General features: G+C 36.3%; 3 protein-coding genes across 4 annotated transcripts; 1 reads left to right on the top strand and 2 right to left on the bottom strand.

Moving 5' to 3' along the window:
- The first annotated feature begins 7,672 nt into the window (after nt 1–7,672).
- LOC141720765 (DNA-directed RNA polymerase V subunit 1-like) lies at nt 7,673–23,228 on the top strand. Its single transcript, XM_074523374.1, has 19 exons — nt 7,673–7,831; nt 8,499–8,598; nt 8,892–9,018; nt 9,119–9,234; nt 9,635–9,688; nt 10,798–10,965; nt 11,951–12,109; nt 12,193–12,348; nt 13,064–14,794; nt 14,890–15,065; nt 15,467–15,542; nt 15,626–15,756; nt 16,362–16,519; nt 17,015–17,289; nt 18,030–18,203; nt 18,311–18,451; nt 18,534–20,110; nt 21,254–21,368; nt 21,899–23,228. The coding sequence occupies exons 2-19, from the start codon at nt 8,506–8,508 to the stop codon at nt 22,580–22,582; spliced, it is 6,111 nt and encodes a 2,036-aa protein (XP_074379475.1). The 5' UTR covers nt 7,673–7,831; nt 8,499–8,505; the 3' UTR covers nt 22,583–23,228.
- LOC141720767 (phosphatidylinositol 4-phosphate 5-kinase 6-like) lies at nt 23,074–30,627 on the bottom strand. Of its 2 annotated transcripts, none has more exons than XM_074523375.1 (8): nt 28,414–30,627; nt 26,446–26,613; nt 25,734–25,899; nt 25,127–25,243; nt 24,835–25,028; nt 24,150–24,247; nt 23,989–24,058; nt 23,074–23,831 (listed from the first exon to the last, which is right to left on the bottom strand). In XM_074523375.1, exons 1-8 carry the CDS (start codon nt 29,559–29,561, stop codon nt 23,549–23,551), a joined length of 2,244 nt encoding a protein of 747 aa, XP_074379476.1. In that variant the 5' UTR covers nt 29,562–30,627; the 3' UTR covers nt 23,074–23,548. The 2 variants fall into 2 exon arrangements, with proteins under 2 accessions (XP_074379476.1, XP_074379477.1); XM_074523376.1 differs by having other exon boundaries at nt 23,709–23,831; nt 23,939–24,058.
- Nucleotides 30,628–30,894: 267 nt separating this feature from the next.
- LOC141720768 (NADPH:quinone oxidoreductase) lies at nt 30,895–34,103 on the bottom strand. The gene is made up of 3 exons (XM_074523377.1): nt 33,936–34,103; nt 33,434–33,625; nt 30,895–31,386 (listed from the first exon to the last, which is right to left on the bottom strand). The coding sequence occupies exons 1-3, from the start codon at nt 34,027–34,029 to the stop codon at nt 31,085–31,087; spliced, it is 588 nt and encodes a 195-aa protein (XP_074379478.1). The 5' UTR covers nt 34,030–34,103; the 3' UTR covers nt 30,895–31,084.
- Nucleotides 34,104–72,089: the final 37,986 nt, after the last annotated feature.

Below are 72,089 nucleotides of genomic sequence, written 5' to 3' on the forward strand. Positions count from 1 at the left end.
ATGTTAAAGTGTCCAATTCTTGTTCCATAACTCCTTCTTGACATCTTTTGATCTTTTCCATCAGTGCTGGCTGGAAGGTAATCTCGTACAGTTGCTCCTTACTTTCTCTTGGTATTCGAACTTCAATTTCCATCTTTTCTAGTTCTCGTGCTAGCTCTTCTGCAATCTGAACCATATTTAGTTTCTCTTTTCTGCTCAAGGCATCAGCCACCATATTGGCCTTGTCTGGGTGATAATTAATTGAACAATCGTAGTCCTTAATCAACTCTAACCACCTTCTCTATCTCATGTTCAAATCCTTCTAAGTGAATATATACTTTAATCTCTTGTGATCCGTGTAAATATCACACATTTCTCCATACAGGTAGTGTCTCCATAATTTTAAAGCAAAGACTATAGTTTCCAACTCAAGATCATGGACTGGATACTTCTTCTCGTGAGGATTTAGTTTTCTTGAGGCATAGGTAATGACTTTGTCGTGTTGCATTAGTACACAACCTAAACCTTTCAAAGAAGAGTCGCTATAAATCACAAAGTTTCCCGTCTCATCTGGCAATGCTAGTACTGGGGCTGACACTAATCTCTTCTTCAGTTTCTGGAAGCTTTCTTCACACTTCTCTGTCCAAATGAATTTCTCGTTCTTCCTGGTTAGCTTGGTTGACGGAGATGCAATCTTAGAGAAATCCTTTACAAATCGTCGATAGTATCCTGCTACCCCAAGAAAACTTATCACTTCCATCGGAGTCTTCGGCTGCTCCCACTTGGATAAGGCTTCAATCTTTACAGGGTCTACCTTGATACCTTCCTTGCTTACCACATGTCCAAGAAATTATACCTCTCATAACCAAAACTTACACTTGGAAAACTTTGCATACAATTGCCTTTCTCTCAGCCTTTGAAGGGAAAACCTTAGATGCGTTGCGTGATCTTCTGGAATCTTTGAATAGATGAGGATTTCATCAATAAATACAATAACAACTTATCCAAGTACTCCCTATACACCCGATTCATTAAATCCATAAAAGTCGCTGGTGCATTTGTCAACCCAAACGACATCACTAAGAACTCATAATGGCTATACCTTGTTCTGAATGCAGTCTTAGGTATATCTTCAGGCTTTATCTTCAGTTGATGGTAGCCAGATATTAAATCAATCTTTGAAAAATAGCATGCTCCCTTAAGCTGATCAAACAAATCTCGTCAATTCTCGGCAAAGGATACTTGTTCTTTATCGTCAATTTGTTCAACTTTCTATAGTCAATGCATAACCTCATACTTCCATCCTTCTTCTTTACGAATAACACTGGAGCACCCCACGGAGAAACACTTGGTCGGATAACTCCTTTATCCAACAATTCCTGAAGCTGCTTGGCCAATTCCTTCATTTCCACTAGAGCCATTCAATATGAAGCTTTGGAAACTAGTTCGACTCCTAGTATCAAATCAATGGAGAATTCTATTTCTCGATCAGGTGGTAATCCTGGAAATTCTTCTGGAAAGACATCGGGATATTCTCTTACTATGGGTATCTCATCCAAGGTAGGGGTCTCTTTCTTAGTGTCCACCACATAAGCCAAATATGCTTCACATCCTTGCCACAACAATTTTGTTGCTTGCAGTATTGAAAGAAACTTCTTGTCCTGCTTCTGTCCTTGATAACTTATCCTTACATTATTTGTGGTATACATAACCACTCTCTTTTTCTTGCAGTCAATATTTGCCTTATACAAAAACGACCAATCCATGCCTAAAATAACGTCGAATTCTCCTAACTCAAAAGGTATTAGGTCGGCAGGGAAAGTATGTCCTGAAATCTTTATGGTGCACTTAGGATAGAATTGACTTACAGGCACTTTATCCTTATTAGCCACCTCTATGGTCAAAGGTTCATCTAAGTCTTTCTACATTAATTGCATTTTATTCACACACTTCATGGATATAAAAGATTTGGACGCTCCCGAATCAAATAAAATGTTAACAGGTACGGAATTTAGAGAAGGTGTACCTGCAACTACATCGGAATCCTGAGCCAGAGATTTCTTAGTCATCTTAAAAGTTCTAGCTCTGGAGGTACTTGTTGCTGGTCTTTGGGACACACTTCTTCCTACACTGCCCTGGGTAACTGATATGCAATTCCTAGCAATATGCCCCACTTTGCCGCAGCTGAAACAAGTTACTCCTTGATTCTCGGATTTGCACTCAGTGAAATAATGATCCTTTTGGCCACACTTGAAACAATTGACGTTCTCTTTACACTGACCCCTGTGCTTCTTTTCGCATGTCTTGTAGTCGATCACTGGCTTATTGAACTTTGACGGAGTAGAACTAACTGAGGTAGTACTGGGCCTAGCTTGCGGGAAATTCTATCTCCTGAACTTCTTGTCTTTATTCTTTCCAAACCGACGCTGAAACTTCTGGCTTGCTCTTTCTTGTTCTGACCTTGCAGGTCCACCTTCAAACTTTCTTTTCTTCTCACCCTTCTCCTTAGCAGCTAACCTCTGGTCACTTTCTATTACTAAGGCAGCCTGAACTACCAAAGTATACGTCTTGAGTTGTAAGGCTACAACTCCACTCCTAATCTCTGGCTTCAATTCTTGATGAAACCGCTTTGCTCTCTGAGCTTCCGAACTCACGTACTCCATTTTTTTATACGAGCCAAATCCGTGAACTTGGCTTCGTACTCTGTGACACTTCTATCCCCTTACTTCAATTCCAAAAACTCCATCTCCATCTGACTTTGGATACAATCCGAGAAATATTTTTTCAAGAATAGTTCTGTAAATCGGGTCCATGAAATATGACCTTCTCCTTCTAACGCTCGAGTAGACTCCCACCAATAGTTTGAATCATTTTTTAGAAAATAACTAGCATAGTCCGTCTTTAAATTCTCACTCACCTTGGTGAGTGCAAAAGCCTTCTCCATTTCCTTCAACCAGATTCTGGAAGCAATAGGATCCACTTCGCCTTTAAATTTCAGGGTTTCACAGCCTGGAAAGACTTAAAGCTAACAGCTTGGGTCGTCCCCCTCATCTGGTGTTGTTGTTGGATCTGTAGCAGCTGCTATTGGATCTACAACTGCTGTTGTTGGATTTGCTGTTGTTGTTGTTGTTGTTGTTGTATGAGCCGTTGTTGTTGTTGTTGCTGAAATTATTGTTGTTGCTGCTGGAATTGTTGTTGCTTTTGGGCCAGCTGAGTAGACTGCTAGCGCAACAAATCTATCAATTCACTCATGAAGGGTTCCCCAACACATCCGTTGTTGGGTTGAGGATTCTTCTTTGGCGGCATTCTCCTGAAACATAGCAGTCATATATAAGAAAATGGATTGCTACAAACAGTTTATACATATGTATCAGGAGAGTGTTGCCATTAAGACAATATCCTCATCCCCAGTTAATTGGATCCATCCCGAGTGAATGATCATATTCTAGAAATACCAGCAACAGAAGCAACAATAATGGTAACAACAATAATAACAACGCACAAGTATATATGAAGACTGAACAGCATAATAAAGCAGCTACTATATAACAACCAACAGAAATCCAACAGATACATCTGATATCTAACTAGAAAACCATCCGAATACACAACAAAACTGGTTGTCATAGCAGCCTCCGCCTTCTACAAACTACAACAACATAATGTACAAATATATAGGAAAAAAACTACATAACTCCTGCAAACCCACTCTGAGCTCTGTCTATCACTGCTACAACTATGCTCTAACCACTGCCACTATCACCGATAGAGCCTAACTCGAACACTAACCAGTTAACCAGGTCCTGGTACTGAATGGCCCTGAACTGTGAGCTAATAAAAGGGTCAATAGACCTAGCTCTCTCAACAACAATATGAGTCAAAGACCTAACTCGGGCCATAATATCAGGTGAAGGGGCATGGATGCCCTGAAAATGTATAACTGGTATATGGTCAAGATGTGCGGCCAGCTCTGGGCTCTGCTCTCTAATGAAAGACCTATTCACCGCTCGGTGAACATGATAGGGAATCGGAGTGGAAGCACCTGTAGGAGCAGATGGAGGAACCAGTGGTCTCGAGCAAAAAAAACTGGGACCACAGCCTGGTGGGAAGTCCTTAACAGCAGATACTAATCTCCGTACCCAACGGGGACAGGCACTAGGTCCAGGGATATCCCTCGGTACAAACGGGGGCACTGGTGGGGGAGGCAAATGAGTCTTTTCATCTACAATGTTTAAGGTCCTCTCTGAGTCGGAACTATCTTAGTCTGACCTGTTCTCCCGGGATGGAGAACTAGAAATCACTATAGGCCACTGCCAACAAGGTAAATATACAAGAAAGACACAAAAAGGTTAAGGCAGTTCTATCAAAACATCAATAGGTGTCGGGTTAACGCCGTCGAAACCCTCGACTGACTCTAAGGTTTGCTCATCTGCATGAGTTGCTGACTCACACCTTAAGATACACTTCCTATACCTTTTTGACTCAATCCCTAACCTAAATCAGGGACTTGAACCTAAAGCTCTGATACCAACTATGACGGCCTCAACCCCGGGGTCAGGAGTTGACGTCACTAAACACAACAAACCACAATATAAACTACAAAATTATTAATATTAAACTATCATGACCCCAAACCAAGATCTGATCCAGGTTCAAGTATAATTCAAGTTACTCATCACTACAAACCATTTATTCAAAAGTCTGACATACTAAACTTATTCAGCAACTCATCAGACCGCACATGGTCTGATACTAACTACCTCTGAGGAGCCGGGTCCTGAAGGGGCTGAGACATGGTTCTGCCAAGGTCTGACTGGTCTTCCAGGCATCTGCGATATAGATAACAGGTTGCAAGGGTGAGCATAATCGCTCAACATCACCAACATATGAATATCAAGATAAAAATGGTAAAGTAAACAGTTATAGGAACATAACTATATATCAACATGAAATCTGTAATCTGTAAATTATTTCGAACAACAGTGAATAAAGGAAACTGATGTAACTAGATATCACTGACTAGCATGCTCATTATAAAACAAACGTAGTTGTGTGCTGTGTAAGTACCAAAGTCCAATTTTAGCATGCTATTCACATTTATTAATCAACTGTATCAATCACTTATTCCCTTACGGGAATCACAAAGCTAAATCAGATACGTAACGGATATGTGAAGATAGCTGATCAGGCTATCAACACAATACGGCTCGAATTGCCATCCCATATACCGGTTCCGGAACTTAGAGACTAACTAGGTCTCTGACCTGTTGGACTAATCGGTTATGTAAAGCGCGCAACCGAGTTAGCCTCTTACGCAACCTCACTAGGCTACTCTGGCCCCTATGTATCCCAGATCTGGTCGTTTTATCCAGTTTTCAAAATCACTTGTACCTATATCATTTCAAAACCATTCATTTAAACAACACATACAAAACTGGTTCACAAATCATTTCCATTCGAGATAGGTACCTTTCGAAGTTACTTTTCCCCAAAACAGGTTTGAAAATAATTATTTATATTCACAGGGGATACGTAACTTAAAACGTTTATGTTACTTTACGAGAATAAAACAATAGTCTATTCATACGTACTGAACCATAAAACAATGGTCAGGGGTACTTGCCTTGCAATGCTTTACAAAAACCCTAGGTAGCTTTCATATTGACTTTAGTCCTTGCAAAACTCGACCGGAATCTATAATAACAGAATACCCTAATTAGTTATATCGACATGCTTGATATCCTCAAATCCTAATAACCCAATTCGATAACCCGACTCGTATAACGATTATACACATAATCACGTAATTTGTATTCACATAAGGGTAAAACGTTTTGTATTATATAGTACATTTCTCGTATTTAAAATCATTTTTTAGAAAATTTTGACAACAACTTTTCTGTTTATAAGCCCACCCGTCGATCATAATCGACGTCCAAATTCACAACAATCCACAATTTACGTCACAACACAATTTCCACAATTCCATAATTATTTATGTATGAAACCAATTATACGAATTATTTTATTTAATTTATAAAATTAGGAATCAGAATCAATTCATCACCGTCCACCATCAGTTTGTAAAAATTCATCGCAGACGGTGGCAAAATTTTCGGGGCACCCGATAATTCAGGTTCCAACCCAAAAATTTCACCGATTAATCAAATATTTTCCACACGAAATTATATATTTTATTTGATGAAATCCAATCAAGCAAATTTGCTGCAGAGAATAATTAAATTAATTAAAAAAAACAACAACACACGCACACAAGTACGCGCACAACACAGGCACAATCGAAACAACAACCGGCAAAACAGAACAGGCCAAGAACCGCCGCAGCAGCCACATGCCGCCATCCTCGCAGGAAGAAGGTGAGGGGCGGCGGCAGCAAGGGATTAAACTAAAAAAACATACCCAAACCCGCACATACATGTATATATATACATATACAAGCACAACAATTCAGGAATAACAACAATCGAGCACAACTATCGGAAAAGCCGACGGTAAACTCACTGGAGAAGCGAGGAACAACGGCGACCAGAATAGCCAAGGAAAAGAAAAGAACGAAGAAGAAGAGGAGAGAGAACAAAAGATATATAGAGAGGGATAACAGGAGAGAAAGAGAGATTGTAACAGGGGCGAAGAGAAGGAAGGGATGGGGGTGGTTTTGTTAATTAATTTTTTTTTTTTTTTGCATTTGACAGGTGCTGCAATAAGGGAAACAACACGTGTCCCCCTGTTGTATAAGTTCGACACGTGTTCCTGAGGATAATTACAATTTTTTAAGGCCCGGTTGCCCCTAATCTCACAATTAACGAACTAAATTGCGTTTAGAATAAATTCAGAAAATTACCAAAATAATCTTAAAATGTTATAAATATTCCGAACTTAATAAAAACATAAATTTCATAATTTTTAAACGAATTTCGGAGCGCAACTTATACCCGCGTTTGGCGATTAAACGAATCAACGCGCAAGTGAAACTAATTCCAAAAATTTCAGAATTAATTTTAAAATTCTCGAAATATTATAAACTTCATAAAATATGAGTTTCGTAATTTTTTAAAATTTTTGGAATTAAATACTGATTTTACACATAAATATAATCAGAAAATCATTTAAAGATAAATAATTAATGAAATATTGATTTCTCAATTTTATAAAATCCTAAAAATAATTATTGAAATTGTAGAATCATAAAAAAAATTTCGAGACAATCTAAATATTTATGAAATTAAAACTGCAATAAAATCACTTTTAAACGTAAAACAAAACAATACAACTCAATAATTAATAACACAATTCAATCCTATACATCAATAAATCACACATAAATATTAAGGACCAACACACAGTTGTCAAAACCAATACACATATTTAATTTAATTTATTATTTAATAATTACACTTTTAAAATAATACAAAATATACGAGTTGTTATATTAATAATATAATTATAAAAAAACTTTAAAAACTACTGTTTTTAATATTTATAAATAGAATAGTTTTGTTGACTCGACATTTTTTCTAAAAAATAAAAAAAGCGAAAAATTGCCATAAATACTTATAGATAATTCAGAATAAATTATGTAATAAACATGAATTATTATGGAAATATTTTATCATAAATAAAATAATATGATACAGATTTCCAAAACGTTAAAATGACAGCACACCCCCTTTGCATGCAGTCAGTCTTCTATACAAACACTCCCTTCTGGCCTTCTTCTCCTTCACTCTCTCTCTCTCTAAAGCCCTCTTTCTCTCTCTACAATTTAGCCTCAAATTCACTCATTACCACCTTGATTTCTCATTTTACAGCTTCAGTTGTACATCTAATTAAGGTAATCATCTTCAACCCCACATTTTGATTCACCAATTTCACTGATTTTGGGGTTTTTTCAAAAACCCTAATTTTTCAGAACCCCCTTTTGATATTTTTTAACGTTTTTGAGTGGATATGTGATCTTGGTAATGATGGGTAGCTCACATTTTGATTTTTTCATTTTATTTACTTAAGGGTTTTTCAAATTTGCAATTCTTTGTTTGTTTCACTGTTTTATGTGTTTGTGTGTTTTGCTTGTTTTGTGATGTTTAGATTTGTTTTATGCATGTTATATGATTTGGGTGTTTGTTTTTTTACTTGTATTTTTTGTATATTTAGGGGTTTTAAAGAATTTTTCTTGTTTTTTTAGTGTTTTTGGGCCTGTTTTGCATTTTGTGGGTTTTTTTTAAATTTTGATTGCATTTAGAAAAGAGGGGTTTTGAAAGAATTTGGGTTGTTTATTATGCCTGTTTTGTCGTGTTTAAAGCTGGGTTATAGTTTTTACTTGTATTTTATGGATGCATGTTTGCATATGATTGTATTTTGGGTCTTTTTGATATGTAACTTAAATGTATTTGTTGTTGTATATACTACTCTGTGATTTCGAGCACATATGAACTATTTTGGGTCTTTGCGGTTTCGGAATTCTTGAATTGGAGTTGTTGATTTTCTTACATTTTGTTAAGGTAAAATATGAAAGAGAAAGAAGAAGAAAGCTCATGTTCAGCTATTATGGATGGAGTGATTACAGGGATCAAATTTGGTTTGGCAAGTCGAGATGAGATCGTGAGTAAATTGTCTTGTTCTGTTTATTGTGCCCAGTTGCTTGATTCATATGTCTGTGTTCCACATTATGTATGTATATATTTATGCATTATAGTTTTCCATCTTATTGACCAAAGATCAAAATATTGCAATGAAAGTGTAGCACCCTTCTACAGGGTTATTCTGTACAACGATTTACTTGATAAATAAAATGGTTACTATTAGACTTTCCAACTTAAAGTAGTACAATTTTTACACTGTTCTAATTAATTGTGTATATTTGACACACATTGTTCTGGTTTCCTGTGATGTAGTCTACATCTTCGAACAGCGACTGTCCTATTAGTCATGCCAGTCAGCTGTCAAATCCATTTCTTGGTCTACCCCTTGAGTCTGGCAAGTGTGAATCTTGTGGTACAGCTGAAGCCGGGGAATGTGAAGGTATGGAAATATGATTCACTAGAATTTTTTGTTCTTTTTTGGTGCACAATATATCATATACTTGCTGTGTTGCTTATGCAGTTTGTATTTAAATTTTCAGGACATTTTGGATACATTGAGTTACCAACGCCAATATATCATCCTTCACATGTGACTGAATTGAAGCGGCTGCTTAGTTTGTTGTGCCTGAAGTGCTTGAAAGTTAAAAACAAAAAGGTGAGATATACTTTTGCATTGCAAATTGAATACCTTCTTTATTAACATCAGACCTACGGTAGCTTATTTGTTTTATTAGTCTTAGAAATCTCATTGCACTGGCTGTAGGCTTTAGGAAACCCCTTTCTTTTTCCCAGTCCCTTAAAACCATGAAGAAGTGTAGATACTTGAAATCTGACCACTACTTTGTTTTGCGGATAACACAAATGTATAATGTAAATATTTATTCTGTGGAGAAACTTCTAGTTCAACTGTCCAGGACTCCAAGTATATGTTTTTGGTTCTGACTTGCAATATGTCGATTGTCGAGTGTTTAATATTTCTCTTCTGATTTTTGGTTGATATTTTGATGCGATGGCTGTAATGCTAGTTTTTAAAATCACAAAATTTTTACTTTCAGAATCAGACGAAGAACGTTGGTGTAGCTGAAAGAGTGTTATCGTCATGTTGTGAGGTAAGTGGCAAACTTGGAGAACTGCTACATGTAGCAATGTTTGTCTGCATGTGATCAGTAATTTTTTGTTCTGTTTCTTTCATGCTATAGTAAATGTTAATGTTTCTGCCTACTGCTTTAAAACTTGTCAATCTGATTTGTTTTGGAGAAGTTTTTTGTGGCTTAATGGTATCTGATTTTTCCAAATTAATCCAAGGGGTACGCATCATTTTGAGAGCCTGAGCCTTGGAGAAATTGGTGATTAACAATATCACCGATTTACTGAGGTGAATAGATATTTAATAGCATGTTCATGAAAATGAAGAACAAGCTACTTTTTTAAGTTATAAGGGAATAATACTAGATAATGCAATTATAATCTCGATGCTCTGGCTTTTTTAGATGCAACGAAATGACAATGAACTTGTATGTGCAAAAAGATACCAAGAAGTCTTGTATGCTATGATAGCATTTGTTATTTGAAGGAATTAATCGGTTGGATATGTAATTTTCGGTTGATTTAAGTTGAGTGTTTTTACCCCTCATTGTTCTTTTCTTGTTGTGAGAGGAAATCATGCGTTAAGATGATTTTTTACTCATCCCAAAACCCTCTTTCGCCCTTTCCCTCTCCCCCCCTCCTCTCGCCCTCTCACTATCACTCATGTACCTATACAGACACACACACACACACACATCTAGAGTGTATGAGATCTATGGATTTTTTTTGGCAAGTAAGATCTATGAATTGATGACATGTAATACTTATTTGACTGTATAATTTAGGCATGCCATAATATGCAGCTTTATATAAATAAATTAAAGAATTTGTTTAAACAAAATACTACTGTAACTGAATGGAGTTTATATCTGGATTCCATAAAGCTAATTTGTGAACTTTGGACCGTTAGCCAGGTGATCAGAAGTTTAATATATAATCTGAATGTGGTTTAAGTAATACAATTGATGTAAATTCCCAAAATAGCAAGCATACTTTATTTCTGTTGTATAGAGATTTTTTGTTGCAAGTTAAAAGTATAAATCCCATTCCTCTAAATTCACTGATAAAGAGATGTGGAATTGACCTGGGAAATGCAGTTGCAAGGCTTATGTGTAAATATTTTGTTTTATAGGAGGCATCACAAGTATCTATTAGTGAGGAAAAAACGTCAGATGGTGCGTGCTACCTGCAGTTGAAGTTACCATCTAGGTCACATCCCCCAAATGGCTTTTGGCATTTCTTGGAAAGATATGGTTTTCGCTATGGTGACGACCATTGTCGACCGTTGCTTCCCTCAGAGGTTTGTGCGTAACTTCCATTTAAGTTTGTCAGTGTGGATATACTATTTCTAGTTTCTGGATTGGATCTTGTGCAAGGTTATGTTGTCAATTAGATATGTACAGCTTTGATTCTAGTGCACTCTAGATAATGTAGCCAATCGTAAATATACCACTTGGATTCTAGGACACTTGAGTGAGGATGCAGATGATGCTGATCATATTGAAATATAAATTTAAACTGTTGGTATCTGGTGTTTAGTAATTCCTGATTGTTATTATGTCATTTGAAGCTAGAGCAAGTAAGATTTAAAACTTTCAGTTTTGTTACCATCCTTTTCTCTTTCTTGATTTAACAGGTTAAGTTGGGGGGGGGAGGGTTGGTATAGTAGTGTAGAATCACTACACACTTGCTATTATGCATTTCTATTGGATGCCAAAAAAATAGCCGTGACCTGTTTGATTAGGTATCCTGGTAGGATATAGCTGGAAGTACTTTTGCCTTCGGAGTGATACTTGTAATTTGGTTTATGTGAGTTGGTTTTGAGCTTCCCTTTGCAAGTCTTCACACTCGAGTTTGCTGGTGTGAGTAGGCAACAGTTATACTCACACAGACACACGCATACACACACTTCTCCAGCCAATTATCAATATCAAAATTACCCATTGATATGGTGCTGTCAGATATATATCTGCCTTGGCTTATTTTGTTTTGGTTTTTAGTTAGACGATACATTCTTCTTAATCTTATCAAACTGAATATTTGGGATAAATTCTTCTATTTGTTCTTATAAACTTTTAGCTGGCGATGTTGTTTGATTGAAAAACTTAATAACATGATGTAATTTGCAATAAGATGATGAGTAAATTTATTTATGTTTGCACGGGACATTTGTAGATTAAGACCCAATGAAACCTCTATAATTTTTGCTCGCTTTTTGATTGGGTCCACCCCATGTTTTCCGTTCTCTTCCCTCCATCCCCTATCTATATAATATATACGACCAGGTTATGGTAATTCTGAGAAAAATTCCTCAAGAGTCTAGAAAGAAGCTTTCGGGGAAAGGCTTCTTCCCTCAAGATGGGTACATACTGCAGTATTTACCAGTTCCTCCAAATTGTTTATCTGTACCAGATGTCTCTGATGGAAGCAGCGTCATGTCTTCGGCAAGTACTTTAATTTGTATATGAATCTATATTCTAATCTGGTAACGCAATTCATACCCTTATTTAGCTTTCTTTTTCTTCAGGATCACTCCATATCAGTCCTTAAGAAAGTGTTAAAGCAAGCCGATGTAATTAAAAGTACAAGGTCCGGGATTCAGAATTTTGAGTCTACTGAGGTTGAAGCCAATGACTTGCAAGTGGCGGTTTCTCAGTATCTTGAAGTTAGGGGTACTGCCAAGGTACTCTAATAAATTAAGAGGAGCATTCTAATATAGCTGTAAACATTATTTTACTCTCTTTCAAATGTTATATGACTGTATTATTTTGTCGTCTGGATGTTTGCAAGTACTATGTTTGGCTATTGTATTCTGCCTCGTGCTTGGTTACATGGTAGTGATGTTTACTTCATTGCACCTATCAATAGTCACTATAACATTGTCAGTTTTTTTTTGCTAGTTGATAGCCTTTATTATTTTATTTTAGCTTTTAATTGGAAGAAATATGATTACATTTTGTGTTCACACGCTTGGTTTAGATATGCGCTACTAATTCTAGGATATTTCAAATGATATGTTTCTTGAAATGGCAGAACCAAGGAATCCTTATGTGGATATATCTAGGTGATGGCTTTTGGCATGTTCAAAGATTTTAATTGAATTTAGTTGAGAAACTTGAGAGAAATCTTCATTAGGAGTTTGTTGCTATTAAATTAATTGGTTTTCCTCGATTTTTTTATATTTTTTATCTTCCACCTTTAGTTATAATTCTAACTATATCCGCAGAACAACATCGAAATGTGCATTTATACCTTTATATTTGGTATCAAAATTGTTATTGAAAAAATAATGAAGTGTGCACTACTTGTATTGAATGTGAACTAATGAACTTCCCTTCTTCTACCTTTGGTTAAATATTTTTCGTTATGCTTCAATGTGTAAATTTTTCTTCTACCAGGCATCCCGTGATGTGGATGGACGTTTTGGAATTAAAAAAGAAAGCAACAGTTCTACAAAAGTTTGGCTTGAGAAAATGAGGACACTATTTATCAGAAAGGGTTCTGGGTTTTCCTCTCGCAGTATTATAACTGGTGATCCTTATAAAGGTGTGGGTGAAATTGGTTTACCCTTCGAAATTGCTCAGAGAATTACTTTCGAGGAGAAAGTAAATCAACACAACATGATGTATCTACAGAAGTTGGTGGACCAAAAGTTATGCTTAGCGTACAAGGATGGTTCATCAACTTACTCATTGAGGGAGGGTTCAAAAGGTCATACATTTTTAAGACCTGGGCAAGTTGTCCATAGGAGGATTATGGATGGTGATACTGTTTTCATTAATAGACCGCCAACAACCCACAAACATTCCTTGCAGGCATTAAAGGTCTATATTCATGATGACCATACTGTCAAGATCAACCCTCTGATTTGTGCCCCACTTAGTGCTGATTTTGATGGGGATGCAATACATTTATTTTATCCACAGTCCCTCGCAGCAAAAGCAGAGGTATTGGAGCTGTTTTCAGTCGAAAAACAATTGCTTAGCTCTCATACTGGAAATCTGAACTTGCAGCTGGCTACAGATTCTGTGTTATCCCTTAAACTTATGTTTAAAAAGTACTGTTTTGGTAGGGCGGCCACCCAACAACTAGCCATGTTTGTTTCTGGAGTTTTACCTATCCCTGCCCTACTGAGAGCGCAACATTCTGATTCCCTGTGGACTGTTTTGCAATTATTGCAAACTTCCATGCCTCTTAAGTTTGACTGCTGTGGGGAGAGATATAACATTTGGCAAAGCCAAATACTGGAAGTTGATTATAATAAAGATCTAATGCAGTCTATCATTAATGATGTTGTCACTTATATTTTTTTTGAAAAGGGTCCAGTTGAGGCGTTGAGATTTTTTGATTCCTTGCAGCCTATGTTGATGGAAAACCTATACACAGAAGGTTTTAGTGTTGGATTGGAAGATTTTTATGTTCCAAAAGAGATGGTTCAGAATTGTGAAGCACGAATTCAAGAATACTCCTCAATATTATATCGCATGCGAGAGAGTCACAACGAGCTGATAGCGTTGCAGTTGGAAAAACAGATCAGGAGTCTGAAAGTGCCAATTGCTAATCACATTCTCAAGTCATCAGCCATGGGGTATCTGATTGACTCTAAAAGCGAGTCAGCTATAAGCAAGCTAGTCCAGCAAGTTGGATTTTTAGGTTTGCAAATATCAGATAGAGGTAAGTTCTATTCAAAGACATTGGTGGCTGACATAGCTTCACTTTTTCGAAGCAAATACCCCTCTGGTGCGAACTACCCATCTGAGGAATATGGGTTGGTACGGGGCTGTCTAATTAATGGACTAGACCCCTACCAAACGATAGTTCATTCTGTTTCAAGCAGAGAAGTGATTGTTCGATCGTCTAGAGGGTTAACTGAACCTGGGACATTATTCAAAAACCTAATGGCCATCCTGCGAGACGTAATCATCTGTTATGATGGAACCGTAAGGAATGTCTGCAGTAATTCAATTATTCAATTTGAGTATGGGACACAGACAAGAACCTTGTCGCAAAGTATTTTTGCAGCTGGGGAACCAGTTGGTGTTTTAGCTGCAACTGCGATGTCGAATCCTGCCTACAAGGCAGTTCTTGATTCTTCTCCCAGCAGTAACAATTCGTGGGCAATGATGAAGGTATGCAGTTCATTTAATTGTATAAAGTTTCCATAATTGTTTTAATAACAATGTCATAGTCAAGACATTTAACCGCATTGTTTTCAAATTTATAGGAGATTCTGCTTTGTGGAGCCAAATTCAAGAATGATGAAGTTGATCGCAGGGTGATATTATATTTGAATGGATGTGATTGTGGGAGAAAACATTGTGGGGAAAATGCGGCATATATGGTCCAAAAGCAATTGAAAAGAGTTAGTCTAAAGGATGCTGCAGTTGAGTTCCTGATAGAGTATGTTCTTGCTTTCCTTGATTCTCTCCTATCATAATATGTCCTAAGCATAGGTACCTCTGTGAACTGGTTTTTAGTTATGGTCTCTTTAGCCTAATATTGGACCTCTTGGTAATCCGAAGACAGTCATATGTTTGATAACATTACACTTAAAACTGCCTTTGCTTTATCATATTTACTATTTCTACGGGCATATGTACGTGTAGTAAAATATGATCTGATCTAATGTCATGTGTTGCATTTATGCGTTATTATCTTGGTTCTATTCAAGTGGTTACATCTCTTAGGAGTATATATATATTTTTATCTATATATAGATAAATTTATGTGTAGTCCTTCAAGCGATATCAATGAACAGTTATTGCTTTCATTTCTACTGAAAATCTATAATCTTCTCACAGGTATAATTCACAACAAACTGATTTCAGTAGTACCAAAATCGATGCAGGCCTTGTTGGTCATTTTCATCTAGACGAGGTTGGCCTGAAATTTTGTAAATAATGTGTTTTTTGTATGATGTTTATCTGTGATTACAATTGGTATTTCTAAATATGAAACAGCAAAAATTGAAAGATTCAAATGTAAGTATGGATGACGTTTCGGACAAATGTCAAGACACACTGCACAAATTTTCGAAGAAAAAGAAAGGAAGAGTTGGGATTCTGTTTAGTAGAATCGGTTTGTCTGTCAGGTTGGTTTCTCCTTATCAATATTTCAATTATGAAAGTTAACTTGTGTCACTAATTTTACCCTCAGCTTTTGTTAACTTGTTTATCTAGCTTTTAGTCCCTCCCTCCCTCCCTCCTCTGGCAACAAGTCAAATGTGTCATATCTTTAGGACAGAAATTATTGATGAATATTACACTGCTAAACAGTAACAAGGTTTATGCAGTAGTATTAAGTCATAGAAAATACATATATATACACACTCCCTCCGTCAATTCCAATTGTTATCGTTTGTGGGTGAGTGTCCGGCGCACATTTTAAGATAAATAGAAAGTATAGTTCTATAACTTCTTTTAATTTTTTTTTTCTGAATAAAAGTTTAAACATTCTATTTTTATTCAGAAAAAGAAATTTTAAAAAAAATACAGAACTATACTTCCTATTCATCTTAAAATGCCTGCTGGACACTCTTCCAAAAACAAAAACTGGGCGGACGGGACTGGACTGAGGGAGTATATGTTATAATCCCTCTATGATTTATTTTAGTACAATTGTTTTAGGGATTAAATGGTATAGCTCATTTGTTGATAGCTTGGAGGATATGTTCTTTAATTATGCTATGTCTTGCAGTCAATTTTGTTCTTTCCGGCAAACATCTGAAAGTAAAGGTTGTGACATGCCATGCTTGAAATTCTTTTGGAAGGATAATACTGATATTCACTTGGAGAAGGCTTCACATATATTTTCCAACGCTGTATGCCCAGTTTTGTTGGAAACAATAATTAAAGGTACATCACAACCTTTCGTTCTCTCCTCTTCATACATGTTAAAAATGACACATGGCACATTTGTTTGTAAGAAAAATTTGCTTTCATTGACCTGCTATATTGCTACTTGTGTATTAAAGGTTTCTCATGCCAAGGTTTAACGACTGCTTTGAATCCTTAGTCTAAATCCGAGTTCTACTTTGATTTCATTTAATGATGACTCTGTTGTGAGGAGTCTGGTGTACTTTTTGGTTCTAGAACCAACGTTAGACGCTCTGTTGATTTCTTTTATGTTTTGCAAAAATATCACCTTGATTTAGAAGAAAGATTGGCTTGCGGTCCATGCGCCTTTTCCAGATGTCACCTTAGAAAACTTGATGACGGTTGATTTTTGTAAAACATGGAATCACCGATCTTCAGAGAATTTATGGTTATCCTTTTTTAGACAAGGAGCATTAAAGACCAATAAACAATGAAATGGATACTGAAACTTTATAATATGTTGCGAGTGAACAGGTGATCCGCGAGTTTGCAGTGCAGATATAATCTGGGTAAGTCCGGATACAACTTCCTGGATCAGAAATCGTTCCAGTAATGAGAAGGGTGAATTGGCTATTGATGTGGCTCTGGATAAGAAATCTGTAAAGCAGACGGGAGATGCATGGAGAATAGTGTTGGATTCTTGCCTTCCTGTGATCCATCTAATTGACACCAGGAGATCAGTCCCTTATTCTGTGAAGCAAGTTCAGGAATTACTTGGGATATCTTGCGCTTTTGAACAAGCCATACAGGTATTATCAGTTTCTTGGTTCAAGTTCATAAGCTACTTGATAGTTAACTACCACAACAGATAAATGTGCTTATCTTTGATAGTAGTGTATTATGATACAATATCTTATATTTTTATTAAATCGCTAGCAGATTAAAGTGAACCATTCATTTATAGGGGGTGAATATGACACAAAAGGCATTGTTAATATTTTCTGGTCTGGCCACTGATATTTGTTTTAAAACAATTAGTTAGGAATACTTTTAGTTTTAGTGATGCAAAGCATTTATTACTTCCTTCATGTTGATTAGCAGTTTGTGTAGATTGCATCTTTTTAGCATAGAACAATATAACCACTTCTATATTTGTTTCTCACATGGTCCTTATTTTATTCCTATTAAGTTTTCTGCAGGGACACATTTCTCATTCATTATAATGCTTTACTTGTGACCTATTGACAGTCAAATAATATATAAACTATGATCTTTGGCTCAAACAACTCGAAGTCCTTTTCAATGACTTCAAATTGGTATTGGAGATGTACATGTTCTTAACATTGTGTCAATTGCTTTGGAGACTTGATCATGATTTTTTTTATATCTGATGAATATTGCTCAAGATCTTTTATTTTGATCATATAGTCTACAGGACAGTAAATAATGAGTAGTACAAGCGTCACATGTTTACTGTTTTGACTACGTATACTGCTTTTCCATTAATCTTCTGAAGCCTTTGCTCTATTTTGGCCTCTTCTTTTTGCAGCGGCTTTCAGCATCAGTTACTATGGTAACTAAAGGTGTGCTGAGAGAGCATCTGATTCTGTTAGCCAATAGTATGACATATTCTGGCAACCTTGTTGGATTTAATAAAGGTGGTATAAAGGCATTATCTCGATCCCTGAATGTGCAAGTACCTTTCACAGAAGCAACATTATTCGTGAGTAACATTAGTTTTTTATCTACTTTTAGAATAGGTGATATTTATGCTGATCCTTTCTTGACTGAATCTTAAACTTGCTCATCCATAAAAAATCCTTTGCACAGACTCCGAAAAAATGTTTTGAAACTGCTGCTGAGAAGTGCCATGTGGATTCATTGGCAAGCATTGTAGCCTCTTGCTCATGGGGGAAACATGTTGCTGTTGGTACAGGCTCTTCTTTTGATCTACTTTGGGACACAAGAGAGGTAGACTCTATCTTTTAATTTTTTTGTTTTTGTAATGAAAAAATTATAACTTCAAAACTGTTGTACTGTTGTTGTCTTTTAGGCTGAACTGAAGGGAACCGATGTATACGACTTCTTAAATCTTGTGCATAGCAGTTCAGGTATTGAAAAGAATAGTGCCTGCCTTGGTGCTGAGATTGATGATCTTGATTGGGAACTTGACTATGATGAAGATGCCCTGTCCCCAGTGCATGCTTCTGAAAAACCAGTATTCGAAGACATTATTGACTTTGAAAATGCTGGCGAAAATGGATGGGGCAACGGGACGACAGAAGCCGTGTCAGATAAAACTCAGGTTTCTGGGTGGGATACGATGTCGGACCACTGCAATAAAATATCAAATGAAGAGTCAGGTGACCCTTGGGGAAACAAAGTGGAAATACCTCAGGATAAAGTTCAGGTGTCTGGGTGGGATACAATGTCAGACCCCTACGATTCAAATAAAGAGTCTGGTGACCCTTGGGGCAACAAAGTGGAAACACCTCAAGAGTCAGGGTGGGGTAAGAAGGACAATAATGGGCAAAAGAAACCGGATGCGGAACCTGAAGTTTGGGAACAGAAGGAAAATAGAAATAGCGAGAAACTGGGCATGGCATGGAGTACGAAAGCTAGTGGTAAGGCAGAAACGTCTGGGGACAAATGTCAACTGTCAGGATGGGATAAAAACAGTGATGGAATTGTATCAAACTGGAATAAGAGCGCTATGCAATCTTTACCGGATGGAAACCAAAATTTTGTTCGGGAAAACAAAGCTTGGGGACAAAGTGATGGAAATGCAGGCTTGTATAAGAAGGATGACACAGATGACACGTCAAATTGGAACAAGGACATGCAATCTCTGGTGGATGACACTCCAAAACATGGTTCATGGGGCAGACAGCAGGCGGGCTCATCTTCCCCTTGGTCTAAGAAGCCTGACAAAGCTGATAATGTTCAATGGAGTCGAAACGACATTCAGCCTGACCTGCAATCACAATGGGGTCCAAAGGATGATAAAGTTGACTCTTTAAATTGGAACAAGGACATCCAAGTGGATGGATCTCTGAAACCTGGTTCTTGGGGTGTCAAATCTAGCAGCACTCAGCAATCCAGTGCATCTACCCCTTGGCCGGAGAAGCCTGACAAGGACGATGATTCTAAATGGGGTCAAAAAGATACTCTGCCTGATATGCAATCTCCGTGGAATCAAAAGGATGATAAAGTTGACACCTCAAACTGGAATAAGGACACACAAGTGGATGAAACTCCAAAACCTGGTTCTTGGGGTGTCAAATCTAGCACTAGTCAGCAGCCCGACTCACTGTCCCCTTGGTCAAAGAAGCCCGAAAAAGCTGATGATTCTCAATGGAGTAAAAAAGATGGTCATTCGGACCGTGCAAGGGGTTCAGGTTCCTCAGTTGGGTGGACCAAAAAAGAGGGTTGGAGTTCTAATGCTGGGGAAGGGAGGCCCAAGAGTAATCGCCCATTCAAGCCGGTTGGAGGGACAAATAGTGAATTTGTTCCGGCACCGGTGACTGCTTCGGGGAGACGGTTAGACCTGTTCACAGCTGATGAGCAAGAGCTTCTTACGGAGATTGAGCCGATCATGCAGTCCATTCGGAAGATAATGAGTCAGCCAGGGTAATCCTAACCTCTATGTTTTTATTTGTAATATCTAGATATTACTTAAACTAAATTGCTGATTTACTATGCCTATCATACATTTCAAGAACATGCCAATAGACTACAATTTTAACATCTAGAACCCCTCTAGTTTCTATCTGTTTATAGAATTGCAATTTAATTGACAATGGTCATCTTAAGGTTTCATAGGCTTCAGATACTTGGAAACTTTGTTCAGAATTTTCCATTTGAAGTTGTTAGTAGTTAGTAAATGTATGTCAATAAAATTGGTTCCAATGTCACATCTTGTGCACAGGAAAAGTGCATTTTACTATTGAAGTTATTTCCCCAAATTATTACTAGTCTCGCTACTCGTGTCTTCTTAACTGTGCTGGAAATCTAGAACTTTTATTTTTAGGTATTCAACATGTGTTTGTGCTTGTGAATAATGTTAGTTTAGTTGAACCCTTTTTATTATAATAACAAGATTTCTTTTTGATATTATAATGGCACTTAGATACATGATAGTGATGTAAGGATGGAGATTTAAACGGTTCAAGGACGATGTAAAGATATAAATTTTGATGGAAGATGTGTAAAGCGGTTTTTTAGACGGAGTTATGGAAAGATACTAAGAAAAATGATGTTTTGTAAGAAAAAGTTTTGTAGATATATGTGAGTATTACTCTTACCTAACGGTGTTAAAAAAATCAAAATTGCCTATGCTATAATATTGTAAAAAATTCATAAAAAGGCCTGCTTATGATATATAGTCTTTGCATTTAAAGAAGTGCCTATATACAGCACGCACACATCAGCTTCATCTGTTTTAGTTGCACTTACATAGTAGTTTGTTGTGGATCCATGGGTATGCATATTTTGATCTAGTTCGTTTCATATGGGTGGTGGACTTGTGTATTGTCTCATCCATATACTGTTGCACAAATTTTATAGGTCAGTAAGACCTATAGCATGTCTTTTAGAGAAATGTTGCTACTTTTATGATAGAATACTTGTCTAGATTAACCAGTCACCGATGAGCTGTAATTTTTAATTAAACTAGTGGCATCAACATTTCCTTTTCTTTTTTGAACTTCTCCTGTTGTCAAACTGACTGGAATACGTTCTGAAGTAACAAATAAATATTCTATTATGTGAAAGGTACAATGAAGGGGATCCTTTAGCGACTGATGATCAGGCATATATTGTTGACCATGTCTTCAATTACCATCCAGAAAAAGCAGCAAAGATGGGAGCCGGGATCGACTATGTAATGGTATGACACTTCTAAATATTCACAGCAATGCAATAAACATTAGAATACAATTTGTAGGTGTAGACCATTTAAGATCAAGGTATGCAAAGGGCCATAGGGTAGACCGTTTAAGATCAAGGTATGAAAATGGCCATAGAAATCTGCCTCTCGACCTGCATAATAAACTTACCCACTGTATTGCCTGGTTGCTTTCTTGCTTATCGCTTTAGCTTTTTTACTATATAGCTAGATTAAGGCTAAAACTATCAATTGATAGTGTATTGCCTTAAACAGATAACGATGTTCATGCTCTAGTTCACACTTACAATTTGAATAATTTGAACTCCTGCAAGAACTCCTGCAGTTCAGTTTCATGTTGATTTTACACGAGTCTAAAGCATTCAACGATTCTTTTTCGATCTTCTTTCTACAAAATTTTTCGAAGCATTTTACTTCCATTCCTTGTTTACTGTTAAAGATAACCCTTGTTTGTACATATCAATATATTCAGAGGTCTTATGAAGTGATTGATTTCTTGGTTGATTTGACAGATCAACAAACATAGTAGTTTCCAGGATACCAGATGTTTGTACATAGTCAGAACCGATGGGCGCAAAGAAGATTTCTCCTACAGGAAGTGCCTGGAGAACTACATGAAAGAAAAGTTTCCTGATCGCGGTGAAGCTTTCATGGTAAAATATTTTGCAAAAAGAAATCAACAGCCTCGTCCTGGATGGAACAAGGATCGTAATACTCCTGAGGCCACCAAAAATAAGCGTAAAGGTTGGGGGAATGGCTGGGGAAATAATGAGGGCAGTGTTCCAGAAGGAACGGCAACAGAGAACAAAGGTGGCTGGGGTGATGCCCGTATTGGTCCCGAAGCAGCAGCAACCGGAAAAAAGTCTGGTGGCTGGGGTGATGCCAGTATTGGTCCCGAAGCAGCAGCTATTGGAAACAAGTCTAGTGGCTGGGGTGATGGAGGTAGTGGTATCGAAGCAGCAACAACCGGGAATAAGTCCGGTGGCTGGGCTGATGCCAATAGTGGTGCTGAAGCAGCAACCGAAAACAAGTCTGGTGGCTGGGCTAATGCCAGTACGGGTGTGGAAGTAGCAACAGAGAGTGTTCCTGAAGAAGAAGCTGCTGCTGCAAACGGGAACAAATCTGGTGGCTGGGGTGATGCAGGTAGTAGTGTTCCTGAAGCAGCAGCAACCAAGAAGTCTACTGGCTGGGAATGATTAACAAGTGGAGCAGGAGTTTCTTAATTTTTGCTCGGCGTTGCTTTCTGACTTGAGCTGTGTACAAAAACCATAGGCCTGTCTTTTGTAGATAAAAGTAGAATGATTGAGCTAGCTGCTAGTTTTTTTCCGACCATGAACAGTTTGTAGGCTGTTGCTGCTTTGGTTGGTTAATATAACAGTAGTAAATTACCCTTGGGTGGTAGTGCTGGTACTTGGTTCAGCTCACGTTGTTGATGCTCTGCTATCTTTGCTTCAGGGTAGTCCTTAAAATCGCTCTTTTGTTTGCCCGCCTGGTTATTCCACTCTTTTGACTGTCCTGATATTTCCTCTGGAGGATGTCCTGATTTATATTTCTAGTTGGTTGTCATTAGGGTTCTTAATTTTGCTATCTTTATAGTGGTTGCCATTAGGGTTCTTGATGATTTTCTTAAACAAACTTTGTTGTATTTGTTCGGACTCGCTCACTAAATAATCAGAAAACTTAAAAGGACGTACAACCGATGAACCATTAATTATTGTAGTATAGGTTCCAGTTGCCAGCTGAAATGTGTGAATTTGGAACAAATGAATCCTATATCCTTGTATTGTGTTATATGTACAACTTCAATCCTACAGGCTACATTAATTACTATGGTCTTCTTGATTCCTTTTGGGTACAAATATAAAAGCACCTCAGCCCAAAACTTGCACCTTGTGACATCTCAGGGACTGTTTGTTTACTAGGTACATTGTAATGATCCTCCAAGTTTGGTATAACACATTTGTCAAGTATCTATGATCGTAGAAATTGCAGTGCAAATTTTTTGATTCCCCAACAGGGCTGCCAATAGCATAACATTCATACGAGTTATGACGGGGTGTATGCTGCTACAGCTACGGCAATGAGACTTTACTCGAGGCCGGCTGTACAGGCTTCACCAACTACCTCCCTCAAAGTTGAAACTTATATCTGGAGTATCATTTCTATTTGTCGTCTACAAAAACTTGAAGTATGAAATCACGGAAACGTTTCGAGTACTGCCTGGGATCGACTGCTGAGATTGAAGTTGGGTCGTATTGGAATGATTTGTATGCATGCTCAAGCTTCTTGCTGATGTCATAATCTTGTAGTATATCTATTATCCCAAAGTAGAGTATAACATTATAAAATTCTCCAGTTGGTTCTCCTATTAACTGAGTTTCGAAGCTTCTAGATGTTTGCTCAATCCGAGCAGGCATGTGTACGCCTAATTTAATTGTCGTCTCCCTGCAAAAACAAAAGAGATACTGATATGTAGTGAAAAAGAAGGAACACATTACTAAGTTGATCGTAAAGACCAGCAACAAAACACTTCAGGATGCTTTAGTATATACAATTACAGCTTTGGTCATTAGAGAAGCCATGACTTTTCGATATTTATTACCCGGATGAGCAATGATCCCCGTCGGGCGTAGAAAGAGGACTTGTTCCGACACTTTCACTATCTTGAGTACCTGCATAAGAAATTCAATAATCCCTTAGTTCATAAAGGTATATCAGGACAAGACTAGCAACAACATGAAATTAGATACGAGACACTACAACCTTCTCTACTGCGACTTCCCAGGAAGTGAACACCAACCAATAGACTGTAATCCATAATTCTCTCCTGTTCAAGAAAATCACAGTCCTTTTCCACTTGCCTACAAAAACAGTTTTTTTAAAATTAAATGGTTGTTTTGTTTTTTGCCCTTTTTACAGGATTTAACGAGTGAAATTGAAAGCAAAGATGCTATAAGATGCGAAGAAACATAATTTAAGATAATAAACGGCATCTAAAAATGTTTATATATTAGAAGGTTTAGCAGCGTGTGCCTGCCACTCCACAAATTTGACTGATATTATTCCTGTTGTGAAAAAGTGTTTCATATAGTAGTATATGTAACTCATTAGTTACTCATCTTATTTCTTTGAGTTGTCAATAAGAAAATAGAACTCTAATACAGAAATGAGGGGCTCAATGCACAATTACTAGGGTATGTCACAGTGAATGGTTTTTTGCCTGATCTCTGGAATTCCTACTCACTTTACTGTAATTATAGAAATCGATAGTTTATGCATGAACAATCAGTGACATCGCCAGAATTCAATTTCATCAATGTATAATTTTCTGGCATAGTCTTCATCATATGCACTTTCAGTCTTCCCTTAGTACCTTGCTACAAATAAAGGCTAGTTCACAACTATTTATACCCTGTCAGAGAGACATCAGAGAACAAGAGAAGCTCACCTGCAAAAATCTTCGAACCACAAGTTCCGTAATCGGAAGATAAAACTAAGATCAAGGTCCTTCAACGTTGTCGTGGCTTCAATCTCAGATTCAGGTTTGTCTGTGATTCGGCCAAGAGAAGAGCCTTTCAAGTCATAACGCCTATGAATGGGTATCTCAGTACAGCACAAGTTTCCCATTATAACAAATCGAACCTGGCACATAAGTGCCAAAAATATTAGAAAAACATTGATTTGAGTATTTCTTGCAATATAATGAAATACATGGTGGGATTTTGTTTAAATCAGATCACCTTTCTTTGAGCTGACCCTGTCAATTTCACGCAATGTAGGCCAAAGAAGGTGGTAACTAGAGTGTTCTCACAGGCTCGAACATGACTGTAATAAGCAGGAAGCATTCTCTTCAAAACCTGGGTTAACAAAAAATACGGTATTTCAATTAATTAAAATTTTGTATTTCTTTCTCTAAACAAATGCACACGTAATTATTAAATCCGCTGTTTTAACTCTTAACTGATGTATATGCAAATTGGAGTTCAAAAAATATAGGGTATTTCAACTAATCATGATTTTGCAATTCTTTCTCTAAACAAATGCACAAGTAATTATAAAATCTGCTGTATTATCTCTTAACTAATTTATATGCAAACTAGAGTTCCAAAAAATTTCATCATCTAAGCTGAAAGAAATCTGTATCTCATTATGCTAATAATACATTAAAAACTGTTTTAGTCTTTACATATCGATGAATAACTCAAGATCCAGCTCCTGTTAAGAATGCTTATCTGGATGTCTCCATTATTATCGAATTTATAAACCTATTGAGTAAACCCGTACATGTGAAGTAAGTCAAATAGAGTTTAGAAAGTTACATCGTTATGAAGTACAAATTAAACTCACTTTAACTTCAGCCTTCTTAATGGTTTTAATCATGTACTTGTCATCATGGGTCAGGTAAAAGAAGCTTCCACTTTTTCCAGGCGATGAGAGCTCCCTAAGAGCATCATTCCCGCAGATGGACAACATATAATCAGCCGCATCCACCTTAAATAACTTCCTAAGGGTTCTGAAAGTATATATTATATAGATCATCAGGCCATGATTACTTGAAAGTTGAAATTGGTAAACATAACAGGTACAAAAAGTATGTTCTACCAACACAAAATGATCCCTGTATCTTCAGAGTTCAGTCACTTCACAGAATTACAAGGTTTGCTTAGAGAAATAGAATTGTATTTCCATATGAGTTTAAACTTTAAAGTCAGCCTTTTCTATTACTCCCTCTGTTTCATTTTAATTGACTTTTGACTTTTCTGCACACATCTCAAGATGCATTGACCACGTAGTAAATATTATTATTTTCAATTTTTCTAAATAAAAGTTTAAGTTATATATTTTTATTCAGAAAAAGAAAATTTTAAAAGTTATTCTTTTAACAATGCAGTCAAAGCACTTAGAAATGAGTGCAAAAAAGTCAAGCGACTATTAAAAGGAAACAGAGGGAGTACTATTTTGTATAAACTAAACATAACAAGCACACGGACTTTTTACTCTAACAAAAAATACACAGTAAAGAATAGTTCATTACAATATGATAAATCTGAGAAACTACCTGAAAACCAATGGGCAGTAATCCTTCCACTTAAAATCACATGATTGATGAGGCGGAGTATTCTTAGATCCTTCAGGAGGAAACCTGGTCCATATTTTTTCCTTGGTATCGAAAGCTGTAGGTTTTAAGTCGAGGGAGGTAGCAGGAGCAGGCCTTCCTACAGAATGCCTTGTCGGTGGAACCTCGTGTTAGTCACTAGCAGAAAGATATAAGAATCTGGATAAAAGATCTAACAAGACCATAAAAATGCAACATTTGCGCAAGATGCAATTGCACACACACAGGCGTATTACTCCTGTTCCTGAGGAATGACCGGTATTCAAATTCTATCAAACAATTTGCTCAGCGTTAGCTATATGCATATTGGTATTCATCATACTCGTTGTTTATGCTTGTCTACGGGAGGGAATGATCCATAACTATATGGACATAATTTGAGTGTCTTGCAACTTAATAAACAATTCAGTGGTCGTGATTTAATTATTGTGTCATAAAAAAAGTTTGTATTTGTGGATGGGGTGCAACAACTTCCCTCTCAGGTAAAAAAAAATAGGACATCTCAGGTCCTACATTGTCTTAGCCTCAAAAAAAGAAAAAGCCTGCATCGACTTTGAAACTTACTTCATATCGGTAATATGGATTAAATCATTGATCAGCAATTGCTTAGATAATGGGGTCTTAGATTTATTAAAGCCTTACATGAAAAGATAATATTCTAATCTTCCCACAGTAACAACTTCTCGATATTTTTAAAATACAACTGATGAAGCACATAGCAATTTGATTTGTAACTATCATTTGCTTTTAAATTTGTACAGTGTGCCATTCTCGGAATGTGCCTTGCAAAATTAGAACTGTGGAAGCAACATCTGTATAGCTATATACACGTCCCTAGAGAGTTTTTATATGTAAACATGCACAAGTGATATCACATCGTACTCAGACTTTGTCTAACAATTTTATTAGTGGAAGGCATAAAATGTGCTGAACTTCTGATGAATGATTAGATAGCTCAGCCCCAACCTTATCCAGTCACTCACAGCCAAGGTGCCAAATTTGTGCATGTATTTTACAAGAATGTAACAAACAGAGGATCTGAGAATTCGACACGAGATCACCTCGTTTGTACATCAGTGTCATAGGTAGCAGAATATGGGTACAAAATAAATTTTATTATATGCTACAAGCAACTTTACCTACCTATTGCACCCCATCAATCTTATCATGTACAACTAAAGAAACCTGGATGATCACCATATACGAATAAAACATACTGGGAATCGCAGATAAAACTATCACAAAGAACTTCGTGTCAGGGTTGTAAAATTTTGTCAGACTTTACCTATTTCAAGAAATGATTTATTGATGTTATTCCCTCTAAAAAAGATGAACTTAATCAGTCTGTGCGAGTTACAGTTGGGTTTCACAATTTTTTCCATAATATAATTTGTAAGAAAAATAAAATCCTGAAGTTTTGGGAAAAGGCTTTGCCTCAAGCACATAAATCAGCAGAAGAAAAGAATTTTATCCTGATATCCTGTTTCCCCATTAAGGAATAGAGCTATTCAAGCGCTAAAGCAATAAATTTGTAGCAACAAAGTGGAGTGGTAAATGCTCACCTCAACTAGTCAGGCAATAAGATTCAAAATTATATTAGCTCTCAACTAAATCAATAAAAGAACACGTGTCACACGTCTTTGTTGGACAGAAAAATGTTCAACTCAAATTCCAGGACTACTGACAGCAATAAATAGCCCATTAGAGTAATGACTAAGATCAAATAAATCAACAGTATAAGTTTATCTAACTGTTTTTCAAGTTACTTCCTACAGCAGTCATTATCATGCCAGAGGAAGGATCAAGTTAATCCTACTCCATCTAGTATAACCACGAAAAACACTACTGTATATATACTTGCTAATTAACAACACTATATATTAGAAAACTATCACTAAATTCAATACATACCTTATTCCAAGCTGAAGATTAAGCATAAGCTCATAATTCTTATGCCCTTTACTTATTGTTTGCCCCTGTCTCTTTGGAGGTTTTATCTTGATGTTCCTCGGGATCCCGCTGCACTGGTCCCAGTCATCAATCTGAAGATTCCCTAAACCTTCATTTACTTCTCTTCCTTCCACTGAATTTCTGTTTGAAACCTCGGAGGTAGCATCAGTTTCAGAACCCCAACTAGTCATCTCACTACCACTGTTGAACCTAACATCTATCGACTTTCTCCTTGATCTCGATTTTCCTCCCCTTCCCTTTATACTCTTGCTATCTTGACCAGTAGGCCAAAATAACATCTTTTGTGAAGGATATATCGGAATAGTTTCACCTTGACATACTTGACATTCACCCAGTTCAGCCATAACATCTTGAGGATCCCAATCAATATTATCTGCATCATCATCTGCAGGATGATAAGTACCATTCTGTTCATCCGGATCACTATTCCAAACACCCTCATAAGAACTCCCATCTTCCCATTTAAAAGTCCCATTTCCATTAGGAAGTCCAGCCTCCCAACACCCCTTGTATTCATTCCCATTCTTCCAAGTCATTGTTCCATTGCCACTCATCTCCCCGTTCTTCCACTCTCCAGTATACTGATTACCAAAATGCCAAGCATATCTCCCTTCCCCATCCTGTACTCCATGACACCAATCACCATCATAAGAATCGCCGTTAGGATAATGCCTAGTTCCTGTACCATGCTTCAAATTCATAGCCCACCTCCCTATATATATATCATTCGAAGAACCCGAATAAATGCCTTCACCATCCATAAAACCATCCTTAAATTGACCCTCATAACTGGCACCACCAACCCAAGTAAACTTACCTCTACCAGTCATTTGACCTTTAACCCACTCACCTATATACAAACTCCCATCAGACCAAATATAACTACCCTGACCATGAGGACAGTTGTCTAACCATTGGCCTTTATAAACATCACCACCTGAGAAAGACTTTTCTATATCTACAACCTCTGCTGGAACATTCATCTCGGCATCATCTGCATGGGCCACTGACATTGTTGCAAAAATGCTTTTTGCCCTTTTTCTTGCAACTGCTTGTGATTTTCTTACTGTTGCTTCCCAGGCCTTCATTTTCTTTATATATATATATGAATCCCCAAAAGTATATATCTACAAATATCTATATATTCATCTAAATTTCACCACCACCACCACTAACCTAAATCAATTTTTCTATGTATCATCAATTTAACTCCAAATAACTTAGCAACCATTTGACCAATTTTATTTTACTTTTCAAAATAAATCAAAACCAAGAACCCTAAAAAATCCCAAAATGAGAAACCAAGAAGAGCAAAATGAATCAACTTTCACCAATCTCCTAATGATTTCCCCAAATGGGTATCTGTTTTTCAATGTTTCCTTAAAAGGGTATTGAATATTTATGAAAAAAATGCAGTGCATGCAATTAAAATCAACAAGAAAAAGCAAAAACATGAACAAACCAATGCTAAGATTCTCTCCACTGTTTCAGAATTACTTTTCTTTATGTTGTTTTCTTTCTGGGTTTTCTCTGTTTTTTTTCTTGAATTTTGATTGATTGGATATGAACTAGAGGCTCAACAACAACATGGTTCTTGGTTACCGAGTTTTGCTCCTGCACATTCTAACAAGCCCAACAATTGGAAGGATAAAAAAAGGTGGTAAAGGTGACATGTTTTATATTTACCATTTTGAGTGCTTAATTCAGACCAATTAGGATATATAGATTTGTATGTATAGATCAGCAGTTTAGTTGATAACTACAAAGTACAAACACTTCTCCTTATGACTTTCTTGTCTTTCAGTTATTCCAATGTTGTTGCATGTTTTTTATTTGTTGTCTTGAAGTGTTGCAATAGAAGATTTTATGCAATTATGCTTTCATACTTTTGACTCTTTTGTGTTGGGTCACATCAACTTTTGGTCTTTGCTATTTGGTCCCCCAGCAATTTGTCCATAATCCAACCAAATGTCTGCTAATCAAAAGTATGGTTTGACTCTATTCGAAAAAGTAGAATCTTGGTCTAAAATATCACAATCCAGCAATTTTAAAGTATCTTCCTAACCTTGGGTAGTCGAATATGAAACGGAACAAATAATTTAGAATTTTTAAAATATAAATAAAATTAAATTTAAATACTCGCATACTAATGATTTCACCGCTAAACTCTCATGCTACCCCGAGAACAAACCTTACAGACAAATTACGAGCCTTTGTTGACTCTTATATGAAACTTGTCTATCATCAGTGTAATTTACATGTCCACTAGGGAATAAAAGAAAAGAAGAAGAGCAAAAAAAAAAGAAAAAAGAAGAAGAAAGTCTTATAATGTGAGTTGTTGTTAGAGCTGTGACTAGGAAAACCACCACAATCTTTACTTGCTCCTTGCACTCTAATTCATGACGACCCTAATGACATCAATTATTTAAAACTCAAATTTTCATAACCAAGAACTTTCTTTTTTTAACACACAGTTTGACACTTTGACTCCTAACATTAAAAAAAACACTTGAATCTTTGGTATAATAGTTGATTAAATCGAAGTCCTGCATTTGACACAAATGAGGCTGACAATACTACTCAAATGAGGAGCCTGTACCAATACTTTCTTTTACTTCCCTTGGAGGCGCAGTGTATATGCCTGCAGAGATACAAGGACCTTTTTCAACCTCTCCTTTGATTCAGCATGAATAAGGTTTCCATCGACATCAAACTTGGCAGGAGGTTCAAACGCGTTCAAGTAAAACTCCGGCTTGTTAATAAAGTGAAGGTCAATAAAGACTCCTATTTGACGGAGATGATACTGTGAGCGTCCCCCACCCCAACCTCCTCCAGCACTAACAACTGCAGCAGCCTTATCAGCCCAAACATTTGGTGGTCTTGATGCCCAATCTATAGCGTTCTTCAAAGGTGCTAAACAATAGATTACACAATGGGAAATATATTAATCTAATTTAACAGACACCAGCATCTAATTTGTTGTTTTGTTACTTAGAAATATATGAGTTCTAATTTCTATATGCATATTAATCATGTGAGAAAACAAGTAATATTCAATGCAAGCAATTATATCATACAAGGTTTGGGCATATGGCGTCTGTCAGTTGAGAATGACTTTTATGGTGATCAAAATTTTGGAGAAGGGAGTCATAGCCGTACATGCAGCCGACAAATGATCTCTACATTTCACAGACATTTGCAGTAACTTAAAAAGGGAGACATAATAATGTGACACATACAAATTAGATATATATCCTTTCTCTCATCATACCTCAACAGTTGAATAAAACTCACTCCAAGTATTTGATGCAGACAATCCTTAAGTATGATTAAGGAACATACTATTGAAATTTTTTTATATCCACAGCTATATAGATATCAGAGGAAATTAAAAATATTCAATTTGAAGGTAAAATATCCTAACTCTGTTATAATAACAAAGGCAGACAAACTAAACAGGTGCATAAAATAAAAAATTTCTCCCATTGGTACTCATGGAGTTTGTTTTTGGGTAACGGTGGTGCTACTCAAGGCCCCCATAGCAATCAAAAGTTCAGAGCACTTTGACAGCCACAATATTGGTTACTCATGTTTGGGATTAGTTTTTTGTTGTTACAAATTTTAAAGCTATCTGTTAACCATTGAACACAGCTTATAGTAGGAAACTTCAAGAACTGGGTCAATCACAAGACATAAAATTGTATGAAGGAAACTTCAAGAACTGGGTCAATCACAAGACATAAAATTGTATGAGATCTCCCTTTAATTTAAGTTGATCTGAATTTTCACTATTCTTCTTATGCAACCCTATTCGCATTTGTTTCTCATCATGAGATGTCTAGTATTCTCACAATCCCCGCATACTACATTTAAGGATCGCTGTATTGACATGATAAATGTACACTGATATGGTATTCAAGTAATTATTTATTAGTTCATTCTACCTCAAAAAATTCATGAGGCTTGAAGTTCCCAAGTATTTGACACCGTCTTAACCAACAGAACAGATGCAACAATACTATTAGCCTACCCAACTCAAGAATTATCTTCAGATTGTTACACTGTGTAGTTGCTTTAATTCATAGTAACTATCAGTGTACACAGAGACGGAGACAGAAATTCATAGTGGAGGAAAAAGTGTTACCATAAAAAGCCGAGCAATTGGTGGTGATAGATAAAAGATAGTCAAATAATTAAATATAACATTTAGGGGTGGTTGAACCCAAGTAAACAGAAAAAAAAAAAGCACTTCAACAGGCACTAGCTTCTCTGTGTATTGTTAAAGGATTATATAATAGAATGAGTTCTGTTACATAACCGGCAGTCACACCATGGGATTGGTAAAATATATGTGCAAAATATACACCAATCCTAAGAATGGTTGGGGATACTACTTCTGCTAAACCAAAAACTATTGAAATGTGTGTAAAATATACACTATCCTCACAATTATTGGCGGAAAATACCCCTATTGCCCCCCCCCCCCCAAATCCGTCCCTGGAGTACATATTGTATTATGGTATAGATTGTAATACACCACTGAAGGCATGTTTTATAATCATCAGGGACTTTTTTTAATACTTTTAATAGTCTATGGTACCTAATATTATCATGATTATTAAAGTAAATCAAAGCATCAAACATCATCACATTTCGGAAAGTTTTCCAGCTTCATCATAGTTTGATAGGTTTGCAACTATCTTTTTCAAATTTTCGAAGTAGTTGATCTGAAGATCAATAATACGATGACTGTGGAAGTATCTGAATAATACCACAAATTTTAGATATACAAGGGAATAACTTTCATGAAGGTAGACTTTAAGTTGCCTCAACTTGATATATCATGTATTAGCAAAAAAAGAACCAAACTCATAGTCATACCATTAAACTCCGAGAAACACTTAAGATGAACAACATAGCAAATATTACGGTAAAACTATTGTAGGAGAGGTAAGACTACCAGTGACTGAAAAATTGTATTCAGGTGAAGCAAAGAGGTAGCAATCAGCTTCGGCAATCTTTTTGCGGAAGGCCTCCACAGCCACAGGGAATGATCCATTGACCTCAAGATCAGTGTTGAGCATTGGCAGAGGTGAAATATCCACATATTCCACATTGACACCATTATTCAACTCCTTGGATATATCAATCACTACATCAAAAACACAAACACCAATTTTCCAAACTTCATTTCACAAACACAAAATCATAAAGCAAAGCCAAAAAAGAATCATAAAAATTTGTCGAAATCTTAGCAAGAAACAATGTTCTAGCAAAGAATCCCCAAATTATCTTGAACAAGGTCAAACCTTTGTAATTGCAAATTAGGGCAATCCATTATACATACATAAACTATAGTATTGCAAATTATAAATCAATATAAAACCAAAATCAAGAGTGAGCCATATCAAATAAAAAGTAAAAGTTTACAACTTTAATCAAGAAATTGAATCAAAAAATACCTGAACGGATAAGACCAAGATTGAAGGAAGCTTTGCGGATAGAACCAGAAATGGCAACAACTTTGATAACTGGGCTAGCTGCTATGGCCTCCATTTTGTCTGCTTTGCTTTACCTATTTAATATTTGCCCTGCAACTTCCACGATATGAATCACATATATATACACACACAAATAGAGTGAGTAATCAATGTATACATGCATTCGCCCTTTTTTTTTTAATTGGAAGTATAGTGAGTGGGATTGTGGGCCCACTCAGGTTCATTCACCTCCAATTTTTCGTTGGTTATTGCCAAATTTTCTCATGATTTACTTTATAATAATAGTAATAATGTCGTTTCTAAAAAATAAATAAATATTTTGAGCACTGATATATTTACTGTAGCTACTTCAATGAAACCCAATTTTATAATAAAAATTAGAAACCAAATTATTTTTTTTAAATTACTTCGAAACATAACATATATGATATACAAATCGATCGCTGAGAGGTGGAGAAAAATACAGTGAAGTCGGATTTCAAAAAAAAACTTACCGTTTGACGGGAAAAGTCAAATTAAATATGGAGGGAAAAAACTGAAAATTGTGTGCAAATTAGTTGAGTGTGGTGCTTTTAGGGCATCTCCAGAGCCTTTAGCTAAAAACTCAGTTGAAATATCAAAATAAAATATATAGCCAATCTCTTCAAAAATTCACACTCCAACCATACTAGAGATGCACAAAAGGCCCACCGGGCCGGGCTTTGACCGGGCCTTAAAAAGCCCGGGCTTTGACCGGGCCGGGCTTTTCGGGCTTTGACTTTGGCCGGCCCGGCCCGGCCTTCCGAAAATATCAGAGCTCGGTTTGGGCCCTTGAGGCGGGCCTAACCGTGCTTTTTTCGGGCCGGATCAGATCGGGCCGGGCTTTTTCTAATTTATATTGGATTGAGTTTTATTACAGATTCCGAAGACTACATATGTTAGCAACTAGATCATCGTAAAAATGTATTAGTTTACATGGAATATTTTATGAACACATTACTTCGTTGAAAATATTTAAATTCGGTAAAAAATAAACATGTGTGTTAAATATATGATCCTATTGGGGCCTTCCTCTAACACCTTAAGGTTTTAGATGAGCTGGTTACTCAACATGGTATCAGAGTTTAGGCTGACGGGAGAACTAAGGTTCGATTCCCAGCCACCCCCAATATTCTCACAATTTAATGTGGACACTAAATGCAATTAATGCCCCAAAGATGGGCACCGGTGTTCCACTCTTCGACCCATAAATGGGCTTTCGAGTGAGGGGGGTGTTAAATATATGATCCTATTGGGGCCTTCCTCTAACACCTTAAGGTTTTAGATGAGCTGGTTACTCAACAATGTGTATAGAATAATATGTTTTATCATTATTATCCAAATATATATAATGTGTTTACTATATCTTCTTTCATTATTTATGCAATGAAGTATATAAATAATATTATTAATCACAAATATGTAAATATATATGTGTTTAAAGTATTATTTATATTTATAGTAAATGTGAATTCATAAATATATAAGAAAATATATTAGAATAATCAGATTTTAACCGGGCTTTTTCGGGCTTTTAATCGGGCCGGGCCGGGCCGAAGCCCGGGCTTTTAACCGGGCCGGGCCGGGCTTTGCCTAAAAATATAGGGTCCGTCAAGGCCCTAAGCCCGGGCCGGGACCGGGCCGGCTTTGACCAGGCCGGGACCGGGCAGGCTTTGACCAGGCCGGGCTTGACCGGGCTTTGACCGGATCGGGCCGGGCTAGATTTTCGGGCCCGGGCTTTTTGTGCATCTCTAAACCATACACACCCCTTTTCTATAATTATAGTCAACCTCCTATGGATGGTTATATTTGTCGATCCACTATAGGCCTGTAATAAATATGCAGGAAGATTACACATCAGTTATTATAAATCTATTTATAACAATCTAAAATATTAATAACATACTATTTTTAAATTAAACCCAACCAATATAGTCAATATCATCGAAGTAAAATATCTTACAGGTTCGGCAAATTTTACATAATGTCTTACAAGTCCAATTTAGCCAACCATTATAACCAACCTGATTGGAGACGCTCCCAATGCTACAAAACTCTTAAGTAAATAATCTAGCTGACATCTAGGTGTCAAGTATGTGGCATATTTAGATAATATGTAAAAAAAATTATACTCCAACCATGTATCCCCTTAGCAAAAATTATAGACAATCATTTTTAGTTGGCTATATTTGGCCAACCAAGAAAACCTTTAGCTATAATTTTACATAATCATAATATAGATAATACCATTGAAGTGTATATCAAACCCCTTAGCTAAAATTTTACAAAATGGCGATAGCCAACCATTATAGCCAACCATTTTGTATTTTACCATTGGAGATGCTCTTAAGGGGACCATTAGATTATATTGGTCTAATGGTTTAGATTAGTTTCTAGTTTCTATTTTAAGTTTAGTTTGTATTCGCATGGCTTATTTTAATTCGTGCTTCTGTTAATTCATGTGCGCATATATATATATATATATATATATATATATATATATATATAGTGTCACGTATAATTATTATTAGGAAAATTACCAATCATATATTATACACATAATCTTTAAGAGCGATTTTGAGAGTCAATTCGGGATAAGTGGAATTTTTCATATAATTTTTTTGATATGATTGCTAAAAAAATCACATGTATTTTTTCCCGTAAAAAAATTACATGTAATTTTTAGATTGAAATTTTAACAAGAGCATAATTTAGTTAAATATATTGGATAAAACATAAATATGTGATATATCTATATTTTTTAGTGGGAAAGCAGTTTATCAATCGCATTATGATTCTACTATATAGCTTATAAGTGGTGAAGAAATTGAGTGGGTCTTAAGGAAGATGGGTAAACGTAAAGTCACAGGCCCAGATAAAATACCCATAAAGGTATGTTGGTGTTTAGGTAAATGAGGGTGATCGGTGGTTGACATAATTATTCAATCTTATTTTCGGACTGGTAAGATATCAAATGAATGGAGGCTTATATGGTTATTCCAATTTATAAGAAGAAGCGTGATGCTCAGTATTGTAGTAACTATCGTGGTATTAAACTTTTAAGTCATATAATGAAATTATGGTAGGTAGTGTTTGAAATTAGGCTTAGAAGACATGTTGCACTGTCTGAAAATTAATTTGGTTTCATGCCTGATAGATCGATAACAAAGACGATTCATCTTCTTAGGCAATTAATAGAGAGATTTAGGGAACGTAGCAGGGATGTGTATATGGTGTTTATAGATTTAGAAAACGTTTATGATAGTGTTCCGGGCAATGTAATTTGGACAAGTTTGGAGAGGAGAGGCATGTCCTGAATATATGTGAGAGCAATTCAAGAGATGTATTCTCAAGTGATGACTTGCGTTAGGAATCATGTTGGTGATACTCAATATTTTTCGGTGAATATAGCACTTCGCGAAGGATCTTCATTAAGTCTATTTTTATTCACAATAATTATAGATGTACTCACTAGAGAAATCCAGGACGATGTACCATGGTGTATGCTTTTTGCTATTAACATAGTTATTATTAAAGAGATAAGGTCAATGCTTAAAGAGAAGTTAGAACAATAGAGAGTTACATCGGAGACTTCGGACTTGCAGGTTAGTCGTTCAAAAACTGAATACTTTTTTTGTTATTTTAGTAATGAACTAGATGAAAAGGAGGTTGATGTAAGAATTGGGCAAAATATATTAGTTTCGAAGGAAAATTTCAAGTATTTGGTAACTATGATTCATAAAGATGGTAAGTTCGATCCTGATGTTACTCCTCGTATTTAATCAGGATGGTTAAAATGGAGGGCTGTCTCAGGAGTATTGTGTGATGAAAAGGTCCCTTTAAAAGTTAAAATGAAGATTTTATCGAGTAGCGATTAGACCGACTTTGTTGTATGGGGATGAGTGTTGGGCGGTGAAGAAGGCACAAGGGTTACGACTAGAGGTAGCGGAAATTAGGATGTTGCGTTATATTTGTGCTCGTATCATGTTAGATAAATTGCCGATTGGCTTTTCAGAAGGCAATTACAAGTTGTATCTATTATAAAAAAGTAAGGGAATGTAGACTGTGTTAATTTGGACATGTCCGGATGAGACGTATATCGGCTCCAGTGCGGCGTGTGGAGGATTTATTGGTGCCAGGTGCGAGACGGAAAGGAAGACCGAGAAGAACTTGAAATAACCTACTTTCAATAGATGTGCATGCTTTATATCTTCGGGGAGATATGGTATCTGATATAAGGTCTTGGAGGCGACTAATTAAAGTGGTTGATTGACTTATATAATTGATGGATCTTGTATCTTTTGAGGTGTTAGTAGCATATAGTGTCAGTATATTCCTTTGTTTAGATTTTGTTATTGTGTTTAATTATGTTATTACTTTATTATGGGATTCATACATCATTGTCACTAATCCTTTTTTTGGTAAATAGGATGTCTTGTCTTTGAATTTTTTGAACAGGAAATTATTTGATTTTCAAAGCAGAAGTTCTATGGGTATCCTTAAGTAAGATTGAGTTCGAGATATCAAACATGCTTTTATGTGGAATAAAAGTGACTTACAATAGTCACTATTCGGTAATGCGTATTGTATCTTATTAATAGTTATATTCCATAATTTCACATATTCACACACAAGCCACGTATATTTTGGAAAACAGCCTCTTCATTTTTTTATTGAGGGGAAGACTGCGTAGATCATGCCCTCCACAGACTCTGCTTTTTGCCGGACATACTGGGTACATTTGGTTTGGTTTAGAAAATATACTAAAGCTTCAAATAATTTAGTTAAGAGAAAAGGGATCCTAAGATTAACCTTAGAAAAAATCCCCGAGGCAATTAAAAAAATTTGTTATCCCTTTTTTTTAAATAAAATGACCTTTTTGTTACTTTTAAATTAAAAATAATTTAATTAATTAACTAGTCATATATCGTGATTATATATTATATTAGGGTTTTAAAAGGAATGCACTTATTCCTCAATATATGGCATGTTGACGTTGGTGGTACTGTAATAGTAGAATTGATGTATGGTTTTACTTAATTTTTTGCACAACATATCTCGCTATCTCATGTACCATATGTGTTTATACTAGTAATAAAAACAGATTTGGACACCTTGGATATATTTTTAATGGCAAAGAGCAGTGGATGAATTATTTACGTGCAAAAAGAGCTGTGCAATTTTCCGAAGACTTTAAGAATGTGAATCAAATGAGATTATACAAAGTAACATGTATTTAACCGTCAATCCTCCAAAAGGTATTTTTATGTTGGAAAGAAGAGATACAACTATTTTTTCAATTGTCTCAGGGATTTTTCCTTAAGTTAATCTAGGAACCCATTTCTCTTTAGTTAAATATATTATTTTTTAATAATACATAAATATGTGTATAATATATTTCCTTAATTGAAGCTATTATTGAGATCTTCAAAGTGTATAGAGATGTCTATATCGCGATATAGAATGGTTTGTCAAGATCTCAACATCCATACATGTATTTGTCGTATTGATATCTTCACTTCTCTACATGTGTAAATGACTTGTCGATATCTCCACTTCCCTACATGCCAAATTGACTTGTCAACATCTCCACTTCTCTATAGGACAAATTTACTTGTCGATATCTTCATTTTTCTATACGTCAAATTGACTTCTCTACAAGTAAAGTGGCTTCTCTATAGGCCAAATTGACTTCTCGATATAACTTCAATGCATTCCTTGATCTGCGACTTCTTGCCATTTGACTTAAAATATTTTTCAATCTACTACATTATTCTTCACCAAGATGTTTATCTTGTTTCTGAGGCATGATCAGGCTTGATCTTTTTTTAGATATTTATTCCTAGCTTGTTGGCTATTTACTCAAAAATACTCCAGTCTAGTCTCTTCAACAGTCTTACATACTCAAAGATTACTGTTACATATTGAATTCTCAATGATCAAGAAGAATCTCAGGATCTGGCTGTTCGGATGTCATCAGGATCTGATGTACCGTCAGGATTTGGTATGTCATCAGGATTTGTATGACATCAGTATTTGAAGACAGTCAGCATTAAAGGATTTGTTCTGTTCATAATAATGTGGAGCAAATATATGTTACATCTGAGAGATAGGACTTTATCTGTTTAGTTTAAGATATATATCAATTTCAGTTAGTTTTTGATAATGCATATCTTAGAATAATCTGTTGTAGCTGTGTAGTATATAAACACAGTTTAGGTTATCACTTAGTGAACACACTCGAAGATCATTCGACCTAGCAGCTCTCAAGAATATCAGTATTTCTTGAGAGAATTTTGTAACAGTTTTTATCAGATATATAAAAAGATGTTATATTTTATTACTTGTTCGAAATATTTATATAATTATATCCAACCCCCCTTAAACAATTGTATCTTTACTGTGCAACAATTGGTATGAGAGCACACTGATAAATTTACAATCATAAGCGATCTAAACATGTCTCTGAACAAGTATGAAAGCATTAAAATTCCCATTCTGAAAAAGACTGAATATTCAACATGGAAGGTGAAGATGCTCATGTACCTGGAAGCTACAGATCCAGATTATCTAGACATAATCAATGATGTACCCTTCATGCCAACAAAACTGGTGCCTGCAACTCCTACTGTTGCTGAACACTATCAACTGAAGGAGAAGACATAATGGACACCAGAAGAGAAAGTAGTTGTGCTAAAAGATGCAAAGGTAAGAAACATTTTGCATATCAGTCTTGATTCTTTGATGTCAAACTGGGTCATAGCCTACAAGACTTCCAAAGAAATCTGGGATGCTCTTGAAACTCAATGTCAAGGAACCATGGCCATCAAGAAGAACAGAAGGGCTGTTCTGATTCAAGAATATGAACACTTTGAGTCCAAGCCTGATGAAAGTCTCACTGACATCTATGACAGATTTCTGACTCTGCTAAACCATCAGTCTTTGGTGGGAAATGTGTATGATCGATAGGATTCAAACACAAAGTTTTTGAGAGCTTTGAGTGAAGAATGGGAGACTCAGACTTCAATCATACGACATCAGTATGATCTGGACGTAATTACTCTGGATGAAGTCTATCGCATGCTGAGAACTCATGATTTGGAGGTTCAGCAAAGGAGAGAGAGGAAAATCAGCAAAGGGAAATCTGTTGCTTTGAAAGTTAATGATAAAGCTTTAAAAGAAAAGTCTGTAGGAGCTGTACGAAAGAGGAACAATTTTCCAGAATAAGATACTGATGATTCATCATCAAATCCTGATGATGATACTGATTCTGAAACTGATGAGAACATGATAGATTCTGATGACATGCAAATGACCGCATTGCTGGTTAAGGGCTTCAGGAGAATGCAATTCAGGAAGTCTAGGAACAATAAAAGCTTCTGAAAGAAGTTCACTGGAGGTGAAAAGAAGTCAACTGGGAGAAAAGATGGAAATGACTCTAAAGCTGGGAAGCTAGACAGGCAAAGATTAAGTGCTACAACTGTGATGAACCTGGTCACTTTGCCTCATAGAGCAAGAAAATAAAGCATGATAAAGGGAAGAGCAAAACCCTGATCACTTCAAGCAAGAATTGGATTGACTCCTCTGACTCTGAAGGTGAAAACACATGTTATGCACTGATGGGCAGTGTTGATGATCCTGCTGCTTCTGAGCCTAAGGTACAAACTCCTTTCTTCTATTTTGATACTGAAAATATATCTGAATTGAAATCTATTTTAAATCTTTGCATGGTAGTTTTAAGAATAAGACTTTAGAAAATGATAGACTTATAACTGAAATTAACACCTTGAAATTTAGGAATGATCACTTAGAGTCTGACTTAATTCATTAGATAGAATTGAAGAAGGAATGTGAAAGAGCTAAACATACAGTTAAGATTCTTGAGGCTAGATACAGTATGCTAGAAAAGGATCTAGAAAATGAAAGAAAAACCCTTAAGCCTGGACTGATTTAGGAAAAAAGGTTCATGAGATAATCTCAAAGAAAAACTGGAAAGAATGCCTAGGCTATAAAGATGGAATTTAGTATGTTGACGCTGAAAATAAAATTTCCCTTAAAACTCCTGTTAAGTTTATTTCATCAGAAACTGATGAACCCAAATCCACTTTTGAAAAGGGTTCAACATCAGTATCACAAGAAAAACAGGTAGATGATAAAACTCAAAGAAAGAATAGCAAGGAAACCATTGAGTTTGGTCAAAAAGAAAAGAACATAGGACTTTTGTCAGCAAGACAATTGAAGAAGAAAATATCTGAGGTTACTGACCAACCTCAAGTAAAAATTCCTAAAAGAAACAGGAATGGTAATCAAGGTATTTCTAAGGATTCAAATTACAAAGTTGTTCCCAATTCTTCTAGGAAAACTTGTTTTAACTATGGAAATACTAATCATCTTGCTATTGATTGCATGAGGAATAAGAAAAGGAAAACTGCTATTCCTGAGTCTGATGTTAGGTGTAGATCAGTATTTTATAAACCATAAAATCCTTATTTTCATTGTGGTAGTAGTTGGAATTCGATTTATACTTGTAGTTCTTATCACAACTTGTATCACAATTACTATGAACCTTTACCTAAGTTTAATAAGTTGCTTGTGTGATTAATTCTGTTGGTTTTACTAAACTTGCTTCTGACAAGATAAATAATGACAAAGAAAAGACTGTCAAAAGTACTTATGACACACAAAGACTTAAGTTGTACAAAAAGAGGATCCAACAAGTGTGGGTCCTTAAAAATCCTTCTAATTAATTATTCTTCTGATTGCAAGGTAACATGAAAAATACACTTGTCTTGGATAGTGGATGTTTAGGACACATTACTGGAAATAAATCCCTGCTGTTAGAATTTGAGAAGAAGGCTGGCCCAGATGTATCTTACGGTGATGGAAATGTAGGACATACTCTGGGATATGGCAACTTGATAATTGGAAAGGTAGCAATAGAGAATGTAGCTCTGGTGGAAGGACTGAAGCATAATCTTCTGAGCATCAGTTAAATCACTGATAGAGGTTATCATGTTGTATTCTATGACTCACACTGTGAAGTTGTTCATAACAAGTCAAAGAAAATTGTCTTGATAGGATACAGACATAGTAACAGTTATGAAGCAAGGCTACATGAAAGTCTTGAAAAGGAAGCTACTTGCCTTATCTATAAGGCATCAGTAGATTAGAGCTGGAACTGGCATAAAAAGCTCTCACATCTCAATTTCAACTCAATCAATAAACTTGCCAAGAAGGAGCTTGTAAGAGGATTGCCAAACATGCTATACTCAAGTGATGGTCTTTGTGATGCTTGCGAAAAGTTTAAATAAAGAAGAGTATCTTTTAAAAGTAAAACATAATTCTTTATCTCTGAGCCATATCACATGTTGCACCTGGATCTTTTTGGACCAGTGAACATAATGTCCATCAACAAGAAAAGGTACACACTTGTAATTGTTGATGATTTCACTAGATATACATGGGTCTATTTTCTACATAGGAAAGATGAAGCTCCAGAAATTCTTTTGGACAACATAAGGAAAATTAAAAATGGATCTACCCACAAAGTGAAAATCCTGAGAAGTGATAATGGCACTGAATTCAAGAACTCAAAGATGGAGGAATTCTACAAGTAAAAAGGCATAGAGCAACAATTCTCAGCTCCTGGTACACCTCAGCAAAATGGTGTTGTTAAGAGAAAGAACAGAACCTTAATAGAAGCTGGCAAAACTCTACTAGAAGAAGCAAAACTACCCACTTACTTCTAGGCTGAAGCGGTAAACACATCATGTTATACTCAGAATGTCACTCTGATAAATAGACATGGTGTTACTTGTGACGCCCTCAATCTCGGGGTTAGGAAATGAGTACTCACACACCTCTAATCTACTAATTAAATATGCATAAACCCCGATTAACTACTAACAGGATCAACTGGATAAAATATGAGACAAGATTATAACTACCAATCAACGAATATAACTTACAAACCCAAGATATTATTAAATAATCAATATCGATTCCGGCTGGGAACCGACAGATAACCCATTGTATCTTTAAACACCTCTTACTAGGCGCGAGCTCACTCATAACCTGTACTACCTGCTCTGGCAACTGGAAGCCCTCAACACGGTAGGGACCACCAGGTACGCTCTTACGAGCAGTGCGCCTAAGCCTGGCCATCTTCTTGCTTAACTGCCATGGTTAGATTAAGACAAAACAATGAGTATAAAACTCAGCAAGTAACTAAATAGCAGTTCTACAGTAACAATTCTCAATATGCTTTGAACAAACTAGGGCATTCTATTTTAGCTAAACTAGGTGGCAGATTTCCGTATATTCATTTTTGTTTTCTTTGAGATAAGGAAAGGTATCCGGAGAATAGTTGGGCTTTCAAGAAACAAGGCTCGAAACAGGATGAAAGCCGACATTCAACACAAATCATTATAGGATCAAAATAGATCTTTCGGTAGAGGAAAGCAGCAGTATTTCAAGATATAGAATCATTCATATGATTAACAATTTCAGGAATCAGGGTTCTGAGCTTTAAGCTCCACAATAACATAATCAACTCTTTTCAAAACAGTATAAACCATTTTCATTTCAAAAAATCAATTTACTGAACAAAAGTTTCAGTTCCCTTTTAAATAATCATTTAGAACCCTTGATTGGATCACTTATCTTTCCATTTCATTATATACGGGTGATCAGCCCGTATCGACCTCCATTCCGGTCTTTAAGGTACCATTCGGCATAATTTCATCCTTAAATTGGACTAGTCCCACTAGCCTCTTACCATGACTGGACTAGTCCCACTAGCCTCTTACGTCTCAATCCAATCCATCAGGAATTCATTTGGAAAACCTTGAGTTGGAAAAACAAATAGGTTTTCTAAAATTCATTTTATCATTACCAAGCCTTTGAAATCATTCGGACTTTTTCAAGTCGAAACTCATTCTTAATTCAGATTTTAAAGAAACAAAGTTCAGGGAGTGAATCAAAGATACGCAAGGAACAATTCTCAAGGATTCTGCATCAAAGATAATAAGGTACTAAATTTGAAGGATCAGTAATAACTTAGGGATCATTAGGGCGATCAAGAGAAATGGGGTATCATTAACAGAGTTATCCAAGATAATTTAAAGGTTCAATATGACCATGGCATTATAGGAAACTTAAACAGAAAGGCAGATTATCAACGGGTGAAATCAATAGGATTATCAATAGCAGGTTATCAAGAACAAAGGGTACTTCAAATCAATATCAGGGTTTCATAAAGCAAGGGTTTCATACTTTAACAGTTCAATACTCTACATGGTATGAACAACATTTCCTTTATAATCAATTATACAAGTAATCAGAGTTACTTGCCTGAAATTGCTTTCCTGAGGGTTGAACTACTGCCACCTAGTATACTTTTCCCTTTCCTAGCCCGAATGCCCTCACGCTCCGAATCTACAATAAAACCAGAAATCTTAATTAGATTCCCAACTCTCGTTCCCGGAACGATCACTCTATACGATAACTCGATTATATTCTTGACTCGAACTATACGAGTATAGCTTATACAAATAAGCACACAACACATAGCACATAGCACAATTCTTTCTCATAGTTTTCATATCCTTATATACCTAGCAATCAAAGCGTACTCGCTTGACCTAGGCTATTTCTCAAATCAAACTATCACGACTCTTTTACGAGTACTAGACACATTCACAACCAAACATTTACGTGCATACTATCACTTATATCAATCGACTTAATTCCCTTTTCTTTTATTCCTTAATTCGAATCAAAACAACAATCCAATCAAGCAAAATCAAAGATTTTCACATATAACACTCAATCATTCTTTCAATTACCAAAAATCAAGTTTTGACCTTTATTTCTTATGGCCTATTCGGCCTTAACACTTATCACAATCAAGAATCTAACATGCAAAAATAGATTTTGACCTGCAAGGTTATATACCACATTTCTTTCTTGTTTTAATCCCCTATTAAATCATTCCATTCATTAAGTCACCAAACCATGCATTACTTAGTGATTTCAACTTAATCAATCCATCAAATCATCATGCATACACTTAATCACCAAGTTATCCCCTTTTTATCTTGTTTTCATTCGGCAAGAACATAATTTTCAACTCAAAGACTAATTACTAGCATGCACTCATTGATCTCCTTTAAAACTATCATGCAATTGCTTTTAAATCATACAAACTTAGTGTTTACCAAGATTATCTCACCAAATTCAATTTCCTTTCTTATTAACTCAAAAATTCGAACCTAAACTTAGCATGCAACAATAATTCATTCCTTATTAGTCTAATCACCATCCATCATTACTTTAATCAAGTCTACTCACAACAAACCACTTTAAAGATTCAACCCATTCGGGTTTATCAAGAAAACACACATACAAAGATCAATCTTGACATGCAAAGTCCTATATCACATTTTTAACTTGTTTTAAGCCTTAACTTAGTCATTTAACTCATTTTCATCAAGATTTTCGAAGCACAAAGCCAAACATCACCTAACGACTCAAACCTTAATCAAATTATTCAATCAACATGCATGCATTCACTTAATCACAAATCAATCTCTTCTAAACCCATTTTCTATTCGGCAAAAATTTAAAAACTCACAATCCAAGAATCAAACATTGACATGCATCACTAACTCCTCTTTTAAATCAACATGCAACTTTATTTCCTACTAATTAAGCTTAGTTCATACCAAGATCAAGTCACAAGATTCAATTTCCCTTTTTATTAGCATAAAGCCGAAGCAAAACTCACATGCAAATCATAAAATTTGATTTTCTAAGCAACAATCACTTGCACACATTCATTTTACAACCAAGGAAATCATTTTACCAATCACATACTCAATTTTCAACAAAAGAAGCAAAACCCTTTTTTTTTCAAGTTTTCAAGAAATCATAACATGCAACATAAAAATTCAACAATCACATCATGGAAAACCCACCGGCTCTCCTTTGGATCATGGCCGGTGGTGGTCGAACTTGAGAGAGTCCATGACGGATCTCCTCTCGAGTTTATGACCTCCACAACCTCTTAAAATCACTCTTATAGTTATGCTTCAAGAAATTGTTTTTCTTAAGCACAAACATAATGATCACTTCAACAAAACCTTGCAAATACTTACATGCAAATATGAATCAAGAAGTATACCGAAAATAAAGGCTAAAGGTAGCAATATCTTTGAGTTTGAGTAAGATTTGGGGGTTGCATGCAAGTGAGAGAGATGAGAGATGAGAGGGCCGAGAGGGAGTGAAAGAGAGAGAGAGAGAGTGTTCGGGAGAGAGACGAGAGAAAGAAAGAGAGAAGAGAGAAAAGAGAGAATGAGTGCACAAAAGAAAGAAAAGAAAAGAAAGTGGGTTATTTATAGCACTTAGAAACAAGGGCAATCTAGTAATTTACCAACTTCCTTTTACTCACTCATCCCTTTTCTTTTTACTTAAATGCGATAAAATTCAAATACAAAATATATCTCTCTCGAAAAGTCGAGAATTATTGAAAATGACATTTTTAACGCGTAGGTCTCGAAATTAGCTTTTCATCCATTACTCATAATAAGAATTTGAGCGAGCGGTTGATTTTATATGAATTTCGCAAACTCGCTTTAATAAATACCTTTTCCACATAAAATCAATTTAAAAATGCAAAGACCCACAATTAAATTCACTTATCATTTTTAAAAAGTCTCTAAGACCTCTACGAAGATAACAGAACAAATCCCATGTTTTTATCCATCTCAGATGATTTTATAAAAATGTACAAAGGTTAAATAAACCCTTATGTAAATCACATAATTCCTTTAAAATTCACAGAAATTAACACAGAACATATAATCATGCACACAGTCAAGCAATCACACGCATATAGTCACATAACGACTCAGGTCTGATCATAGAATCTATCCCTCTTTAATCTTTATTCCCTTTTTACGCGTACCGGGTCACGTTCAGCCTGACGGCCCGACGCTCAGCGTTTCGAATACGCTTCTCATTACCTTTGCCAATCAACACGTCTCTTAAGACGAAATACTTCATTCATTCACTTAACCTATAATTCACATTTTATATTATTTAATTTCCATTTTAGGACGGGTTCCGTTCTACCTGACGGCCCGAAACCACAACTTGACTTCTAAGCTGACTCTTTAAATTGGAACATTTTTATCCACGCTCCTTAACTCTAGTATACAGATAAAACAAATAATCACCACTTAATCACATAATCTCATCACATAACACATACTTTACTTTCTTAATTACGACGCAAAATTCTCGGTCGTTACAATCTACCCTCCTTAAAAGGATTCTGTCCCCAGAATCTAATCTAAGCAAATAGATGGGGATACTTTTCTTTCATTTCGCTTTCTAATTCCCAGGTCGATTCCTCGACTAGTGGATTTCTCCACAACACTCTAACTAGAGGTACAACTTTATTTCTAAGCGTCCTTTCTTTTCGATCCAAAATTCGCACTGGTTGTTCCACATAGGACAAATCTGGTTGGATTTCTACTGGTTCCAACTCGATCACATGGCTCGCATCAGCATTATACTTCTTCAGGAGAGATGCATGAAATACATTGTGCAGATGTTGCATTTGCGGCGGTAGCGCTAATTCATACGCCACTTTCCCAACTTATCGCAATACTTCAAATGGTCCAATGTACCTTGGACTTAGCTTTCCTCTCTTTCCAAATCGAGTTAAACCTTTCCAAGGAGATATCTTCAACAAGACCTTGTCTCCAGTTTCGAATTGCACATCTTTCCGCTCTTGATTCGCGTACTTTACCTATCGGTCTTGAGCTGCAATTAATCTCTTTCGTATCATTTCAACTTTTTCCTTCGTTTGCTGCACTAGCTCGGGGCCAATTAACTTGCGATTACCAACTTCGTCCCAATAAGTAGGGGATCTACACTTTCTTCCATACAACGCTTCATAAGGCGGCATGCCAATACTTGCGTGATAACTGTTGTTGTAGGAAAACTCAACTAAGGGCAAATGATCATCCCAATTTCCTTTGAAATCTATTGCGCAGGTTCGCAACATGTCCTCAATTGTCTGAATTGTCCTTTCACTTTGTCCGTCTGTCTGCGGATGATATGCCGTACTCATTTTCAATTTCGTTCCCAAATGATCGTGGAATTGTCGCCAAAATCTCAAATTAAACCTTGGATCTCTATCAGACACGATAGATACAGGAACTCCGTGACGCATCACGATTTCATCCAGATACATTTTGACCAGCTTCTCTAATGAAAACCTTTCGTTTATCGGCAAGAAATATGCTGACTTTGTCAGTCGATCAATTACCACCCAAATCGCATCATGATTAGACTTGGTTTTAGGTAATCCTACCATGAAATCCATTGCGATATGTTCCCATTTCCATTCAGGTATGTCCAGTGGCTGAAGCAATCCACTTGGCCTTTGATGTTCCGTTTTAACTCTTTGGCACGTGTAACATTTGCTTATCCATTCTGCAATTTCCTTTTTCATGTTTGGCCACCAAAAATTTCCTTTCAAATCCTGGTACATCTTCGTACTTCCAGGGTGAATTGAAAATCTCAAGTTATGCGCTTCTTGCAAAATCTCGTGCTTTAGTTCCACAACATCAGGTATCCAAATACGTGTATTAACACGGTATATTCCTTTTCCATCCTTTTGAGCTTTAATTTCTTCTCCCGTCAACTTATTCCTTTCGCGATTCATCACTTGCTCTTGACAACATCTAATCTTTTCTAAAATTTCAGGTTGAAACAGCATTGCATAAATGGCTTCACCTCCACATTCTGGAGTCTGCACCACTATTTCCATCTTTTCAAAGTCCTTGATTAATTCTTCTGATGACGTTAACATATTCAACTTTTTCTTTCGACTTAAAGCATCGGCTACCACATTTGCCTTTCCAGGATGATAGTTTATCGCACAATCATAATCTTTGATCAATTCCAACCACCTTCTTTGTCGCATATTTAGTTCTTTCTGAGTAAAGATATACTTTAAGCTCTTATGGTCCGTATAAATCTCGCACTTTTCCCCGTACAAATAATGCCTCCAAATCTTAAGGGCAAACACAATTGCTGCCAATTCCAAATCGTGCGTTGGATACTTTTGCTCGTGCGGTTTGAGTTGCCTTGACGCGTATGCTATTACCTTCCCGTGTTGCATTAACACACATCCAAGTCCTTTATAGGAAGCATCACTGAATATCACAAATTCACCTTTATCATCTGGTAATACCAACACAGGGACGGTTACCAATCTCTCCTTTAACTCTTGGAAACTTTCCTCACACTTTTCTGTCCAAACGAACTTCTCATTCTTTCTCGTCAATTTTGTCAATGGAACGACAATCTTTGAGAAATCTTGCACAAATCTTCTATAGTATCCGGCTAATCCCAGAAAACTTCTGACTTCCGTCGGAGTCTTGGGTCTTTCCCAATTTATTACAGCTTCTATCTTGGCTGGATCCACTTTAATTCCTTCTTTATTAACTACATGTCCAAGAAATTGCACTTCTTTTAGCCAAAATTTACACTTTGAAAACTTTGCATACAACTTCTCTTTTCGCAGAATTTCCAAGGAAATCCTCAAATGCTCCTTATGATCTTCCTCCGTTTTGGAATAAATAAGTATATCGTCAATAAACACAATCACGAACTTGTCCAAATACTGCTTGAACACTCTGTTCATAAGATCCATAAATGCAGCTGGCGCATTCGTCAAGCCAAATGCCATCACCAAAAACTCATAATGTCCGTATCTTGTTCGGAACGCTGTCTTGGGTATATCTTCCGCTTTGTTCTTTAGTTGATGATACCCAGATCTTAAATCAATTTTTGAAAAGCACGAAGCTCCTTTCAATTGGTCAAACAAGTCATCGATCCGCGGTAGAGGGTACTTATTCTTGATCGTCAACTTATTCAGTTCACGGTAATCGATACATAATCGCATACTTCCATCCTTCTTCTTTACAAACAACATCGGTGCGCCCCACGGGGATACACTCGGTCGGATTACTCCTTTGTCCAATAACTCTTGCAACTGAGCTGCCAATTCCTTCATTTCAACCGGCGCCATGCGATAGGGAGCTTTCGACACTGGTTCCGTACCAGGAGCCAATTCAATCATAAACTCGATCTCTCTGTCTGGAGGTAGTCCAGGCAATTCATCAGGAAACACGTCCGGAAAATCTCTTACTACCGGAATATCGTCGATCCTTACAGATTCTTTCTCCACGTCCACGACATGAGCCAAATAAACTTTGCATCCTTGACGCATTAATCTTCTCGCCTCAATAACCGTTAGAAATTTCTTCTCTTGCCTCTTTCCTTTAAATATCACTTCCTCACCATCCTTGGTTTTTAACTTCACTTTCTTACTTTTACACTCTATTTGCGCCTCATGATTTGACAACCAATCCATTCCTAGAATAACCTCAAATTCTCCTAACTTAAAAGGAATTAAGTCAGCAGAAAAGTGCCGACCTTCTATAGACACATCACAATCGGGACAAATCTTATTAACAACAACTTTCTCTTGATTTGCTACCTCTATAATCAAATTAGGCTCTAGAGGGTACGCAACACAATTTAACTTATCAAGAATGCTTTCAGAAAAAAAAAGATCTGGTTGCTCCAGAATCCATCAAAACTTTTACTTCTACTGAGTTTATAACAAGCATACCTGCTACCACGTCCACATCTTGCACCGCATCTTTCATTGACATGTTAAAGGTCCTAGCTCTGGGTTGAGCTGATGGTGCTGGGAGAGACGGCGGTCCAGCAATTCTGAGAACATTAGCCTTCAGCACAGGCTCCTTGCAATTTCTAGCCATATGGCCTACCTTGCCACACTTGAAACAAGCCAAATCAGGCTTCCTTATTTCATTTGAACATTCTGAAGAATAATGCCCCTTCTGGTTGCACTTAAAACATGTTATATCCAGCTTATTACACCTCCCCGGGTGTCTCTTTCCACAGTTCCTGCATTCTTACATCTGGGGCCTGCTATCCTTTCCCGGTTGTCCAGCTTTCTGGAAACGGTTCTTCTGAGCTCCATTCCCGGGTCTAAACTTCTGAAACTTTTTGTTCTGACCACCACCATTCTTTCCAAACTTTCCTCTGAACTTGAAACTTCCTTGCTCTTGCTCAGAGCTTTCAAACTTCCTCTTTCTTCCTTCATTTTCTCTTCGAGCAGCTTCCCGCTCACCTTCCACTATCATTGCCTTTTGAACCAAGGCAGCATAGCTCTTGATCTCCAACATTGCTATTTGACTCCTAATCCACGGCTTAAGTCCCTGCTGGAACCTCTTAGCCTTCTTTGCTTCAGTATTCACGTACTCTGGCACGAACCTCGCCAACTCCGAAAACTTCACCTCATATTCTGCTACCGACATTTCCTCCTGTCTAAGATCCAAAAATTTCATCTCCAACTGATCTTGCATATATCTTGGCAAATATTTTTCCAGAAACATCTCAGTAAAGTTCTCCCAAGATAAGTCTTTGCCTTCCAACAACGCCTTAGAAGACTCCCACCAGAAACTTGCTTCATCCCTCAAATAATAACTTGCGTACTGAGCTTTCTTATCATCCTTAACTTCGGCTAGCTCAAAGGCTTTTTCCATCTCTCTCAACCACGACTGTGCTTTAATCGGATCTGGCAAACCTAAGAACTCTGGAGGATGAACACATTGAAAGTGCTTGAAATTTCCAACTTTTGGGGCCACAGGTTGTTGCAAAAGCTGAGCAAGTCTGCTCATCAAAGTGGTTTCTGGGTTTATTTCTGGGTCTTGGGTGGGAATTTCTTCTTCTTGGTGATCTGGTGAGTTGGCCATTTCTTACAAACCTGATTGAGCAATTATTTAGCAATACGATAGCATGGCATATATAACAACAATTTTTATGAAATCTCTTTTGTGGGTTTTAAGTTTTACCCAATTTGCACATGCAATCCTATTACTATATAATTCTCATATCAGTGTTGTTTTATCATGGCACGGAATAGGGTTTTACGATCTTTAGACATGGTGGTACGAAAACATGGTTGTATTTAAAATATGGCATTGAGAACAGTTTATAAGAAAAACAAGGTGCACAAAAAGAGAAGCAAGATATTTATTTAATCAGAGGTTACATATGATATATTCTGGATTTTAAGGTTCTGAAACAAGGTACTATAAATAGCAGGGTTAAACAGAGGAAAAACTGGAAAACATCCCCCTATCTACCCCTAACTACTATTACACTGGTCTGAGATACAACAAGGTAAATGAAAAAGGGATCCCGACATCTGACCAAGTATCCCAAAGCCTACCGGCACTGAAAACAACAACAACAATCTACGGGCTCAACCAACAGTCCCGTCTAATCATCTAGGATCTCTCTCAACACAACCAACATCCAGCGAATGATCTTATGCAGCCTCCGGGCCTCAACATCAGCATCACTAGTGGATGGTCCCTCATCCAATCTCCTCCTGGCAACCTGCTCCACCGACTGAATCCTAGCTCTCCATTCCTCCACCACCACTGAAGTCCTCTGCCTAGAGTCTCGAATCAACCTATCTACCAAAGCTCCTAACTCAGGAATGCGGGAGTACACAAAGTCTCGGTCCTGGGCTAACTTGCCACCAACACTGACAGGAACAGTCTTAGGCATCTCCGACTCTGGCTCAGGGGCAGGGGTCTCTGAATCAAGCCTCAAGGGTGAAATCTGCATGGGGATCTCACTACTCTCAGAAGGGTCCTCCTCTAGGTCTGAACTAACATATACAGGCTCCTCTGGAGAGGGTGGAATAGGGTCCACAGGGGTACCAGTCAAGCTAATCTCTGAGTCTGAATCACTACCACTACTAGGATCCTGAGAGAAAACATAAAACAGCAACCAGGAAACAATGTTAGGGTCAAATAAAACTTCCAGCTAACTCACACCCTAACTCTAGTTTCTGCTTTACCAATCAAACACTTTCCTTAGACTATACCTAATAGTCTAACTCAACTCTACATGAGTCGAACTCTCTCGCGATATAGATATATTCCCAAAATACCCCTTTTTAAAACCTAACTTGTCTCAGGGACTAGATCCTGTAGCTCTGATACCAACTTGTGACGCCCTCAATCTCGGGGTTAGGAAATGAGTACTCACACACCTCTAATCTACTAATTAAATATGCATAAACCCCGATTAACTACTAACAGGATCAACAGGATAAAGTATGAGACAAGATTACAACTACTAATCAACGAATATAACTTACAAACCCAAGATATTATTAAATAATCAATATCAATTCCGGCTGGGAACCGACAGATAACCCATTGTATCTTTAAACACCTCTTACTAGGCGCGAGCTCACTCATAACCTGTACTACCTGCTCTGGCAACTGGAAGCCCTCAACACGGTAGGGACCACCAGGTACGCTCTTACGAGCAGTGCGCCTAAGCCTGGCCATCTTCTTGCTTAACTGCCATGGTTAGATTAAGACAAAACAATGAGTATAAAACTCAGCAAGTAACTAAATAGCAGTTCTACAGTAACAATTCTCAATATGCTTTGAACAAACTAGGGCATTCTGTTTTAGCTAAACTAGGTGGCAGATTTCCGTATATTCATTTTTGTTTTCTTTGAGATAAGGACAGGTATCCGGAGAATAGTTGGGCTTTCAAGAAACAAGGCTCGAAACAGGATGAAAGCCGACATTCAACACAAATCATTATAGGATCAAAATAGATCTTTCGGTAGAGGAGAGCAACAGTATTTCAAGATATAGAATCATTCATATGATTAACAATTTCAGGAATCAGGGTTCTGAGCTTTAAGCTCCACAATAACATAATCAACTCTTTTCAAAACAGTATAAACCATTTTCATTTCAAAAAATCAATTTATTGAACAAAAGTTTCAGTTCCCTTTTAAATAATCATTTAGAACCCTTGATTGGATCACTTATCTTTCCATTTCATTATATACGGGTGATCAGCCCGTATCGACCTCCATTCCGGTCTTTAAGGTACCATTCGGCATAATTTCAGCCTTAAATTGGACTAGTCCCACTAGCCTCTTACCATGACTGGACTAGTCCCACTAGCCTCTTACGTCTCAATCCAATCCATCAGGAATTCATTTGGAAAACCTTGAGTTGGAAAAACAAATAGGTTTTCTAAAATTCATTTTATCATTACCAAGCCTTTGAAATCATTCGGACTTTTTCAAGTCGAAACTCATTCTTAATTCAGATTTTAAAGAAACAAAGTTCAGGGAGTGAATCAAAGATACGCAAGGAACAATTCTCAAGGATTCTGCATCAAAGATAATAAGGTACTAAATTTGAAGGATCAGTAATAACTTAGGGATCATTAGGGCGATCAAGAGAAATGGGGTATCATTAACAGAGTTATCCAAGATAATTTAAAGGTTCAATATGACCATGGCATTATAGGAAACTTAAACAGAAAGGCAGATTATCAACGGGTGAAATCAATAGGATTATCAATAACAGGTTATCAAGAACAAAGGGTACTTCAAATCAATATCAGGGTTTCATAAAGCAAGGGTTTCATACTTTAACAGTTCAATACTCTACATGGTATGAACAACATTTCCTTTACAATCATTTATACAACTAATCAGAGTTACTTGCCTGAAATTGCTTTCCTGAGGGTTGAACTACTGCCACCTAGTATACTTTTCCCTTTCCTAGCCCGAAAGCCCTCACGCTCTGAATCTATAATAAAACCAGAAATCTTAATTAGATTTCCAACTCTCGTTCCCGGAACGATCACTCTATACGATAACTCGATTATATTCTTGACTCGAACTATACGAGTATAGCTTATACAAATAAGCACACAACACATAGCACATAGCACAATTCTTTCTCATAGTTTTCATATCCTTATATACCTAGCAATCAAAGCGTACTCGCTTGACCTAGGCTATTTCTCAAATCAAACTATCACGACTCTTTTACGAGTACTAGACACATTCACAACCAAACATTTACGTGCATACTATCACTTATATCAATCGACTTAATTCCCTTTTCTTTTATTCCTTAATTCGAATCAAAACAACAATCCAATCAAGCAAAATCAAAGATTTTCACATATAACACTCAATCATTCTTTCAATTACCAAAAATCAAGTTTTGAACTTTATTTCTTATGGCCTATTCAGCCTTAACACTTATCACAATCAAGAATCAAACATGCAAAAATAGATTTTGACATGCAAGGTTATATACCACATTTCTTTCTTGTTTTAATCCCCTATTAAATCATTCCATTCATTAAGTCACCAAACCATGCATTACTTAGTGATTTCAACTTAATCAATCCATCAAATCATCATGCATACACTTAATCACCAAGTTATCCCCTTTTTATCTTGTTTTCATTCGGCAAGAACATAATTTTCAACTTAAAGACTAATTACTAGCATGCACTCATTGATCTCCTTTAAAACTATCATGCAATTGCTTTTAAATCATACAAACTTAGTGTTTACCAAGATTATCTCACCAAATTCAATTTCCTTTCTTATTAACTCAAAAATTCGAACCTAAACTTAGCATGCAACAATAATTCATTCCTTATTAGTCTAATCACCATCCATCATTACTTTAATCAAGTCTACTCATAACAAACCACTTTAAAGATTCAACCCATTCGGGTTTATCAAGAAAACACACATATAAAGATCAATCTTGACATGCAAAGTCCTATATCACATTTTTAACTTGTTTTAAGCCTTAACTTAGTCATTTAACTCATTTTCATCAAGATTTTCGAAGCACAAAGCCAAACATCACCTAACGACTCAAACCTTAATCAAATTATTCAATCAACATGCATGCATTCACTTAATCACAAATCAATCTCTTCTAAACCCATTTTCTATTCGGCAAAAATTCAAAAACTCACAATCCAAGAATCAAACATTGACATGCATCACTAACTCCTCTTTTAAATCAACATGCAACTTTATTTCCTACTAATTAAGCTTAGTTCATACCAAGATCAAGTCACAAGATTCAATTTCCCTTTTTATTAGCATAAAGCCGAAGCAAAACTCACATGCAAATCATAAAATTTGATTTTCTAAGCAACAATCACTTGCACACATTCATTTTACAACCAAGGAAATCATTTTACCAATCACATACTCAATTTTCAATAAAAGAAGCAAAACCCTTTTTTTTTCAAGTTTTCAAGAAATCATAACATGCAACATAAAAATCCAACAATCACATCATGGAAAACCCACCGGCTCTCCTTTGGATCATGGCCGGTGGTGGTCGAACTTGAGAGAGTCCATGACGGATCTCCTCTCGAGTTTATGACCTCCACAACCTCTTAAAATCACTCTTATAGTTATGCTTCAAGAAATTGTTTTTCTTAAGCACAACCATAGTGATCACTTCAACAAAACCTTGCAAATACTTACATGCAAATAGGAATCAAGAAGTATACCGAAAATAAAGGCTAAAGGTAGCAATATCTTTGAGTTTGAGTAAGATTTGGGGGTTGCATGCAAGTGAGAGAGATGAGAGATGAGAGGGCCGAGAGGGAGTGAAAGAGAGAGAGAGTGTTCGGGAGAGAGACGAGAGAAAGAAAGAGAGAAGAGAGAAAAGAGAGAATGAGTGCACAATAGAAAGAAAAGAAAAGAAAGTGGGTTATATATAGCACTTAGAAACAAGGGCAATCTAGTAATTTACCAACTTCCTTTTACTCACTCATCCCTTTTCTTTTTACTTAAATGCGATAAAATTCAAATACAAAATATATCTCTCTCGGAAAGTCGAGAATTATTGAAAATGACATTTTTAACGCGTAGGTCTCGAAATTAGCTTTTCATCCATTACTCATAATAAGAATTTGAGCGAGCGGTTGATTTTATATGAATTTCGCAAACTAGCTTTAATAAATACCTTTCCCACATAAAATCAATTTAAAAATGCAAAGACCCACAATTAAATTCACTTATCATTTTTAAAAAGTCTCTAAGACCTCTACGAAGATAAAAGAACAAATCCCATGTTTTTATCCATCTCAGATGATTTTATAAAAATGTACAAAGGTTAAATAAACCCTTATGTAAATCACATAATTCCTTTAAAATTCACAGAAATTAACACAGAACATATAATCATGCACACAGTCAAGCAATCACACGCATATAGTCACATAACGACTCAGGTCTGATCATAGAATCTATCCCTCTTTAATCTTTATTCCCTTTTTACGCGTACCGGGTCACGTTCAGCCTGACGGCCCGACGCTCAGCGTTTCGAATACGCTTCTCATTACCTTTGCCAATCAACACGTCTCTTAAGACGAAATACTTCATTCATTCACTTCACCTATAATTCACATTTTATATTATTTAATTTCCATTTTAGGACGGGTTCCGTTCTACCCGACGGCCCGAAACCACAGCTTGACTTCTAAGCTAACTCTTTAAATTGGAACGTTTTTATCCACGCTCCTTAACTCTAGTATACAGATAAAACAAATAATCACCACTTAATCACATAATCTCATCACATAACACATACTTTACTTTCTTAATTACGACGCAAAATTCTCGGTCGTTACATTACTCCTTCTCAAATGCTAAAAGAAAAGAAGCCCAGTCTCAAACATTTTCATGTATTTGGATGTAAGAGCTTTATTTTGAGAACTCATACTGATCAGCTTGGAAAGTGTGAATCAAAGGCTGATGAAGGAATCTTTGTTGGATACTCACCATCAAAAGCTTATAGAGTGTTCCGTCTAAGAACACTCACTGTAGTAGTCTCCATCAATGTATCTTTTGATGATAAGAAGATTCCTGGCTTTCTAGGGATATATGCATTCTGTAATTGAAGCTATTATCGAGATCTTCAAAGTGTATAGAGATGTCAATATCGTGATGTAGAATGGTTTATCAAGATCTCAACATCCATACATGTATTTGACGTATTGATATCTTCACTTCTATACATGTGTAAATGACTTGTCGATATCTCCACTTCTCTACATGCCAAATTGACTTGTCAACATCTCCACTTCTCTATAAGACAAATTTACTTGTCGATATTTCATTTTTCTATACGTCAAATTGACTTCTCTACAAGTAAAGTGGCTTCTCTATAGGCCAAATTGACTTCTCGATATAACTTCAATGCATTCCTTGATCTGCGACTTCTTGACATTTGACTTAAAATATTTTTCAATCTACTACATTATTCTACACCAAGATGTTTATCTTATTTCTGAGGCATGATCAGGCTTGATCTTTTTTTAGATATTTATTCTTAGCTTGTTGGTTATTTACTGAAAAATACTTCAGTCTAGTCTCTTCAATATTCTTACATACTCAAAGATTACTGTTACATATTGAATTCTCAATGATCAAGAAGAAGCTCAGGATCTGGCTGTTCGGATGTCATCAGGATCTGATGTACCGTCAGGATTTGGTATGTCATCAGGATTTGTATGACATCAGTATTTGAAGACAGTCAGCATTAAAGGATTTGTTCTGTTCCTTATAATATGGAGCAGATATATGTTACGTCTTAGAGATAGGACTTTATCTGTTTAGTTTAAGATATATATAAATTTTAGTTAGTTTTCGATAATGCATATCTTAGAATAATCTGTTGTAGCTGTGTAGTATATAAACACGGTTTTGGTCATCACTTAGTGAACACACTCGAGGATCATTCAACCTAGCAGCTCTCAAGAATATCAGTATTTCTTGAGAGAATTTTGTAACAGTTTTTATCAGATATATAAAAAGATGTTATATTTTATTACTTGTTCAAAATATTTATACAATTATATCCAACCCCCCTTAAACAATTGTATCTTTACTGGGCAACAATTGGTATGAGAGCACACTGATAAATTTACAATCATAAGAGATCTAAACATGTCTCTGAACAAGTATGAAAGCATTAAAATTCCCATTCTGAAAAAGACTGAATATACAACATGGAAGGTGAAGATGCTCATGTACCGGGAAGCTACAGATCTAGATTATCTAGACATAATCAATGATGTACCCTTCATGCCAACAAAACTGGTGCCTGCAACTCCTACTGTTGCTGAACACTATCAACTGAAGGAGAAGACAGAATGGACACCAGAAGAGAAAGTAGTTGTGCTAAAAGATGCAAAGGTAAGAAACATTTTGCATAACAGTCTTGATATTGTGATGTCAAACTGGGTCATAGCCTACAAGACTTCCAAAGAAATCTGGGATGCTCTTGAAACTCAATGTCAAGGAACCATGGCCATCAAGAAGAACAGAAGGGCTATTCTGATTCAAGAATATGAACACTTTGAGGCCAAGCCTGATGAAAGTCTCACGGACATCTATGACAGATTTCTGACTCTGCTAAACCATCAGTCTTTGGTGGGAAATGTGTATGATCGATAGGATTCAAACACAAAGTTTTTGAGAGCTTTGAGTGAAGAATGGGAGACTCAGACTTCAATCATACGACATCAGTATGATCTGGACATAATTACTCTGGATGATGTCTATCGCATGCTGAGAACTCATGATTTGGAGGTTCAGCAAAGGAGAGAGAGGAAAAGCAGCAAAGGGAAATCTGTTGCTTTGAAAGTTAATGATAAAGCTTCAAAAGAAAAGTCTGTTGGAGATGTACGAAAGAAGAACAATTTGCCAGAATCAGATACTGATGATTCATCATCAAATCATGATGATGATACTGATTCTAAAACTGATGAGAACATGACAGATTCTGATGTCATGCAAATGGTTGCATTGCTTGTTAAGGGCTTCAGGAGAATGCAATTCAGGAAGTCTAGGAACAACCAAATCTTCAGGAAGAAGTTCACTGGAGGTGAAAAGAAGTCAACTGGGAGAAAAGATGGAAAGAACTCTAAAGCTGGGAAGCTAGACAGGCAAAGATCAAGTGCTACAACTGTGATGAACCTGGTCACTTTGCCTCAGAGAGCAAGAAAATAAAGCATGATAAAGGGAAGAGCAAAGCCCTGATCACTTCAAGAAAGAATTGGATTGACTCCTCTGACTCTGAAGGTAAAAACACATGCTATGCACTGATGGCCAGTGTTGATGATCCTGCTGCTTCTGAGCCTAAGGTACAAACTCCTTTCTTCTCTTTTGATACTGAAAATATATCTGAATTGAAATCTATTCTTAAATCTTTGTATGGTAGCTTTAAGAATAAGAGTTTAGAAAATGATAGACTTATAACTGAAATTAACACCTTGAAATTTAAGAATGATCACTTAGAGTCTGACTTAATTCATCAGATAGAATTGAAGAAGGAATGTGAAAGAGCTAAACATACAGTTAAGATTCTTGAGGCTAGATACAGTATGCTAGAAAAGGATCTAGAAAATGAAAGAAAAACCCTTAAAGCCTGGACTGATTCAGGCAAAAAGGTTAATGAGATAATCTCAAAAAAAAACTGGAAAGAATGCCTAGGCTATAAAGATGGAATTAAGGATGTTTACACTGAAAATAAAATTTCCCTTAAAACTCTTGTTAAGTTTATTTCATTAGAAACTGATGAACCCAAATCCACTTTTGAAAAGGGTTCAACATCAGTATCACAAGAAAAACTGGTAGATGATAAAACTCAAAGAAAGAAAAGCAAGAAAACCATTAAGTCTGGTCAGAAAGAAAAGAACATAGGACTTTTGTCAGCAAGACAATTGAACAAGAAAATATCTGAGGTTACTGACAAACCTCAAGTAAAAAGTCCTAAAAGAAACATGAATGGTAAGCAAGGTATTTCTAAGGATTCAAATTACAAGGTTGTTTCCAATGCTTCTAGGAAAACTTGTTTTAACTGTGGAAATACTAATCATCTTGCTATTGAATGCATGAGGAATAAGAAAAGGAAAACTGCTATTCCTGAGTCTGATGTTAGGGGTAGATCAATATTTTATAAACCACAAATCCTTATTTTCATTGTGGTAGTAGTTGGTATTCGATTTATACTTGTAGTTCTTATCACAAGTTGTATCACAATTACTATGAACCTTTACCTAAGTTTAATAAGTTGCTTGTGTGATTAATTCTGTTGGTTTTACTAAACTTGCTTATGACAAGATAAATACTGACAAAGGAAAGACTGTCAAAAGTACTCATGACACACAAAGACTTAAGTTGTCCAAAAAGAGGATCCAACAAGTGTGGGTCCTTAAAAATCCTTCTAATTAATTATTCTTCTGATTGCAGGGTAACATGAAAAATACACTTGTCTTGGATATTGGATGTTCAGGATACATGACTGGAAATAAATCCCTGCTGTCAGAATTTGAGAAGAAGGCTGGCCCAGATGTATCTTATGGTGATGGAAATGTAGGACATACTCAGGGATATGGTAACTTGATAATTGGAAAGGTAGCAATAGAGAATGTAGCTCTGGTGGAAGGACTGAAGCATAATCTTCTGAGCATCAGTCAAATCACTGACAGAGGTTATCATGTTGTATTCTATGACTCACACTGCAAAGTTGTTCATAACAAGTCAAAGAAAATTATCTTGATAGGATACAGACATAGTAACAGTTATGAAGCAAGGCTACATGAAAGTCTTGAAAAGGAAGCTACTTGCCTTATCTCTAAGGCATCAGTAGATTAGAGCTCGAACTGGCATAAAAAGCTCTCACATCTCAACTTCAACCTAATCAATGAACTTGCCAAGAAGGAGCTTGTAAGAGGATTGCCAAACATGCTATACTCAAGTGATGGTCTTTGTGATGCTTGCCAAAAGTCTAAACAAAAAAGAGTATCTTTCAAAAGTAAAACATAATTCTCTATCTCTGAGCCATATCACATGCTGCACCTGGATCTTTTTGGACCAGTGAACATAATGTCCATCAACAAGAAAAGGTACACACTTGTAATTGTTGATGATTTCACTAGATATACATGGGTCTATTTTCTACACAGGAAAGATGAAGCTCCAGAAATTCTTTTGGACCACATAAGGCAACTTGAAAATGGTTCTACCCACAAAGTAAAAATCCTGAAAAGTGATAATGGCACTGAATTCAAGAACTCAAAGATGGAGGAATTCTGCAAGTAAAAAGGCATAGAGCAACAATTCTCAGCTCTCGATACACCTCAGCAAAATGGTGTTGTTGAGAGAAAGAACAAAACCTTAATAGAAGCTGGCAAAACTCTACTAGAAGAAGCAAAACTACCCACTTACTTCTGGACTGAAGTGGTAAACACATCATGTTATACTCAGAATGTTACTCTGATAAATAGACATGATGTTACTCCTTATCAAATGCTAAAAGAAAAGAAGCCCAGTCTCAAATATTTTCATGTATTTGGATGTAAGAGCTTTATTTTGAGAACTCATATTGATCAACTTCGAAAGTTTGAATCAAAGGCTGATGAAGGAATCTTTGTTGGATACTCACCATCAAAAGCTTATAGAGTGTTCAGTCTAAGAACACTCACTGTAGTAGTCTCCATCAATGTATCTTTTGATGATAAGAAGATTCCTGGCTTTCTAGGGATATATGCATTCTGTAATTGAAGCTATTATCGAGATCTTCAAAGTGTATAGAGATGTCTATATCGTGATGTAGAATGGTTTATCAAGATTTCAACATCCATACATGTATTTGACGTATTGATATCTTCACTTCTCTACATGTGTAAATGACTTGTCGATATCTCCATTTCTCTACATGCCAAATTGACTTGTCAACATCTCCACTTCTCTATAGGACAAATTTACTTGTCGATATCTTCATTTTTCTATACGTCAAATTGACTTCTCTACAAGTAAAGTGGCTTCTCTATAGGCTAAATTGACTTCTCGATATAACTTCAATGCATTCCTTGATCTGTGACTTCTTGACATTTGACTTAAAATATTTTACAATCTTCTATATTATTCTTCACCAAGATGTTTATCTTGTTTCTGAGGCATGATCAGGCTTGATCTTTTTTCAGATATTTATTCCTAGCTTGTTGGCTACTTACTGAAAAATACTCCAGTCTAGTCTCTTCCACATTCTTACAGACTCAAAGATTACTGTTATTTATTGAATTCTCAATAATCAAGAAGAAGCTCGGGATCTGGCTGTTCGGATGTCATCAGGATCTGATATACCGTCAGGATTTGGTATGTCATCAGGATTTGTATGACATCAGTATTTGAAGACAGACAGCATTAAAGGATTTGTTCTGTTCCTTATAATGTGGAGCAAATATCTGTTACGTCTGAGAGATAGGACTTTATCTGTTTAGTTTAAGATATATATCAATTTCAGTTAGTTTTTGATAATGCATATCTTATAATAATCTGTTGTAGCTGTTCAGTATATAAACACAGTTTAGGTCATCACTTAGTGAACACACTCGAGGATCATTCGACCTAGCAGCTCTCAAGAATATCAGTATTTCTTGAGAGAATTTTGTAACAGTTTTTATAAGATATATAAAAAGATGTTATATTTTATTACTTGTTCAAAACATTTATACAATTATATCCAACCCCCTTAAACAATTATATATTTACTGGGAAACAATTGGTATCAGAGCACACTAATAAATTTACAATCATAAGCGATCTAAACATGTCTCTAAACAAGTATGAAAGCATTAAAATTCCCATTCTGAAAAAGACTGAATATCCAACATGGAAGGTGAAGATGCTCATATACCTGGAAGCTACAGATCCAGATTATATAGACATAATCAATGATGGACCCTTCATGCTAACAAAACTGGTGCCTGCTATTCCTACTGTTGCTGAACACTATCAACTGAAGGAGAAGACAGAATGGACACCAGAAGAGAAAGTAGTTGTGCTAAAAGATGCAAAGGTAAGAAACATTTTACATAACAGTCTTGATTCTGTGATGTCAAACTGGGTCATAGCCTACAAGACTTCCAAAGAAATCTGGGATGCTCTTGAAACTCAATGTCAAGGAACCATGGCCATCAAGAAGAATAGAAGGGCTGTTCTGATTCAAGAATATAAACACTTTGAGGCCAAGCCTGATGAAAGTCTCACTGACATCTATGACAGATTTCTGACTCTGCTAAACTATCAGTCTTTGGTGGGAAATGTGTATGATCGAGAGGATTCAAACACCAAGTTTTTGAGAGCTTTGAGTGAAGAATGGGAGACTCAGACTTCAATCATACGACATCAGTGTGATCTGGACGTAATTACTCTGGATGAAGTCTATCGCATGCTGAGAACTCATGATTTGGAGGTTCAGCAAAGGAGAGAGAGGAAAAGTAGCAAAGGGAAATCTGTTGCTTTGAAAGTTAATGATAAAGCTTCAAAAGAAAAGTCTGTTGAAGATGTACGAAAGAAGAACAATTTGCCAGAATCAGATACTGATGATTCATCATCAAATCCTGACGATGATACTGATTCTGAAACTGATGAGAACATGACAGATTCTGATGTCATGCAAATGGCCGCATTGCTGGTTAAGGGATTCAGGAGAATGCAATTCAGGAAGTCTAGGAACAACAGAAGCTTCAGGAAGAAGTTCACTGGAGGTGAAAAGAAGTCAACTGGGAGAAAAGATGGAAAGGACTCTAAAGCTGGGAAGCTAGACAGGCAAAAATCAAATGCTACAATTGTGATGAACCTGGTCACTTTGCCTCAGAGAGCAAGAAAATAAAGCATGATAAAGGGAATAGCAAAGCCCTGATCACTTCAAGCAAGAATTGGATTGACTCCTCTGATTCTGAAGGTGAAAACACATGCTTTGCACTGATGGCCAGTGTTGATGATCCTGCTGCTTCTGAGCCTAAGGTATAAACTCCTTTCTTCTCTTTTGATACTGAAAATATATCTAAATTGAAATCACCAGGATTTATGGATCCTAAACAACCTGATTATATTTACAGACTTGATAAAGCACTCTATGGACTGAAGCAAGCATCTAGAGCATGGTATGAAACCCTTGCTCAGTTTCTACTTGAAAGTGGATTCAAAAGTGGTACAATGGATAAAACCCTATTTTATCTGAATAAAGGTAAAGATTTGCTTTTATTTCAAATTTATGTTGATGATATCATTTTTGGATCAACTAATCAAACACTGTGTAATAAGTTTTCAAAGTTGATGCATTCAAGATATCAAATGAGTATGATGGGAGAGATGAGTTACTTCCTAGGCTTGCAGATTAAACAGACTGATAATGGCATTTATATCAATCAGTCCAAGTACACAAGAAATCTACTGAAGAGGTTTAATATGCAAGAAAGTGCAACTGCAAGTACTCCTATGGCAACTGCTATAAAACTTGATTCAAATGAAGGTACAACAGTTGATGTGACAACCTACAGAGGTATGATTGGATCTCTGTTATATCTAACTGCTAGCAGGCCAGACATTATGTTTGCCACTTGTTTGTGTGCAAGATTTCAGGCAAATCCAAGGGAGCCACATCTTATTGCAGTAAAGAGAATTTTCAGATACCTCAAGGGTACTGTTTCTCTTGGACTTTGGTATGCAAGAGAAGCTGATTTTGCACCATGTAGTTATTCAGATGTTAATTTTGCTGGATGCAAAATAAACAGGAAAGTACTTCAGGAAGCTGTCAGTTCTTGGGAGGCAGATTAGTTTTATGGTTCAGCAAGAAGCAGAAATCTATTTCTACTTCAACTGCTGAGGCTGAATATATTACAGCTGGGAGTTGCCATGCTCAGTTGTTGTGGATGAGAAATCAGCTTTTATATGCATGAAAAATTAAGTGAATTTATTTTCTAATTATGCATGTTCGAATAAATATATCACAATTCATCATACACATAGTTTCATTGCACACATCTCACACTTACTCTCTCGCACAAGCTATTCACATCATGACAACTTCTGAAGTTTCACCAATCTTCAGTCAAACCACAATCATTCATGGAAACATATTTGGCACTAACAATTACTTAGCTCTACTTACATATCAACAGCTACCATCATCTTTTCATGATATTCAGGATTTTCTCCTTCTATGTCCAATTGGATATGCTCTCACAATCCTGTTAAGGTGTCATACAGGGCTGTCATGCAGGTCTGGAACACAGCAGTTATAAATTTAACACATACTGGCTTTTATTTTGAGTATAAGGACCAAATATATGAAGTCGATGCTGACATTCTGCTTCAAGCCTTGATATTACCTGCTCTTGATGGTGCTCCTGATACTCACACCAATGAGTAGCTGTTTGATATGCTAAGGACTTTAGGGTATCAAGGAGAAATCACAACCATTGGAAAACTGGTCAGAACCAAACTAAAAAGAGAGTGGAACTTTTTCTTTGACTACATCAATAGATGTTTTTGAATAAGACAACAAACTTTGATGCTCTTCCATCCACTTCCCTGAGAATTGGGTACTCTTCTTAACTCTGGTAATTTTGATTATGGTGTAGGATTTTATACATCACGGAAGCATGGTAAAACTATTTTCTTGATATAAAATCCAAATAAAGGCATACAAATCGTGATTAAATCATATGGGATCGTTTCTAACCTTTAAAAGCGATCCAAGAACGATGAGCAGAGATCCCTAACAGCTGCTCCTCAAGTGTGAAGCACTCCACCGGTATCCACCAAGAGTACAATGTGATGGAGGAGGAAGAGGTTGAGAGAATTAGTTGCCTCCCTCTTGTTCTACTTTAGAATTAGGGTTAATTATTTGGGTTGAGGCAAATAGGGTTTAGAATATTATATTTATAGGCAAAATTCTCAGGTGAAAATTTTCCATAAAATATTATTATTATTAACCCTTTAATTAATTATTCTTATTAACCAATTAACTAATAATTAAAACACCTTTTAATCATTAATCCCTTTTCTAAACACTTTAGAAAAATAATTCTCTCACTTGATTTAATTTCCAAAATTAAATTCTTAATTAATAATATTAAGAACTTTTCTTAATTAATTTATAATTAATTAAATCTCATTTAATCAATTATTAAATTTGCTAATTAATTATTTATTTAACAAATAAATAATTACCAGTCATTATTAATTAATTCCTCCACCATTAAATCATTCTCTTTTATGGTGTGACCCTGTAGGTTCAATATTAAGCCGGTAGTAGAAATAAATAATAATAAAACTATTTTATCATTATTTATATAAATTCTCTAATTCATTAAATATGATTAATTAATAAATTAATCATATTTATTCTACATCGTGAGGGATATTTCTCAACATATCGCGACTATCCGGATAATACGAATTCACTGCTTAGAATACTAAGAACCTATTCAGTGAGTAGTTACCGTATAATTAATTCCTTCTACCCTGCAATTTCATTATTAAATACAAGGCATGGAACTTGTGTCAAGCCTATCTTATTTAATCATATGCTTTCCCATTCACTATGCTTAGTTCTAATTAATGTAAATTAGAAATTTCATTCACTCTGGCCAGAGATTCCTGAACTAGCATAAGTGGATCAGCATTAAACATTCTCTTCCTTCACTGGAAGGGGTGGATCCTTTATTGATCATACACTATCTTCGTGTATAAATTCCTATACCCAGTAGAGCCCTTATAATTGTCCGTGGAGACTAAGAACTATACCAAAGCATAGTTCAGTGTACACAAGATGACTATGATGACCTTAAGTCTAAGGATACTTGTACAACTATCACTATGTGAATACCTGCTGGCACGTGAGTGAACTCCATCAGTTGTTCAGCTGTGTGAGTCATGTTCAGTGAACTTATTCTATAATAAACACCTACATACTAGCTATAGTGTCACCACACAAATGTCTATGAGAACAGACATCCTTCATAATGAAGCAAGCATAGTATGTACCGAACTTTGCGGATTACTAATTACCAGTTAGTAATCCTATGACCAGGAAATATTTAAGTTCAGAGTTATCATCTTTTAGGTCTCATTATTATGATCTCATCATAATCCATAAAAAGCTTTACTCTAAACTATGGTATATCTTATTTGAACACTTAAATAGATAAAGCCCGCAATAAAACCAAAACAAGTCTTTTATTAATATCAATGAAATCAAAACAGATTACATAAAAGTTATTCCTAAATCATCATACATGATTGGACTTAGGACACATCTCTTTCAATCTCCCACTTGTACTAAAGCCAATCACTCTGGTATCTAATACCCATCTTGTCTTTATGACGATCAAAGTGACTTTGAGAAAGTGGCTTTATTAAAGGGTCTGCTATGTTGTTATGTGTGTCAACTCTCTCGACGTTGGCGTCTCCTCTTTCAACAATCTCCCTAATCAGATGAAAGCGCCACATGACATGTCTGGAATTTTTATGAGACCTAGGTTCCTTGGCTTGTGCTATTGCTGCGTTGTTATCACAATACAACACAATAGGCTCTTCAACGGTAGGAACAACTCCCAACTCAGAAACAGATTTCCTCATCCAAATGGCTTCTTTTGCAGCCTCACTTACAAGCATATATTCTGCTTCCGCTGTGGAGTCAGCCGTTGTAGACTGTTTGGAAATCTTCCAACTAATCGCACCACCATTCAGAGTAAACACGTACCCTGACATGGATTTGCTATCATCACTTTCTAATTGAAAACTATAGTCAGTATGACCCTCTTTTTTAACTCAGATTCACCACCAAAACAAGAAAAATGTCCTTAGTCCTTCGCAAGTACTTAAGGATGTTCTTCACTGCTTTCCAGTGGTCTTCACCTGGATTGGACTGATATCTGCTCGTCACACTAATTGAATAAGAAACATCAGGCCTAGTACACAACATCACGTACATGATAGATCCTACTGCTGAAGCATAAGGAATCTTACTCATACGCTCTATTTCCTCAGGTGTCTTAGGAGACATCTTTCCGGAAAGGGACACTCCATGGCTCATCGGTATGAGACCTTTTTTGGAGTTTTCCATGCTAAACCTTTTAAGCACTTTCTGGATGTATGTATCCTGGATAAGACCTATCATTCTTATAGATCTATCTCTATAGATCTTCATACCGAGAATGTAGGATGCTTCTCCCAAGTCCTTCATGGTGAAGTTTTTCGATAGCCATACTTTGACTGATTACAGCATCAGAATATCATTTCCTATAAGAAGTATGTCATCCACGTACAATACAAGAAATGGTACCACGCTCCCACTAACCTTCTTATAAACACATGGTTCATCTATGTTTTTGATAAAACTAAACTCTTTGATTGTCTCATCAAAACGGATGTTCCATCTACGAGAAGCTTGCCTTAAACCATATATGGTTCGCAGCAGCTTACACACTAGGTGTTCATTTCCCTTGGAAAGAAAACCCTCTGGCTGTGTCATATACACTTCCTCTTCAAGTTCCCCATTGAGGAAGGCTGTTTTCACGTCCATTTGCCAGATCTCATAGTCATAGTAAGCAGCAATCGCAAGCAAAATCCAAATTGATTTTAACAGGGCTACATGCGAAAAAGTTTCATCAAAGTCAATCCCTTGCCTTTGTTTGAATCCTTTTAACCACGAGCCTGGCCTTATAGGTCTCCACCTGGCCTCTGCTCCAATCTTTCTTTTGTATACCAAACTTGCACCCAATAGGATTAACACCTTCAGGCGCCTCAAACCAGAGTCCATAATTGGTGGTATACATAGATTCCATTTCGGATTTCATGGCACTTGCCATTTCTCTGATCAACCATACTCATAGCCTCATTATAGGTCACAGGGTCGTCATCATCAATGATTGACAACTCATTGTCATTCTCAATGCCAAGGCCATATACCTCTCAGGTTGGCGAGACACTCTCCCTGGCCTAACGAAGGGCTGTTCCACAGAAGGTTGTTCAGTCTGAACAGGTGTTTCCATTTGATCCGTAGCTAGTTTGTGCTTCTTGAACTTCAAACAAGTTCAATTTTGCTCCCACTATTTCCTTCAAGGATAAACTGCTTTTCCAAGAAGGTAGCATGTCTGGAGACAAACACCCGATGTTCGGTGTAAAAGTAATACCCTAAAGTCTCTTTAGGATATCCCACAAAATTATATTTTACGGATCGAGATTCCAGCTTATCTGGGTCAACTTTCTTGACATAAGCTGGACATCCCCAAATCTTAACGTGTTTAAGACTCGGTTTCCTTTCTTTCCATATCTCATATGGAGTTTGAGGAACATATTTGGAAGGCACCTTATTCAGTAAATATCCGAGGTTTCCAATGAATAACCCCATAGGAATACTGGAAGATTCGGATAGCTCATCATGGACCGAACCATGTCTAACAAAGTTCGATTTCTCCATTCAGATACCCCATTCAAACCGTGGAGTATATGAGGAGTCCACTGGGGACTATACCATTTTCTTTGAGATAATCTAGAAACTCTCCATTCAAGTATTCACCACCTCGATCTGATCGAAGAGTTATAATACTATGTTTGGTTTGTTTCTCCACTTCATGCTTATATTCTTTGAACTTTTCAAAGGCTTCAGACTTGTGTTTCATCAAATACACATATCTGAATCTAGATCGATCATCTATGAAAGTAATGAAGTATGAAAATCCACCCATGGCTTGCGTAGACATTGGTCCACATACATCTGTGGTACCAATCCTAGTAAATCTGCAGCCCTCTCTCCATGTCCACTAAATGGAGATTTGGTCATTTTACCCAATAGACAAGACTTGCATATAGGATATGATTCAAAATCAAAGGGGTCAAGTAACCCTTCCTTATGTAATGTCCGCAGTCTATTTTCACTAATATGACCAAGTCTGCAGTGCCACAAGAAAGTGAGATTTTCATCATCCCTTTTTCTTTTATTAGTTTGTTCAATCTGAAGTAAATTATGCTCTACGTCACATACATACAGACCATTATTTAAAGTACCACGTCCATAAAGAACATTACTTAAGGATAGAGACATTCATTATTCTTATAATAAATGAAAAACATCCAATCCAATACCAGGACATGGTAAAACAAATTCCTCACAATAGAGGGAACGTAATAACAATTATTCAAAATAATAATCTTGCCCGTAGGCATATGTAAACTAAATGATCCTACAGATATGGCAGCAACCCTTGTCCATTGCCATACGTATAATCACCTCATCTTCTTCA

The sequence above is a fragment of the Apium graveolens genome, chromosome 4 (genome assembly GCF_009905375.1).
Source record: "Apium graveolens cultivar Ventura chromosome 4, ASM990537v1, whole genome shotgun sequence".
NCBI classification, from domain to species: domain Eukaryota; kingdom Viridiplantae; phylum Streptophyta; class Magnoliopsida; order Apiales; family Apiaceae; genus Apium; species Apium graveolens.

What these genes read in the sequence shown, in the direction of transcription:
- LOC141720765 (XM_074523374.1), top strand. Translation starts at nt 8,506, where the DNA reads ATGAAAGAGAAAGAAGAAGAAAGCTCATGTTCAGCTATTATGGATGGA. An exon ending in AAGTTAGGGGTACTGCCAAG is followed by an intron (nt 12,349 to 13,063) that starts GTACTCTAATAA and finishes TTCTTCTACCAG; the next exon opens with GCATCCCGTGATGTGGATGG. An exon ending in GTCATTTTCATCTAGACGAG is followed by an intron (nt 15,543 to 15,625) that starts GTTGGCCTGAAA and finishes AATATGAAACAG; the next exon opens with CAAAAATTGAAAGATTCAAA.
- LOC141720767 (XM_074523375.1), bottom strand. Translation starts at nt 29,561, where the DNA reads ATGAAGGCCTGGGAAGCAACAGTAAGAAAATCACAAGCAGTTGCAAGA. An exon ending in AATCTTCAGCTTGGAATAAG is followed by an intron (nt 26,614 to 28,413) that starts GTATGTATTGAA and finishes TCCACCGACAAG; the next exon opens with GCATTCTGTAGGAAGGCCTG. An exon ending in CAGGGTCAGCTCAAAGAAAG is followed by an intron (nt 25,029 to 25,126) that starts GTGATCTGATTT and finishes CTTATGTGCCAG; the next exon opens with GTTCGATTTGTTATAATGGG.
- LOC141720768 (XM_074523377.1), bottom strand. Translation starts at nt 34,029, where the DNA reads ATGGAGGCCATAGCAGCTAGCCCAGTTATCAAAGTTGTTGCCATTTCT. An exon ending in TCTTGGTCTTATCCGTTCAG is followed by an intron (nt 33,626 to 33,935) that starts GTATTTTTTGAT and finishes TTTTTGATGTAG; the next exon opens with TGATTGATATATCCAAGGAG. An exon ending in ATACAATTTTTCAGTCACTG is followed by an intron (nt 31,387 to 33,433) that starts GTAGTCTTACCT and finishes TCTATTGTTTAG; the next exon opens with CACCTTTGAAGAACGCTATA.